The sequence below is a fragment of the Sciurus vulgaris genome (assembly GCF_902686455.1).
Source record: "Sciurus vulgaris genome assembly, contig: HiC_scaffold_339_arrow_ctg1, whole genome shotgun sequence".
In the NCBI taxonomy this organism is placed as follows: Eukaryota; Metazoa; Chordata; class Mammalia; order Rodentia; family Sciuridae; genus Sciurus; species Sciurus vulgaris.
In genome coordinates this window covers 222,881-294,969 of record NW_027632708.1, presented here as the reverse complement: position 1 = coordinate 294,969, position 72,089 = coordinate 222,881, and the positions used below count along the sequence as shown (strand labels likewise).

The 72,089-nt window shown below is 37.2% G+C and overlaps 1 pseudogene across 1 annotated transcript; it reads left to right on the top strand.

Annotated features, from left to right (window-relative positions):
• The first annotated feature begins 18,511 nt into the window (after window positions 1-18,511).
• On the top strand, window positions 18,512-61,561 carry LOC306652622 (chromodomain-helicase-DNA-binding protein 1-like; annotated as a pseudogene). Its single transcript has 16 exons — window positions 18,512-18,620; window positions 22,355-22,467; window positions 25,475-25,581; window positions 26,377-26,488; window positions 27,339-27,370; window positions 27,809-27,815; window positions 30,615-30,775; window positions 33,442-33,594; window positions 34,182-34,282; window positions 39,134-39,222; window positions 40,794-40,866; window positions 41,942-42,036; window positions 45,384-45,510; window positions 46,558-46,708; window positions 50,294-50,474; window positions 61,316-61,561. The product of its transcript is annotated as a chromodomain-helicase-DNA-binding protein 1-like (transcript).
• Window positions 61,562-72,089: the final 10,528 nt, after the last annotated feature.

Below are 72,089 nucleotides of genomic sequence, written 5' to 3'. Positions count from 1 at the left end.
GGAAGAAAATATCTAGGATAGAGAAATATTCAAATAGTCCCCAGAAATTCTAGCTATCCCACCTAAAGTTCTAAACATGTGAACAAAGTAGTCACATCAAATTCAGTATTAGCACTCATCAGATGGCAATCTGAAGAAATTCCAAGTAAGAACTTCCCAGCTAAATGAATAGGTCTCAAGAATTTTCATATATATTGAGACATTTGCTCGCAAGAAAATGTACTAAGTCTCTTTCCAGTATAAGTTGTTATTTACCACATTGTTACTATTGCTGCATAACAGTCATTTAAATGATTAAAATGGGTTAGATCAAAACATACTTGGGAGAGTATAATTTAGTACAATATTTTCTGAGTAATTTTGCAATGTATATAAAAATCCTTGAAATTTACATAGCCTTTTAAAGAAATATTCAGACTTGCAAACAAAGATTATTGTTAAAGGATGTTACTGTCAGCATTATTCATAAAATAAAAAGAAAACAAATTAAATACTTAAGAAAAAATAACTGAAATTTGAGGACCACTGTTCTAGATCCTTGCTACCAAAAGTATGGTCTGTGGACCAGCACAAAGGGGATCACTAGGGATGTTGTTAGAAATGCAGAATTTTAGGCCCCTCCCTAAACTTACTGAATCAGAACTAACATAACATAATCCTCAACTGATTCAGATGCAGATTAAAGCTGAGAAGCACTGGTTAAGATGACATTCATCCCTAATTCAGTGTCTTCCTACCTACAACAAACTTTTTTGCTTCCTCAAACATTTCCAATTAATTACTTCATGGGGTAAGGTGGTAATCCAATAAAATAATGCAATGTGAATCCAGCCTATTATTCTGTCACTGAAATGTCATAAACCACAGGTTTTCAAATCTATTACATTTAAATTCTTTTTGATTATAGAAAGTCACCTTAACCAATTTGGAACCTCTCCTTCCTTTGTATTACAGAAATGAATAAATATTAGAAGAGTGGGTATTACAAAACATTAAATATCCACAAAAGAGAATGTTGGATTTGTCCACATTCAGGTTTATTTTCCTCCCAATTCTTATTAAAGAATTATTTAGCCTAGGAATCCAAAATTGATCATACTCATTTGTCTGCCTAATAATTATTTCTTTTTGACTGCTAATGAGGTTTTCAGGAGTCTCCTTTCAAGTCTTGTCTTATTTATTTTACCTATTTCAACCAAAGTATTTATTTAAGGTGTGGTTGTGACTATATCTCTGCCCTAATTAACATTTTAGCTGTTCATGTTTCCTATATTACCTAAAGCAGAGAGCTTTATTGGGAATCCAGGTCAACACAACAAGAATCTTATGAATGGCTGACATATTTTTTTGTTAATGTTCTCCCAGTGATTAATTCTTAACTATGTAGCAAAAGTGGACCACTATACCCTTTTAAGTGTTTTTCAATCCATTTATTGTCTTATTCTCTTTTTTTGCCATTTTTTTGAGAAAGGAGAAGTTATGAAATTTGTTTTTTTAAAAAACATATTTTATTAAAGGGTGTATATCATTTAATTTTCTGATTAAACAGTAACATTTTATATTATATTGTGCCCACATGGCATCTATTTCTCTATCTGTCTATACTTCAAAACTTTATATGTGAAATAGTTATCTGATCATCAGCATAAATATAACTTAGGGCTTGTCGGAAATGGATAACTTTGGTATACTCCAAATTAATTCATGAGAATCTCCAGTAGTTCATGTGTACATTAAGTTTTGAAAAGCATAGTTTAGCATACTTTAATAAATTTTAGATATGCAGTTTGACTAAAAAATAGCTAGATTATTTTATAGCATTGAGTACTTATTAAATCCTTAGTGTTTTGAAAGAAATTTGTTAACTTTTCAATAATTTCATTCATAAGGTAATATCAAAGTAAACTGATATATATATCAAAACACAACCTACTTTCTCCCATCAATCTTACTGAATGTTAATGAAGAGATCAAAAATTGATTGAAATTAATGTTTTGAGAGCTCATATAATTATTATTTGAAAGTTTTCAGCTGAACAAGGAGGAGACAATACCAGTATGGTAGGTGGAACATGACCATAAATACAAATGGTGGTGTATGAGAAAACACTTGTTTGGCAGATAGAAAAATGAAAGAGGAATCACGATAGGAAAGTACAAGTGGTACTACCTGAGAAGAAAATAAAAATATACTGAGTCCCATGAAACTGTCACAAAAAAATGAGAAAATAGAAACCTTGAATTCCCAGTGATCTTATTGGACAAATACTAGTGGATGTGGAATTTCAAAGTGCTTAGATCAATTCTACATATGAAACCTCTAGCAAATTATAAAAAAGTTTTGGGGGATGGAAGGACAACTAGACTCCAAATAATGATCATGGGACTGATAGAGAAGTACATCTCAGGAAAAAGTTCTCAAGGTAACCACCAGCAACATGCAAAATATGTTCAGTCCATTAAAGGATATTTTTAATACCTTAGTCTCCACAGCTATGTAACTGAAAAATGTGAAAAGGAGGGTCTATAGCTCCATAAACATTCTTAGCAGCCACTCAGGATAGCTTCCTTCTCAGAAATCCACTTATTAAACATAAATATATTGGGTGGAAATATATGCCAGGCATCATTCTGGGTTATAGAATATAACAGTGAACCATATAGGTATGTCTGTGTTACAAAAAGTCAGAGAAGTCAGAACATTATGATGAAAGTTTATTTTTTTAATGGAAGCAGTTTATAAGGTGTTGAAATTTTGCACACATAATAATAAAAAAGAAATCCCCATGCTGTATATTCAGCAGATTTTAACTCCAAATCCCTTTAGAGTTTAAAAACCACAAAACTGATAATCAGGCAGAATAATGGTTACCCTCCCAACATCATCCCTGCCTCAGTTGATTTCACTTCTGTTCAGTAATTGCAAACCTGGCTAGGATGCTTAAGGAGACTCAAAATGTGGGGGTCTCACTCTAGGCATGAATAATAACTGACATGTAACCATATATGGAGCTGTCACTTTTATAAGTGATTTATGTAATTATTCATTCACTTATTCCCTATCATGATTGTACAAAGGGTATTTATATTATCCCTTCCTAAAGATTAAAAAAAAAAAAAAAGTGGGCAGAGAGGTTTAATGATTTGCCCAAGGCCATACTTCTTGTAAATGACAGTCTTTGAATCTAAATCAGTGCTCTTAACCTCTACACTAGGGTGTGACTGGATTTCAAGAGTAGAATTTTCTGTTTCTAAAAACAAACTAGCAGTGTTTCCAGCCCAATTATGATAAAGGTGTAAGGATTTGTTAAGGGTGTTCATTTTAGATCTGAATAAGGCTATATTCAGAATTAGTTCCCAAAATGCAGCCAAGATACAACACATTTGTTCAAGTAAGAAATGTCATAAGGCCACTTTTAAGTAGCTGGCCAACACTGTGATAGTTTTTATGATGTGAAACATACTGTGACACCTCAATTCCATTCACTTGTTCAGAAAATGAGTTTAAAAGTAAACCAAGTTAAAGATCAATGAAGGTGACTGAAACTTTTTGGCACTTAATAAGCATACCATTTAAATAGATGATATTGTCAATGGTTACTAACAAGCTGCAGGATTGGATGTGCATATTAAAAAATTTAACTTTAAAACTGAGTATGTTTAAGGACAAGAAAACCCATTTGCAGGTGCCCTCCAGCATCTTCTGGAAGACAAAGGACTTTGAACTTCTCAAAGCAAGAAGTTAACATCAAAAAATACTATCAAATTTTTTACCTTATTCAAGGACCAGAAATGTCAGAAAAATACCCAGATTTTTTTAATAGAAAAAGTAATGTTAGGGGGTATCACAATATCAGAACTTCTACTATACTACAAAGCAATAGTAACAAAAATGGCATGATATTGGCACCAAAATAGACAGGAAGATCAATGGTACAGAATAGAGGACCTGGACACAAACCCAAATAAATACAATTTTCTCATACTATACAAAGGTGCCAAAATTATGCAATGGAGAAAAGATAGCCTCATCAACAAATGGTGCTGGGAAAACTGGAAGTCCATATGAAACAGAATGAAACTAAAACCCTACCTCTCACCCTGCACAAAAAAATCAACTCACAATGGATCAAGACTTTGAAATCAAACCAGAGACCCTGAATCTTATAGAAGAAAATGTAGGTACAAATCTTCAACTTGTTGGCTGAGGATCAGACTTTCTTAATAGGACTCCCATAGCACAAGAAATAAAAGCAAGAATCAATAACTTGGACAGATTCAAACTAAATAGCTTTCTCTCAGCAAAGGAAACCATCAGTAATGCAAAGAGAGAGCCTACAGAGTGGGAGAAAATTTTGCAACTCATACTTCACATAGAGCACTAATTTCCAGAATATATAAAAAACTCAAAAACTCTACACCAAGAATACAAATAACCCAATCAACAAATGGGCTAAGGATATAAAGAGACGCTTCACAGAAGAAGATCTACAAGAATCAACAAACATATGAAAAAATGTTCACCATCTTTAGTAATAAGAGAAATGCAAATCAAAACTACCCTAAGATTCCATCTCACCACAATTGGAATGGTGATTATCAAGAATACAAGCAACAATACGTGTTGGAGAGGATGTGGGGAAAAGGTACACTCATACATTGCTGGTGGGGATGCAAATTAGTGCAGCCACTCTGGAAAGCAGTGTGGAGATTCCTTAGAAAAATTGGAATGGAACCACCATTTGACCCAGCTGTCACACTCATCAGCCTATACCCAAAGACTTCAAATCAGCATACTACAGATATAGAGCCACATCAATGTTCATAGCTGCTCAATTCACAATAGCCAGACTGTGAACCAACCTAGATGTCCTTCAATTGATGAATGGATAAAGAAACTCTGGTATATACACAAAATGGAATATTACTCAGCTATAAAGAATAATAAAATTATGGCATTTTCAGGCAAATGGATGAAATCGGAGAGTATCATGCTAAGTGAGATAAGCCAATCTCAAAACAACCAGAGGACGAATGATCTTGCTGATAAGCCAATGGTGACACATAATGGGGGGTGGGAGCCGGCAAGAATGGAGGAAGGAGGGAGTGTATAGAGGGAAAAGAGGGATGGGAGGGGTGAGGGGAAGGAAAAAATAACAGAATGAATCAAACATCTTTACCCTATATAAATATATGATTACGCAAATGGTATGCTGTTACTCCATGTACAAACATAGACAACATGTATCCCATTTGTTTACAATAAAAATAAATTAAAAAAAAAGAAAAAGTAATGTTGAAAATTGGAGGGGGGTATTCCTCAAAGGAATCGTTAGCTGGTAATTCTAGCTCATTTACCTTTAAGTCATATCAGAAGCAACCACTCTACATTTTCTAATCCCCGTGTGCTTTCTAATATATGTTATTCTGTTACTCATCCTCCCTGCTTCACCAGATTGTTTCCCTCTTCTGGCAAACAGAAAAACTAATGAAATGAAAATGTTGTCTGTGGTTTTCATAGACAGTATAAAATGAAAAAAAAAAAAAAAAAAAAAAAGGAACATCTGCAATGCATTTTGCAGCCAACAGAGGGAAAGAGAAAACCTCATAAAACGTGGGGTGGGAGGATGTTAAGAAGTCAACAGGCAGAATTATATCAGGTTTAGTCACTATCAAGCTCTCGTATTACCAAACATGAGATAAAATATTGCATGCACCCAGCTTCAGAGATGGCTTCAAGTATTAAGGGACAAGGAGATTTACCTGATACCTCCAAAGCCCTCCAATGTCATCAGTCCTTTCAAAGCAAACAGGTTCCAAGTCTTCATCCAGGCAGCATTTGACAGAAGAGAGCCCACAGGCTTCACTACCAATCTCAGCAATTCTTTTCTTGGTCATGGTCTCCAGACATCTTCACCTGGCTATGGCAATGTCACTTTTCCTAAAGAAAGAATGACAAAAGACAGAAAGCACAAATCTGTCAACAGTTTTTAAGACAGTTGCCATGACACTCAAATAAATGCTGTAACAAGAGGTGACTGGGGAAGGCAGATTTGGTTGCCCTCTTCTAAAGAAATCTGCACAATATAGGGCAGCCCTGTTGCCTGCAAGACCCAAAGCTGAGAAGCTCCATAATATTATCTTACTTTTTCCAGAAGCACCTGGCTTATTCTTCAGATGTGATCATGAAGTTACTCTGATTTTCTGCTCTACTAAAAGAAATATAAACTACAGAAGTACAAACAGCAGCAATAGTCTATGGGGAGGAGCTGTTCTGCCCCACCTCCTTTCAGCCAACACCCCACTCACTCATTGGCAGCAATTCTCCCTCTCTTAATGGGAAGAAAACGTGGAGTGAATTTGCTTTGGGCAGAAAACAAAAACAAAACAAAAATAAAAAAATCAACTACAACTTCTGTAGTTTTCAGCTGCTGTGATAAGCAGTGTCTTTTTACTCCCTCTGAAGAGAGAATGGTTCTCTAATCTCTTTTGCTCCCCTACTCTCCACATCCACTTTTAACTTCCTGCTTTTCCCTTAAAGTGACACACTCCTACTAAAATAAAACTGTCAACAACTCCCAAGCAAGCTTGATAGAAATGCCAAAATACAGAATACCCCCCTTGCAGGGCATCTATTCAAACAGATCCCTCTCCTTCCTCTCCACCTCATGGATGGGATCTTCAGATTTACACTACTGATAAAATTTACTTTAAAATCTCCATGCACATTTTAAACTACTTTTAGATGAACTATAGCTGGTTTCATTTCAACTACTTTTAAATATATTTAAAAATAGATCTTTGCTTGGAGAATTACTTTACTTCATCAAGAAGATGCCTGTCTTAGGCCAATATATAATCTGAAATATTTAAAAATATAGAAAGCAACACAAAATAGGGAATACATAGTGTCCACATCACCTTATGGGAGAATGAAGGAAAAGAGAATCAAAGGTGGAGTTGTGTGTGGATAAATATGTTTATATATGTATTTATATATGTATGTATATATGTAATAAAAAGGAATGTTTTCACTTTGATTGGAGTATGAGGGATTGAATCTGGGGCACTTAACTACTGAGCCACAATCCATTATTTTCCATTTTGAGACAGGGTCTCACTAAGTTTCTTAGGGCCTCACTAGTTTTCTGAAGCTGGCTTTGAACTTGTGATCCTCCTGCTTCAACATCCTGAGCCACTGGATTACAGGTGACTGCCACAGCCCTGGGCAGAATGTTTTAACTTTTTGATATGGTTCTGTCAAAACAGTTATTCATCAAATATACTAATCTATCAATGGACACATCAAGATGACCTAGTCAAGTAGTTCTTATTTTAAAAGAGCTGCTATTTAATTTTGCTCTGAATTCTCTTCTCACTTTGCTCCTGCAACACTTCTACTAAAACCTTTATTTAACTAGTGCCTGTCCTAACAGATTGCCGGGGTCCAGCTCTAGCAGGAGTCTATGGGTTCCACACTGGTAATGGGGCACAGGGAGACAGTTTTGGCGATGGATGGAAAATGAAAGACACAGACTCTAGTTCTGGTGCAATCAATCCCACTTTATTCTGGGAAAGGCTGGGTTTATATATATTTTTCTTCAGGCTATAATGACAGGCTTGTGATTAATGAAATCAAAGAAGTTTCCAAAGCATAGGCAGAAATTGTTTTTACTGAAAGATTATGAGAAAACAGTAACCTTACAGATTATCCTTACCTAATCACAATTATTTTAAGAATATTTAACTAAGTCAATGAGCTAATACAATGTTTATTTCCTTAATATCTAAACTCTATATGATCTAATTCTTATTACTTTTGTGGCAAAGTGATAGACAAATAATGTCATGTGACCATCTCTACTAGGTCCATCTGGTTAATATCTAACTTGCTGAGTTAAGGGCTACAGGAGGGCAGAGGTCGCAGTGGTTCTCGTGGCCAAGTTTTTTTACTGAATATATTACATTCTCTTATGTAGCTCTTTTTCCAAGAACAGGGCATTGTGCACCAATGTTTATTGTAGGGGTGACCTATTCTTTGTAGGAAGGAAGGAATGTTGTGAAACCTTATTCTTTTACCTTACCACCACACATAAACAAAACCATCGTTAGGATTTAACCAGCCTGTTGGAGACAAAGGCAGATCTATATCTATTTTCTCCAGAGGTTTTCAGGGACTCATTGCACAGTTGCAAAATTGTTTTTAACTTTGTTACTGGTAAAGACCCATTATCTTTCAGATTGTAGGTAATATTTTCTATAATTTTTGTTGTATTCCCCTCGTCCCCTTAGCAATCCGTTCATACTGAAATGAGTAATATATTATCAGAAAAACACAGCAGAAAAAAATGCCATGTTCTGGAGCAAAACATCCGGCAATTTCTTTTAGGATGAGCCTTTGCAAACATCCTCCAGAGGATCTTTATGAAGCACTGGATGGAATTCTGGACAACCCTGCAAAAGACTACTACCAAATAGAGTGCCTTTTGTCACCAAGGACCTTTCCTTCTGTCTAATGCTACTTTCTCCTAGAAAGATAAAGCAAGTTCTTTTTTTTCAGTTACCTAAATGTATCTCCTTTGAGATTTCAGAAGAATTAGTTTTGCATTCCATCCCTCCCAAGACCTATGGTAGTGGAAGGGCCAAGGATACTTAATAACAGGATATCTCATCTTCAACCATTCATTCAGTTTCTATTAAACCATGGTTTGTCAGGTGTTGGAGAATACAGATGGTATTCTTTCTGTTAATGAATCACTGGACCACAAGGAGCTACATCTGAATCTGAGAGAGACAACTGCATATCACCCAGACATACAATTCAAATTGGGTGCAGTAGCCAGATGGGTTTGGAGTTGTTGTCCTTGGGATAGAAATGAGCATATAAAGAGCAGAATTAACATTACATTTTAGTGGCTAAACAAGAAGCAGACACTGCTAGACACTCAGTAAAATGTTTTCCCTTTCTCTTACAATATTATATACTCTTATGGAATGGGGCTTGCCAAAGAAGAAATGCATTTTCCTGGTTCTCCTTTAAGCTATGTGTAAATTTATGATCAAGTTATCACCAAGGAACATTAGAAGAGCAAATGTGAGCAACTTAGGTAGAAGTTGCTCTTTCCAAAAGAAAGCACATGGGTCCTGTCCATTGAGAGACATAGAAAGTCACATAACTAAGGATCTGTATCCACAATAATCCTATAGGGAAGAAGGTGGATTGTTGGAAATAGGAATACAATCTACCAAATTTGGCTGTGCATGACCTGTAATTTAGTAGTTAAATCACACTCTGTGATTCTGTTTACTTTCAGAGATCACATCTATGGGTCATGAAAATGGGGAAAACACTTTGCCTTTGGGCTTCACAAGCTAATGAGATTACCATGGAACCTCAACCATGAAGGATAACTCCTGATCTCTTGAGTCTTTACTGGTGTGATGCAGACAGTTGTGTGATCTCCAGATTTATTTCCAGCTTAATTATTTTAGTCCTTTACAATATCCTGGAAATTTAAATTTGTGTTTTGTTTCTTATTTAAAAAAAAAGTGGGACTGGGGTTGTGGCTCCATGGTACAGCACTTGCCTAGCATGTGTGAGGCACTGGGTTCATTTCTCAGCACCAATATACATAAAAGAATCAAATAAAGGTCTATCAATATCTAAAAAATTTTTTTTAAAAAAGTGGTCTATTTACTTTTCTCAACAGTGTTATAGGACAACTACTGTTATCCTAACAATGAATTACTATGCATCATGGGCCTTTTGGAAGCACTCAGATTATTTAAGTTTTCTGAGGTTGAAGATTATTTTACATGCCATTTTTGAGCATTTTGTGGTATCAAAATGGGAAACTTCCTTGAATGAATGTAACAACTGTACCTAAGGACACAGATATATGTGCAGCAGGTATGTTAATTTTGCAAACCGAAGACCCAGGCTTTGTGAAGTTAGGCTATAAGATGGCTTTGGGTTCTTATCAACCCAGAAGAAGAGGAAGGTCACAGAGTATTCTTAGATTTTCAGTGTAGGCTGAATCGGGAGGAACATTTGGCTTTATGCAATTTTACTGCTGAGACAATCTGCTCTTTACATGAAAATCTGCCAGAAAAGTTAAGCTTCACTGGTAGTACACTCAAAGGCTTCAGGGACTAGCTAGGTCGATTGCATAAGAGTCTTTCTGCTGGACCAAAAATAGTGAAAATGCTTGTAACCAATTTGAAAAAAGTATTCAATTAGAAAGAAAAGAAAAATCTGGGCACAATGGCACATGCTTGTCAACATAGCTACTCAGGAGGCTAATTCAGGAGGTTCACAGTTTGAGGCCATCTTTGGCAACTTACGCAGACTACCTCTGCCCCAAATAAAATAAAATAAAAAGGAATGGGGATGTAGCTCAGTAGGAGAGTGCTTGCCAAACACACATGAAACTTTGGGTTCAATTCCAGTACTTCAAACAAGTGAAAAAGGAAAAAAAAAAAATGAACTGTCCTGTCAAACAAAAGACACACAGGCAAGTTTCAGTGCAAAGCTATCTACAATCTCTGACCTGTGTCCTCAATGATTTTTTGATAATTTTTCAGTGTGTGCCCTTACCTTTTGTATTGAAAGGGAGTGCCAATTCTCAGGTGATTGGGCAAGAGTTCTGTAAAGCACTTCCTGCTATACATAAATGCACAGCATCATTGGTATATCTTCTCAGACTCTTGGGCTCTCTGGGTTTTACATTTATTATGTAAATCTGATGCCTAGGATATATAATTACATCAAAGACAAGTGTAGTTTTTCCTTGCTTTGGGGAAAGAAAACCCAAATTGCTTTCAACTCAGTGTAGGTCACTGACCTAATCCTAAACTTAGCCCAAAATTACAAGTTCATGTATGCAAGAAGAGGTCTGAAACATTTTCCCCAATGGGCACATCTTCTACTGAAGCTCCATATCTGATTCACTAGATGCTGCCAATTAGTATCCTATTGTAACCCAGTAGACTAAGGACATAGTGGGCAGAAAATATAACCTGTTTACTAATCTGTGCTTCAGTCACAATTGTTTTGGTTGGGATTGATGCTAAGATCTATCAATGACATGATTTGGTTACTGTTAATGTTACTGGTTTGCTGTTGTCAGAGGGCATTCTCTTTTGTGGAGGAATAAAACAGAATTAATACAATAATTATGACTATAGAAACTGAGCAATGAATGAAAAATAAATTGAGCTAGACTTTGTTCTGACAGTTAATATTGACTCACTAGAAAACATTGAACAAGTTTTCTGAACTTTCTGTGCCTTAGTTTGCCCATTTGTTGAATGTCCTCTCTTTTCCTAAAGGTTATAAGAATCATAGTCCTATATTTTTGAACTGCTCCAAAGGCCCCTTACTCAAGTATTTAACAATACTTTCTCAGTGCTACCTATGGGTCAGACACTGTTCTAGGTAGAAATTCAATATATCCTAAAGGTGAATTTATTGTCTTCCCTCCCTCAAACCAGATTTTTTCTCTTATAATCCCTCAGTGGTGGCACAAACATCCATATCCCAGGGTAGACACCTGTGAGGGTCCCCCTGGAATCTGTTTCTCTCCACCTTCAGCCATGTGCTTATCAATGACCAAATCCCTTCAAGTGCATCTTCAGTATTTTTTTTTTTTTTGTTTCAGCAGTAGAGATTGAACCCAGGGCCCAACACATTCTAGGTTATTGTTCTACCATTGAGCTGTATAGCTTTTTATTTTACATATCTTTTATTTTATTTAATAGTCATTTTTATTTTGAGACAGTCTCACTAAGTTGTCAAGGGTTACCCAGAACTTTCCATCCTCCTATCTCAGCCTCACAAGTAGCTGGGATTACAGGTTTGCTCCATTGCATACAGCTCTGTCACCAATTCTTAAATATATTTATTATCTCTTACAAATATTGTCTCAATGGCTTTGCCTTTGTGATCCCTCTGACCTAAACTTTCTTCCTCTGATTTTACAAAGCTTGCTTCCCATTATTCAGACCTTAATTTGTATGTCATCTTTTTAGTGCTATCCTCTTCAACCCACTCTACTCAGCTGCTTCCCAGCCCTATTCTCAATATCATTACCTTCTTAGCACTATTCTTCCTGATAATTTATTTGTACTTTCTTTTCTTTTTATATTTCTTAATCACTAGAACCTGAGCTCCACAAGTGCAAGGAAAATTTCTATCATGTTTACCTTTATTCTAGACACTGGGGATATGACCAACTTTATTATCACTCTCTATTGTATTAATCTGGCAAATATCCAACCCTGGTAAAACTCAATTATCTAACTCTTTCCCACCTGCAGCCAACACACACCATGCACACACACACTGGTCCTCTGACTGACAACTTCAAGTGCCCTCACTGCTGCTTGGCAATGGTAGCATATTCTTCTTGTCCATTCACTCTCCACTTTCTTAGACAACTATTTCACATCTTTCTGTCCTCAAACCCCCAACATCACTCCCACACAAGCTCACCAGATGCCATTCTTAAGTCATTTAGACAATAGAGTCAGGAGAGATCAGGTGCTGTCACCACAAAATTTGTTTTCATACTGTGCCTTCTACTGTCTAGGCCAACTCCTCTACTTGTGCATTAGATCCACCTCCTCTCACTCAAGAATATTACCCTGGTATCATTAGATGTTATCTCCACTGGATAATTCCCATCAACAACCAATATGCTCTAACATCACCATCTTAAAACAAAATAAACTGCCATTAACCTGGTAGTTACTACTGCCAATTTTCTGCTTTCTTTTACATCAAAGCTCTTCAAAAGGGGTGAGATGATCTGTTTGCATCTTCTTTCCTCTCATTCTATTTATTTAAGCACTCTAGTCAGGCAATGGACTCCTTGCCAAGACCATTGTATGATGGACTGACAGATCTGACTCCATGAGAATGTTATAGGCCAGACTTTAAGGGAAATGACTAAACAGACTCCATTTTGCTCTGAGACTCCATGTTATGTAGAAAATAAGCTTCTCCCTTGGGAACACCCCACCTCTGTGCCCATCATCAGTTACTTGGTGTGACATGTTTAATAATATACAATGGCAACTCCTATGTAGTAAAGAATTGCTCTTTTGATTCCTATTGCTCCTGAACAATGTACCATGTAAATTGTAATTGTGTGGATGTTAGCAACCATTCTTTAGTTTGTACCTAGGTAAGGGTCAGTTTGACCCACTTCCCCCTCTGCCAATGATCTCATGATGTTAGCTTGTATCATAGCAACAGACACTTATGATTGATTTGATTTTTGATATAAGAACCCCTACAACCCTGTGGTCAGGGCTGTTCTCCCAATAGCCATCTTTTGGGGCATTGTGTGAGACAGTCAGCTGGCCAGCTTAATAAAGACTCTCAAATTTGGACTTCTCAGTGGTGATCGGTCTGTTCTTAAGTTGCGCCCCATAACAATTGAAAACCATAATGTCCAATTTAGTGCTTTTTTGTATCCTATTTTTTTTCCGGTGCTGGGGATTGAACCCATGGCCTTGTGCTTACAAGGTAAGCACTGTACCGACTGAGCTATCTCCCCAGCCCTTATTTTCTATCCTATCTTTACTCCACATCTTAACTGCATTTGATGCAGACATCACTCTTGAAACCCTTATTCATTTGGCCTTAGGAATACTATATTCTTAGTTCTCATACTATTTCACTGGCTGTTCTTAGTCTCTTCTGCTGCCTCCTCTTCTCAATTTCTAAATATCAGTTGACAAAGGATTAGTCTTTATGTTTCCAGTAATGGTCTTGGGGCTATTATAACTTAAGTTTCATTCTAAAATTGTGACTTCCTTATCTGTGCTAGATTCTAACCCTTTCCCCTGAACTCTACAATAGTATATCCAATTAACTCTTCAAAACCTGTACTTGAATCTGTATTACTGTCTCATTATACTCTGTCCAAAATTAAATTGTTTTTCCACAACATGAATTCCTTTTGAAAAAAGCTTTTGATACATGTATTTTATAAATTTTAATGGACATAATAATTGTACATATTTATGGGATACAGTGATATTTCATTATGTGTATACAACATGAAATATTCAGATCATGGCAACTGGTTTATCAAAAATTTATCATTACATTGTGTTAGAAACATTCACTATCCTCTATACTATTTTGAAATATTCAATTAATTATTATCAACCATAAGAACATCATTGTGCTAGAGATCATTAGAAGTTATTCCTCCTATCCAGCTGCACCTCTGTTCCCATTAACCATCCTTTCTCCATTCCCCTGTTCTTCTCACTCTTCCTAGACTCTGGTAATCATTTTTCTACTCTCCACATCTATGACATCAACTTTTCAGTTTCTACATTTAAGTGAAAATATGTGGTGATTTTTTTGTCCATGACTTATTTCACTTAGTGTTCCACAGGCTCATTCATGTTGCTCTAAATGATAGAATTTCATTCTTTCTTGGCTGAAAAATATTCCATTGTGTGTGTGTGTGTATATGTGTGTATATATATATATATATATATATATATATATGCCACATTTTCTTTATTTATTCATCCACAAAGTGTCACCTAGGTTTATTCCATATCTTGGCTATTATGAATAGTGCTGTAATAACCATGGAAGTGATATCTCTTTGACATAATGATTTCATTTCCTTCGAATATATACTCAGAAATGGGGTTTCTGGATTATATGGTAGCTCTATTTTTGGTTTAGTTTTTTTTTTTTTTTGAGAAGCCCCAGTGTTTTTCATGATGGCTCTATTAATTTACATTCCCACCAGCAATTTATGAGAGTTCTCCGATGTTTGCATACTTGCCAGCACAAAAATGAATGCTTGATGTTCCCCAAACTTTTCCTTCTGTCTTCCTCCTTCCATATGGCAACTCTTTTCTACCACATACTTATGCCAAATCCTTGAAATCATCTTTTATTCCCATATTTCTCCCCAATTCTCAATTTGTGAATCTTCTAGGCATTACCTGTTCAGTGTAGCTACTCACCACACCACTATTACCATGCTGGCCCCCAAATTATTATTTTTTGCCCAGACTATTGCAGTAGCTTCCTAACTGAAGTTGCTGCTTCTCCCCTATAGGCTCATTTCAGACAGCATTCAGAGTAAAACTTCTGAATGTTTTACATGACTTGCACACCTGGAGTCTCTCAGCTAGTCTTTCTCAACTATATTTTAAATGCCAGAGTTATTATATCAACAGTCTACTTAGCTTATAGCCATGACCCCATCTCTGAAATGTTAAAGTTAAAAATAATCAGCATCCTCTTGTTTAAGTGGTTGATATCATTACTTTAGCACATAAATTTAGTGCATAAGAATATGGATGGGAGGAAATAAGTCAAACAGAGAACAGGATGCAAAAAACACTCATTGCTGGGGTCCAGCCCTAGCAGGAGTCTATGCGTTCCACACTGGTAAACGGGGCGCCAGGAGACAGCATCGGTGATGGATGGAGAATGAAAGACACAGACTCTAGTTCTGGTGCAATCAATCCCACTTTATTCTGGGGAAGGCTGGGTTTATATACATTTTTCTTCAGGCTGATGATGACAGGCTTATGATTAATAAAATCAAAGAAGTTTCCAAAGCATAAGCAGAAATTGTTTTTACCAAAAGATTATGAGAAAACAGTAACCTTACAGATTATCCTTACTTAATCACAATTATTTTAAGCATATCTAACTATGTCAATGAGCTAATACAATGTTTATTTCCTTAATATCTAAACTCTATATGACCTAAGACTATTTTTATTATTTTTGCAGTAAAGTGATAGACAAATAATGTCATGTGACCATCTCTACTAGGTCCTTCTGGTTAATATCTAAATTGCTGAGTTAAGGGTTACAGAAGGGCAGCAGTCCCAATGGTTATTGTGTACCAACGTTTATTATAGGGGTGACATATTTCTTGTAGGAAGGAAGGAATGTTATGAAACCTTATACTTTTACTTTACCACCACACATAAACAAAACCATCATCTGAATTAAACCACCCTGTAGGAGACAGGGGGAGATCTATATCTACCTTCTCTAAGGGCTTGCCTTTAGGGGGTTACCAGGGCTTGCCATAAATAAAATAAGCTAGTTCATATCTAGTAGCTACTGTGGGAGGTGCTTTGTACTTAGAACTTGGGGAAACATTGTTATATATAAATTTCTGGGTCCCAACAGATTCTGGCTGTGCCAGTAAATGCAGTGTTTGATTTTTAACATAATAAAAACATTCTCCTGTAGTGAGGTTAACATCACAGGGTTTCAACATGTGTTTTGTCTCGGTGATGTTTTTCTGGAAATTTGTAGAATATTACCACCACCTCTAGCAAGATCCTCAGACTGAAGTGAGTAATATATTATTAGGAAAACTCCACAGAATAACATCCAAGCTAGAGAGGCATACATCTGGCATACAATCCTTTTAGGATGAGTCTCCGCAATCATCCTTGAGTGGAACTCTGTGAAGCACTGCAAGGAGAGCCAGGTGCCCCCGCAACTCATTAGCAGTATCATAGAACAGAGGATCTCCTAGAGAAGCCACCAAAGGATATAAATCATAAGGTTTTGAGAGAATACCCAAATAGAGGAGTAAAACAGGGACTTTGGATGCCTTTGCTAAAAATCCCTGTCTCTTCTCTTGGACTTACTGATGCCCAATGGGTAACTAAAAACAGGAAAAAGTTTGGCATCTCTGACTTCATTTAGTATTTCTCTCTTTTATTACCTTATTAAACTGTGGGTCAGATTCCTGCTCAACTCTGGATCATATGATAGTTCTATTTCTAGTTTTTATTGTTGTTTTGTGGAGCCCCATAGAATTTTCATAATGGTTATACTAGTTTATATAAGCATAAGCATATTAATCATTTAAGGAGTATTCATCTAAAGTTAATAATGTGCTTACTTCAAGGCCAAGGGCATCAAGGTCATAAAAACTAAGGCATTTTTTACAAACTGCCTGCTATTGCTGTGTCCTGTTTTAGAGCCCTGGAGTAGTGCCTAGAAGTCTTCAGTCATTATCCTACATTTTCCACAGTGAGTCTTGCAGGCAGATCAACCAAGAAGAGATTGCCCTCCCTCAGCAGGAGCAGAATAGTCCCATGGGAACTGAATTGTCCTCCATTCCAGGATCATAGATCTAATAGATAAATAATATATGAAGCAAGAAGAATTTGACCCTGGAACTGCTGCAATTTTTTCAACACCAGGAAGACTTGGTGTGATCATAACTCAAGAAAATGATAAGCCAAACACAAGTTGACGAAGCCTGCTTATTACACATAGCTCTTGCCTCTGGCCCCAGTTCTTTCTCTATTTAAGGCAAAGCTCACATCAAACCTGAAAGATAGGACTGAGACACTTGAAATCACTTGCCTTTCCAATACAGTAACATTGATTAAAATTTCTTTCTTTCTTTTCCCCATTACTTTTTCCATTTGGTTTTTGGGGCATTTCAGATTTGTTAGGATCCCCAGAGTTAGGTCTCTGGTGTAGAACTTGTGTAACAGGAAAATTGCTGCATAAAATCAATGTGGCCCTATGTTGTGACACTGTTTTTCTGACTCAGCATTGATCTTAGCATTGATTACTCCTGGATTTTTATTTATTGTCTGTCTTTTTCTTTTTAAATATAAACTCCATGAGATTAGTAACCTCAATCTCTAGTGTCATAAGGAGTGCTTGGCACATAAATTAGGTGACTCAATCTGTATTCTCGAATACTCAAGACACAAAATTAGCCTCATAAAACTGTACTTTGTTGGAGTTTCTATGAAAAAAAAAAACAACCTAAATTGATCTCTTTTGTAGGTAACAATAAATTTATTAAAGGGGGTTCAATTATAAAATGGAAACACAAGGATTAACTTACATGGAAATAATATTCTGATGATTTTATTTAGAAAATAATAGTTTCTAGTCCCTGTTTTGCCAATTACCATTCAAAGTCATAGTAAATAGGACCTATTTATAGGTTGTTGTGTTAAATGAGAAAATATGTGAAAACTCCTTAGGGTATCACTTATAACTACATAAAAAATGCAGCTATTTTGCTTTTATCATAATATTTGTATTAGTGGTATATTCCATCATAAAATCACTCAAAACTGATGTTGAGTCATCCTTAAGTTAACACATTGGTTAATCTACTCCCAACATCATTGGTGGCATAACATCTTTGGTGATTTCAATTCACTACATTCATAGGCTTTCACCAGGCCTACAGCTAGCAGAGAACAAACAGGTCAGGAGATTTCAGAGTCTAAACCAACTTATCACTAGAGTCAACAGAATTGAGCACACTCCTGAGAATGGAGTAGCCATTCCAGCACTCTACCCAAGAATTCCTGGACTAATCTTGATGCTGACTAGCAGCTTCAGCTCAGAGACATCCTCAGCGTGTGCCCCCTGGCAGCTGCACGGTGCCCGCCGTGTCTTCCCTGGCCCACCGGAAAGGCCAAGCACACAGGACCGGCGGGCAGAGCCTTTCCTGGCCAGATGGAGGGTGACGTGCCTGGCTTCTTACTAGCCCTACAGGCGAAGGGCAGACCCGAGTCGGTGCGGACTTGGGTGGAGGAGGAGGACTTAAGCCAGTACAACCTGACAGGTAAGTGGGCTGAAGAATCGCTCAGACCTGCCAACTCCTGGGCACTGGCCTGTTGCCAGCAGGGTCATGAGGGCTGCTTTCCCGCGGGCCCTGGGGCCTTCGGTCTGCCAGCAGTGGGTAGGCGCAGAGGGTACCAAGCCCAAGCCCCTTGAATGGGGGAAGGAGCTGTGCCTGGGCCCTATCCGGGTAGCCAGGCCGGTGGGAGGGGAAACTTGCAAAGATAAGAGCAGGTCTCAGAACAGACACTGTCCTGGAGCCCAAGGCTGTGCATTTGTCCATCAGGTTCCTGTGGTTTGGAGGCCTGGACTGTGCGGTTGCTTTGGTAAAACTCTGAAAACTCATGTCCCACTTTTGATTTCTTCTCAGTTGACTGTGCAGGTGCAGTTGATGATTTGCCCCTAGTTAATCACCCTCAAAGATATATTTTGACAAATGCAAACAAGCAAAAGTTTGTAGGCTCCTTATCGCATGTGTTGTTTATTCCAGGTCCATCTGACCTCCTCTTGGTCTTCTAAGCCTGGAGAGTGTGGGGAGTGACCTGTAGCGCCCACCCTCCACTCAGCCCCTCCCAAACTCCTTGTCTTTATTTATCAGGTCTGGAATGTGGTGGTGTCTTAGCAGAGTGAGCAGAATTGTGCTCAATAGTAATATAGTCATTTACTCATCATTTTATCGAAATGCTAGTGAGAGCATCCTATTGGGTGTTGGGTACAGGAGACAACAAAGCCAAGATGGGCCCTGTGCACCGAGTTTCTAGATTAGTGAATAATGATTTTCAAAGTCTGAAAACAATTGTTCATTCAGCTCATACTTATGCACTAAATACCACGGGAGTGTGAGGTTTTGTTGTTCTCAGAAGGAAACCAAAGGTGCAGTTCTGTGTTCTGCTTAGAAAAGTGATGGATGCAGATGTGTGGAGAGGGTGCATGTCTGAAGAGTAGGAGTCTGCCAGAGTTTTATCCAATCTAAGTATGAATTTTTGGACTGGTCTTTGTGTGTTCAGCATATCTCAACTAAAGTGTAAAGGGATAAATGCTTGCCTATCAACAGTGTGTGCACGTTGATGTTGATATCCAGCTACAGAAAAATCTACATGTGGATATGTGTTAGTGAAAGTGAGTAGACAAGAGGTTTGAATATGGAGAGGATGAGATAGAATGAGTAAAAGCAGAAGTATATAGAAAAATTAGTGGGGGTATTTATCAACTGGTGTTTATAAACTGATAGTGTAGGGAAAGAAACAGAAAGTAGAAGTAGCACAAGGCATAATATTGAATATTATAACTTGTAATTTCTATTTGCCAAAATAAATTAATATTTTGGGAAATTATTCTTTGTGAGTTAAATTTTTTTATTTTCCTAATTCCAGAAGTAGTTCCTGTTCTTTGTAAAACATTTGGGGAAATAGCCTATGCTTTTGGTTGTGCCAGTGCTTTCAGGTTGGTTCCTGGATTCGTGGTCATGGAGGATGATGCTACTTCAATGAGCCAGTTCTATAGAAGTTATCAGAAGTTGTACCAGGAAGCTAAACATGGAGACTACTTCCAAAAATTTTATGGTGACCTAATTCCCCACATTAAATGTTTTTCTGCCTAACTGTCTTGGATTTTTTTTTTTTTATCTTTACAGTTGTCTCAGGTATTAAATAGTATTATCTTTGTTGATATAGTTTCATATTTTAATTAAATGTCTTTTATGGTAATTACAGATTCACATTCTGTTTAAAAAACATAATAGACATCCCTTGTAATCTTACTCAGTTTTTTCCAATGGTAGTATCTTGCAAAACTATTTAGAATATTATAGCCCAGACATTTACTTGATATAATCAAGAGCCTGAATATTTCTGTTACTGGAGTCCTAGGACAGAGGCCTAACTTGGAGATCCAACAGATCAAGTGCGGCCGCTCTTCCAAACAACTAAACAAAAAAGGTATTTCTGAAAAACATGCCAGAGCCTCTGTCCTCCTTTTATAGATCCTGCAACATGCATATATTGGATCCTTTTGTTGTTGTAGGACAGAAGAGGCTGGACACATGAGGAGTTTTCAGGAAGCAGGTTCATTGACTGCAGGGTCCAGGGTAGCTCTTGCCTAAGAATTTTTCCTCTGAACAAAGATTTTGGAAAATTTTTGAAGTTTATATCCAGTGGGAGGAGGGACTTGGAAGTTTTACATGACTATTGCTTTGTGACCCATCCCCTAGACCAGGTTTTATAAGTTTTTGTCAAGAAAACAGAGATAACATCCTTTCGTACAATAAGCCTGCAGACTAACTCTGTCACACATTTTGTGTGCAAACCTGGCATTTACAGGAAAGAGGAAGCTTCAAACCCCAAGACATTCTGCTGATCTAACTAGAGGAGAATCTTAATTATGGCAAGGGTCTTTTGGGTGGGGGTATCTAGTCTGCTTCACTATAATACCTCCTAATCACAACTAGTAAAGTTTCCCCTTTCCTAAAGATGTATGTAATTAGATTGAGTAGTCCAGGATAATTCAGTACAATCTTCCCATCTCCAGACCCCAAACCTTAATTGTGTCTTTATTTATTTATTTGCCAAATAAAGTAACATACTCACTGATTTTGGGGTCTACACATGAATGCTTTGAAGGCCACTCTTTATCTACCACTCCAACATTTTACTTTTGAACTATTTATAGAAAGATAGATGCTCATAGATTTCCAATCATATCTCTGCTTCTCTGTTGAAGCATACAGTCCTATTTTTATTTTGTCCTTTAGAATGTGTCACTCCACAGCCCAGTAATGCTGTTGTTAGAAGGCCAGAGAAGGTGCTTGAAGACATCTTGGGAGACATGATTCATTGGAGAAAGCTTATAGCAGATCAGTGGCAGCTGCAGGAAGTGTTCCATGGCAACAGACTGACTGAGAGCATCTGTATCTCTTAAGGTGCTTCTCCAAGCAGTACCTCTCTTTCTGTAGTGTTTTGTTTAGTGGCATTGGCCAAATGAGTGACATATATCCTTTCCACAGTGTCCTCAGATCTTTGCTCATCCCCATTCAGGCAGGCTTATGTGTTAGATTGAAGAAGCAGTGACATCAGCATTAGTTTGCTTATATGACCAGCATTCCAAGGAGCAACGGACCCAGTGTACATGCAAAGAAAGTAGATTTTCACACATAACATTAACTTGCCCTAGTCCCAGTGTGAATGAGAGAAATCCTGTGTCCTTTAAGATAATATGTTTCTGAACTTTCCAGATTAGTCTTGCTCTCATTTTTCCCTTAACTTTGGTATGTTTTTGGGAACAGAAAGGGAGCATTCAGGGTCATGGTGTTTTACTGTTCCCCTTTTCTTTAGTAACAGCACAACACAAATGACAAATTTATATGGGTGCCATTAATCAAGCATGTGAACTATCCATATGTTGTTTGTTAAGTTGCATCATTACCAGGGGCGCTTCATTTCCAGGAAAGGACAATGGCATGAGTAGGGCATTAGAGAACAAATTCCAAGCTAAATTTCTCATCTCTCAAGTGGATTATATAACAGTGACAGGCTATTTTAGGGCTTCAATTGGTGACCCAAGTCTGCACATAAAGTAATTTGGAAATCAGCTAATGTTTTTATACATAGAACTTCCCAGTAAAACATATGGGCAGTAAAATTCGACATTAAGGGAATGTAAGTCATGTTCTTCATTCAGAGTCTTAGAGCTTGGCCCATGTACATGTCTACTCTGTGGTTTTGCTGTATTTTTTATTTCTAGGAATTGATCTACACTCTTATCAACTGGAGGAAGTCAACTGGCTGGTCTAACACTTCCACTGTCAGAATGGCTGCATCTTGGGAGATGAGATGGGCCTTGGTGATACTTGCCAGGTATGTTAATGTGGAACAAGCACTGTACACCTCCAGCAAAATACCTCCTCACATTTCATTACCATCTTAGCTGTTAGCTACAAGATCTATTTTTATACTAGGACATGAAATGCCTCACTTTTATTAAGAGATCACAAACTTGGAGTTGATATTTCTAATTGTGGGGGTGGTTAAGAATCATGTCATTACCCTTATTTTACCTGAGCTTTGACATGTATCTACGAGAAGAGTTAATTACTTGAGTGAGAAGTGCAGTTAATGGGCCCAGGCTTAGGACTTTTCTCTATGTTAAGCATGTATGATTGCCCGAGGATCAAATTGACTCTGACCTACTTAATAACACTTCATGAAGTTAACTGTATTGCTTCTAATTCTAATCTCCCTTCCTCAGTGGGGGTGTTTTGGGTTGGGGCTGCTTCCCATTTTTATACTGTGATAGAGAAATGAAGGGGAAGTACACTATTTTCCAAAATGCAACTTAGACATCTAATGGCCTTAAAAGGGTTGAGGTATGGGGCTGGGGTTTTAGCTCAGTGTTAGAGCACTTGCCTAGCATGTGTGAGGCACCTTGTTCAGTTCTCAGCACCACATATAAATAAATATAATAAGGATCCATTGACAACTAAAAATTTTTTTTCAAAGAGTGTTGCAGGTGAGGTAGAGCCTAGAAACATGGAGAATCAGATGTGGCCTCCTTGGGCATTGATCAATAGGTGGTGTGTTGAAATTGATGCTTCTGTCAGGATAATCAGCAATACTGACCTGGGTTGACATATGTGGGCTTGGATTAAAAGAAAGTTCAGTTACAACACCCCTTGGGTTAATCACACAAGGATTACTTATCTGAAGAATACCAAAAATATCCTGGTATAATTATGATATGTCACAGGTAGTTTGATCAGAAATTAGGAGGATAATATCTTTCTAATCCCAAGAAAGTTTCACCAGTAGTCACTGGTGAGAATGAGCAAGGGTCTCATCATCTTTTTAGAAGTTTCCCATCCCCTCCAATGCTCACTTTACATATATATAGTTTGAACTGGAGCAGTGCTGCATGTAGGCTAGTCTGATTATATGAAAGCTACTTTATTTAGTCCAGGTGTACCTCATCAATCTGGTATTATTCAGAACACAATATGACATCTCAGTAGGGTCCCCTGAGATTCATCACTGATCCCTCTTAGCTTTCTTGGACAAAGAAAATGTTCCTGGTTTATTCCTGCACTGAAAATTATGAAAGTAGAATAAAACTCAAATTTCTGGAGGTGGGGTGTCCTCCCTATAATCTCTTTTGTCTCAGTCATTGAAATTGTCCTACTGACTTCATTGAGAAGCAGAAAATTCCACTTGTCCTTTGCCTTTCCAGCTCTAGTTAAAATTCTTTAAATACATACCAACTCCCAATCTGTTTTGGTAGAAGAGTTTAGAATTTTTGCATTTACATTATGAAGAATATTGCTTTGCAATTTTCCTTTCTTATAATAATTTTGTCTGGTTTTAGTATTTTGGTAAATTTGGCCTCATAGAATAAGTTGAATAGTGTTCCTCTTAAATTTTCAGGAAGAGGTTATGTAGAATTGTTATTGTTTATTTTTTAGATGTTTGATAGAATTCACTAATGACTCCAGATTAATTTTGTAGACACAACTGATTTTTGGTAATAAAAGATAAACTTTTTTCTAAATTGTTTCTTCAGGGAATGCTAAACAGAAAAATTTTGATCCAATTAAGTAACTTATTAGAGGGTTGCTGTGGGCACAGTTTGGGCTGGGATAGTTAAATAAGAAAATTATTTTTTTTATGAAATTAATATGATCATGTCATAAAAAGTGAACTGCCACTCTATCATCACAGCATTCTAATCACCTGCAAGCAGCAAGTATGTTTTATATCAATAAAATTATAGTGCACATACAGCTCCTATGGTTTCTATTTGTTAATGTACCACTGCCACTGTAATGTTGCATTTTATTATATTCACAATCATTTTCAACTAGCTGTATAAAATGCCATCAAGAGAATTTATAATTTACTTAAATATTCTATTGATATGTGTCATGAGTCCCTCCCTTTTCTTTGGTTACTTAAGTTAATTTTGATGTGAATGTCATTGAGCATATAGTTTTCACAGGATTTTGAATATGAGCTTTAGGACCTATTTTTTCCTCAGAAATATCACAGTGTTTGGGGATGCAAGCTCTTCAAATGTTTTCATACGCTTAGAGTATTATTTTTCCTTGTATATCACAGCAATTTTAGAAACATAAGTGCCTACAGGCATCCACTGAAGTATACCCATTTGGCTTTATAAAGTTTCATTTTATACCCATACTTCTACTTAGAATGATTTATTGTCTATTTTCCCCATTTGAATGTGTGTTCTAGATATGAGCATATACAAATATGGCATAACAAATCCCACTATTCAATGTAATTATAATGTACCAATTAAAAAAGACCAAGGGCCTTTATAGGTTTAGTTTACATAGAACTTGAGCCAATAGAAGGTACTCTGTAAATTTATACAGAAGGAAGAAAAACACAGAAGGCAGGAGACAGTTGGGAAGGAAGGAAAGCACTCTCATCAGGGCAGCTGGGCCAGCAGCAGAGGCCACAATGTATAAGTCCTGCTTATAGTCAGGTCTTAGCATTTATGTCTTGCTGTTTTTAAGTATGCCTGATCTTTTCCATCAGTTGTGTTGTGTTTCATTGATTTTTTTCTGACTTTTTTTGCTTGTGTTAGAAGTTCAATTACACAAATATTGAGACTTATTGCTCATTAACTCCTAAAGTAATTGAACCCCATCAATTTCCTCAGCAAGCTCACTGAGGCTTACCTAATTTCACTCTAAGAATGTATGAGTGTCCTAATGTGTGAAAGATTGTCCATAATTTCTTTATGAAGTAATTCATATATAACAGTTTGTGTTTTCAACCTACAGCTGTGGGAACTTTGTTGTTTCTTATGGGAAAATGTGATCAAAACTGCCTTCTTGCTTTGTTTCAGATGATTGCTCTCATAATTTACTTGGCAGAAAGGTTAAATGATTAAGGACCATTTCTGATTCTCTGTTTCCTGTCTGTTTTGAACAACTGGAAAGAAGAGATGGAAAAGTAGAGTAGATATGGCTGGACTTGTATTATTTCTGTTGATATTTTTCTAGATGATGTGTAAAATATCATAAATCAAAATCTTGTCATATTCAATGATTTTATTCCAGAATGCTTGAAGCAAAACAGTGTAGGTTAAGACACAGGGTCTGAAAGGGGAGGGTCCAATGGGTGTTACTGTTACCATTATGCAATTTCAAGGCTAGTACTTACTACTTTTTGTTCCTGTATTTATTCCTTAGTGCCTGATTTTGAGATAGATATCCTCTAGCATACCAAATGATGTCTTTATTTCCTTTCTTTTATATATTTTTGAAAAAAATTTCTTAATGGTTTCCCTAGTGATTATAATAAACATCTTCACTTAAAATAAATTTGTACAGATTGATGCCAACAATTTCAATAGTATACAAAGCTTTACTTCAATATAGTTTTCTCTCTCCCTTCTCATTGCTCTTATTGTCATATAAATTGCATCTTTTGGTACCATAAATAAAATTTACTTATCAAAGGGAGAAATTGTCCTTCCCATAGAAACATAGGAAGTAAACAAAATGAGAAACATCATTGCATTTTCAGTTAGCACAAGATCCTGTTAGAACTGATCCTTCTCCCTGCTTACCACAGACCTTCCTCTGAGGTTTTACCTTATGCTATATAACAATTCAGACTCCCAGTATTCTTTCTGGGATCAGCACCTAATGAATCGTGTGGGCACATTGCAGTCCTTTCATGACATGCACACACCATCTCATGACTCTAGCATTTGTGTTCATCTGCCTCTTTTCTTGGATTTAGATTTTCTCCAGGTCTTTCCTGTATAAGGTATGCAGGGGACAAGGAGAAAGAGTGCATCTTTGGCAAGATCTAAAGCAGGAGTCATTTTCATGCACTGCTGACTACCTATGAGGTATTCATTTGTTTCTTTAAAGAAAATTCCTAACCTGGGTCCTTAGAAATTGTAAAATCCACTGAAATTATATTTAAAATTTTTTGAGAGCACACATTTTTCTAGGGGGACAGCCTATCTTCATCATGCTCTAAAAGAGGGACTGTGACCAAAAGAAGTGAAGGATCACTGTGCTTCAAGTTAGCTAGATATATTTCTCTATTTTTCCAGGTGGATCAAGGGGGAAAGCTTCCCTGGAAAGTGGCACTTTAGCTTCCTCTTTTGACAACTAGCAGGAGACCAGCAGGCAGGTGAGAGGGTTTTGTATACAGAGGCATCATGTCTGATAATGGGATTATAGGAATGGGGGGTGCTTAATTCCAGTCTCCTTTTATATCCTTGCTTAAACTAAGACTGGGTAACTGTAAGACCTTCCACTTAACCATACCTCCCTCTGTTCATATGATAGTGCTTGTTTAGAAATTGGGCTTACACGTGTTTACAAAGTTAACAAGTTAAAAGACTTAGAGCCTGTGGTTTAAGAGAATTATGAAGAAATAAGAAACTAGCTTATTAATAACAGAAGGTATCAATTGGAGTGTTTTTATTTTTTTAATTTCTTTTTTTTTGTTTTAAATACCAGGGATTGAGCTCAAGGGTGTTTATCCACTGAGCCACATTTCCAGCTCTTTATATTTTTCATTTGAGACTAGTTCTCACCAAGTTTCTTAGGACCTCATTTAAGTTGTTGAGGCTTGCTTTGCACTGGTCATTCTCGTGTCTCAGTCTCCCAAAGTCATTGGGATTGCAGGTATGTACCACCACCCCCAACAACACCAGTCTTTTTAATGTGTCTTCCTTAATTTTTTAGATTTGCTTAAAAGATGCACCATTTCTAAAATTGTGAGTATATTTTACTCTGTCAGAAACTCTGCTGTGTGTGTGGAACTCTTATCTCTTCTTACATTGTTTGGTACTGTGCCACTTTCCTGATATATCTGGTCTGTCTTCTTTAGGTTCTGCTTATTCTTAGGCAGACATAGTGGGAGTCTTGTGTTCTAGTCTCTACTCATTAGCTATGTGTCCTTGAGTTAGCTATTTAATTTCCTTGAACTGCAGTGTCCTCAATGGTAAAGAGGGGATAACAGTCTTTCTTTGGATGACTGTTGTGAGAACGGAGATTACATCTACATAGTTGATGTTTAGTAGTAGATTCCTAGTTTTTTGTTTGTTTGCTTGTTTCTTTGTTTTTGTTTTGGTACTGGGAATTGAATCCAGGAGTTCTCTACCACTGATCTACATCTTTAGTCCTATTTCTTTTATTTTAACATGTTGATACAGTGTTTCTGTGAGTTGCCAAGGATGGCCTTGAATTTGTAATCCTCCTGCCTTAACTCAAAGAATCTCTAGGATTAAAGGTTGGTGCCACATCATCCTGCCTAGACACTAGATTTGTTACCTTGTAACTTGCATAGTCATCTTTCAGGACTGCTATTTGGTGATTTTACTGTAATATAGGAGGCTTTTCCTGGAAATAACAAAGTTCTGTGGTATACATACACAATGGAATATTATAAAGCAATAAAGAAGAATAAAATTATGGCATTTGCAGGTAAATGAATGAAATTGGAGAATATCATGCTAAGAAAAATAAGCCAATCCCAGAAAACCAATGGTCGAATGTTTTCTCTGATCAGTGGATGATAACACTGAATAGAGGTGGGGGAGTAGGGGTAAGAGAAGAATGGAGGAACTTTAGATTATGTAGAGGGAAATGAGAGAGGGAGGAGGTGTGGGTATGAAAGATGGAATGAGACAGACATCAATACCCTTTGTACATATACAATTACACTAATGGTGTGAATCTACATCGTGTACAGCCACACAAAGAGTTGTAACACATTTTTGTGTGTGCAATGATTTAAAATGCAGTCTAGAAAAATTTTATAAAGGCCTTAAAAATAAATAACAAAGTAACAATCAGTGCTGTAGAATTAACTTTTTAGAAAGGATGTTTGAAGTATACTTCTAATTTGTCATTTTAAATTACATTTTGGTAGCAGGGATTGAACTCAGGGACATTTTACCACTGAGCTGCATGTGCAACTCTTTTCATTGTTTAGTCTGAAAGAGTCTCCCTAAGTTGTTGAAGCTGGACTCGAATTTGTCATCCTCCAGCTTCCCAAGTAGTTGTCATTATAGATGTGCTCCATCCTGCCCTGTGTGCAGTCCATAATTTATGGAATCACTTTTGCTATTGCACATAATTTGAGTTTGAAAAAACCAGCATTAACATGTATTCACCATTATAGTATCACACAGAATGGTTTCACAGGCTTAAAAGTCGTATATCCCATGTATTCATTGTTCTTTCTCCCCTCTAACTCCCCTTTGAAAACATGTAGTTTAGGTCTGTACATAGTCAACTAAATTGATATGTTTTTAGACAGATTTCTGCAGTGATAAATGAACCTGTTTTGGGGGGTTAGGGGTAGTGACAAAAGTAGTATTGAACATGGCTAATTACTTTTTCTTTCTCTTTTATATAGGAGATAATATTTACTAAAATTTAGTTGTCAAATGAGCAAGAACATACTCCAATAAAATACATTTTTTTGGGAGATGCTTCAACTCTCTTTTGAATGTTTTTGATTTCCTGGCAAAAATGATCTTATAGTTCTGCCTACAGTTGCAGATGTATTGGGCATACCTTACAACCCCCCCCCCATTAACCTAGTCAAAAATTTTGACTATTCACATGGACTCATGAAAAGAACAATTTCTTATAGAACATTGCCTCCAATCTCTCATCTGTCATATTTTTTTGGTATGATACTCTTGATTTCATTCCCCTCTCTCAATCTCTTGTATCATTCTGGCAAAGTAGGTAAGAAACATCATTGTAACCTAGTGCTGCCCTTTTTATCGGAGAAGCCGGTGGAATATGAACTACATTCTCCTTGTTTACCTGGTGAAAGTTTGCTCACTCATGAGAACACACTTGGTAATTTCTGAGATGATAATTGAAATTTGGTCTTCATCCTATAATAAATCACTTAACTTTGAGTTCATTTAGTGGAAAATCTTAGATCCAAATTCTGTATTTAATGGCCTAGATGTTTCAGTTTTTAGAGTCTTATTGAAGATGTAATCAGTTTTTATTAGTTTCAAACATTTTTATCCCCTGTCTGGTAAGGCAACTCTCTCTCTGGTGTCCTCTTTTTCTCCTTTGTAGGGACCCTTGATTGTGTCTCTTTGCCATAAGTTTGTACTTTAATATTTAAAATTATATATATATATATATATATATATATATATATAATATGACTTTTCAACTTTGCTGTATCATTTAATTCTCCTGGTATAAGCTCTTGTGTCAGTTCAGAGGTTGACCTTACTTGGCCTAATACTTTTATTGCTGTTTTTCTGCCTTCATTCATCTCTCCTGTTATTGGTGTTCTTATCTGTTTCTCAATGTTTTTCCATTTTTTTTTCTTTTGGTAATGCTGGTGATTGACCCAGAGCTTCATGCATGCTAGGCAAGTGATTTGCCAGTGAGCTGCATACCCTGCCCTGTTTCTCAAAAATTTAAAAAAGTCTTTTCTTTATTGGATATCTTATGGCAGAATGTCAAGAAACATCCAGAAATCTTGATGTCTTGCATCTGATGTACTGCAAATTTAAGAAACAGATATTTTGTTAGTGTACATCTTGTTTCTTGCTTGTAGCAGAGAGGCCTGAAGCTGTAGCTCTGGCTTTTCAAACTCCTTGAGTGTGTGTGTTTACTCAGATGCCCGAGTTAACTCCTCTTGTGGGTCATAACATTTTTGAATCCTTACATAAATTGAATAATAATAACCATAGTGAATAATTTTATAATACTCAGAGTTCACAAAGTGATGTTACTTATATTCCTATGACAGTGTCTTTACAGATTATTATCCACTTCTTTTAGTTGAAACTGAAGAGATATTATCTTCTACATTAAGCAGAGTGTACCACTTGAACTTGAGCCTCCTAATTTCATGTGCCTTAACTCATTTCATTAAATCATGCCACTCTGCATTTCAACAAATGTTGTCATGAGCAACTCGGCTTTGCTGCCCAATTTTAGATAATTTTAATTGCATTTATTTACATATTCTAGTTCTCAGTGGTTTTCAGTCTCCTGTTGACTGGAACTCCTATCCAAAACAGCCTCCAAGAGCTCCACTCTCTCCTCAGTTTTGTGGAACCTGAGCTTTTTCCAAGGAATAGGTGGAAGATTTTGTTCAATATTACCAGGATATTGAAAAAGAGTCCAATCAGGTTAATTCCCATTCAACAAATCATCCCCAAGAGATCTTGACACACAAACTTTCCTAATGCATCACAGTTACAGAGAGAAAAGAAAGGGAATGGATAACCAGAGGATTCATGTGGTTCTTCAGATAAAGAATCACAAACACAATGCAGATGTTGGGTCCCTCATGTTGTGTCCAGTTATCTGCTATTCATGACTCATATTTGTTTGTTACATGATTCTACACTGAGGCTTATTTGGTTCATTTTTGGAAGAAGGTAGAAAGTACCAACTGATCTGTATACTTTAAAAAAAAAAAACAACTTGTAATTTTCTTTTTAATTTTTTTTTTCTTTTTGTGGTATTGGAGATTGAATCCAGGGGTGCATTACCACTGAGATACATTCCCAGTGCTTTTGTAAAAATTTGGAAACAGCATCTTGCTATGTTTCTTAGGCTGGCCTTCAACTTGCCATCCTCCTTTCTTGAGTATATGTTATAATGCCTGGCTTCAAGTTGTAAATTTTTATAAAGATTTTACTTTCCATGCCACTTCCCAGTGCAGAAAAGTAATTGCATGCTGTAGTCCTAAACTGTCCTTAAGAATACTGCAATACTGTTATTTTCTCTTTAACACTTTGCAGAAACCAAAAGACTGAGATGAGTGGGACGTGGAAGTGAAAAGGGAAGCCTTCATCCATATAACCAGTAACTTTCTATTATATCTTTGCCTCTCTGCCTTGTGGAATTATCTGAATATTCCTGTAATATCTGAATATCCTAGGTTGATTATCCAAAACAAATTGCAGGAGGCTAACTAGTGATTATGTATGTACTGGTTAAATATGAGTTGCAAGACTTCGTATAGCACAAATTCCCATACCACAGGATAAAGATTACCTCGTGAACCTGCTCTGATTGATTTCTCCCACATTTAGAGTTGCCAGATTAAATATAGGACATCCAAATACATGTGATATGGGACAAACATATATTGAAAAATGATTAATATGTTTATCTGAATTTCAGATTTAGCTGGTTGCTTATATTTTTATTTTCTGTTTCTGATAATCCTATGTGAAGTTTAATTCTAATTTAGCATTATTTTTGAAAATCAGGGATACCTGGTCAATGCACAAGGGATTAGAAGTCAAAAACTCAAGTTTGAATGCTGGCAATATTCACATTTACCTGTGTGTCCTTGGATAAGTTGCTTAGTTCCTCTGAGACTCACTTAACTGTTGTGAAAACAGTGGCAGTATTACTTGCCATACATTTCTAGTCTGTTATGCTGCTCAGTGAGATTAAATGCAAGAATACCTTGGAAAACAGTTTCTTGAAAATGAGATTATTAAGAAGAATCAAGCTCTTTTAATGTTTGTATTTTGGGGTTTAAAAGACAGAAACAAGTCCAGAAGGTATAGGAAAGAACCCAGTAAAGGCAGAAATCAGATGGTCCTCTAATTATGTGTGTTCAGCTTACAATTTTTTGACATTACCATTTCACAAAATCATTACACATTCAATAGAAACAATACTTTGAATTTAGAATTTTTATTAATGTACATATTTGTGCTTATTTTTGAGGTATTGGTGTTTTGATTCATGTATACATTGAGTAGTGATCAATTTAGATAGTTAACATATCATATACACAAACTTCTTTATGTTGAGTATATTCAAAATTGTGTCTGAATTCTAAGTGGTTTGAGATATATAATGCATTATTGTTATATTAAAATGTTCAGAGTCATCAATCATCAGGGAAATGAAAATCCTGACCACAATAAGAAACTACCTCATCCCAGTGAGAACAGTTATTACAAAAAGACAAAAAAATTAACAAATGCTAGCAAGGATGTGGTGAAAGAGGAATTCTGATATACTCTTGGCAGGAGTAAATTGGTCCAAATATAATGGAAAACAGGATGGAGTTTCCTCACAAAACAAAAACTAGAACTGCTGTACAATTCAGCAATCCCATCAAATTAAGGGACATCAACATGTCACAGAGATATCCTTACTCCTTTGTTTATTGCAGCACCATTTACAGTACCCCAAATTTGGAACTAACCTAAATGTCCATTAGCAGATGACAAAAGAAAGCGTGGTGTATGTACACAATGGATACTATTCAGTCATAAGACAATATGAGTATCATGTTGACATAAGACAACATGAGTATCAGTCTTTTCCAGGCTAGAGATACTTTGTAAGGTACTGTCCTGTGAGGGTTGGTGGCAGCAGCAAGTCACAACTCCCCAGTTCCCCGGGTGAACATGAGGGTAAATACCTGATACTCTACAGTCTTCTATGTTGTCAGTGTTTTTTAGACACAGGTTTTTAATAAATTATATAAAGTATTCAACAGCTTTTCATAAAATATTATTGTTAGATTATTTTGCCTAAGTTGAATATTGTAAATGTTGTGAGAACATTTAATGTATGGTGGGCTAAGTTGTGATGTTTGGTTTGTTAGGTTTGTTAAATATATTTTCAGTTTTGTAGGGTTTATAAGAATGCAATCACTTTGTAAGTCCAAGAGTGTCTGTACTGTGAAAATTGCTATACTAATCTAGAATGCAGAATTAGCTTGAAAATGAGGAAAGTAAATTGCTATATGTTCTCTAGTAGTTCAGTTCCTTTCTTGTATTTTTAAAACCACTTTCTTGTATTTTTTTTCCTTACACAGCAAGTGAACTATACAGCCTCTTTCAGCCATTTCTGAGGACAGTAAAAGCTGAGGTAGCTACAGAGCTTCCCAAGAAGACAGAAGTAGTGATATACCATGTCATGCCAGCTTTGCAGAAAAAATACTACAAGGCTATATTGATGAAAGACCAAGGTAATCAGAGGGCAGTTCATCCATTTAGAAACTAAATGAGGATGTGGTTGGGGGCAGGGAAATATTTTATAATTGTGCTCACTTTGTATGGCAAGAATATAGAGTAGCATTTTGTATTCTGAATGATACTCAGGTCAGCTGCAGTAAGACATTGGCAGGATTAAGTGTATCAGATTTAGTTGTTGCATGATGAAATTTCCCTTTTTCCTTTTGCCTAGTTTTTCTTATTCCTTACAAGGAAGCAAACACTTTTAAATATCCATTCATAACATTTGTCCTTCATTTGCTCCCCCCCTCTTAAATCCACAATAGAAGTTAAAGAAGGAAATTTCAGAAATTTCCAGTCATTATAACTAACCACCCCACAAGTTCAATTTATAGACTTTCTTCTCAGAACAAAGTGATATATAGGAAAGTTCCACGTGGATATGCTACTAATTCTCAGAGCAGATGAGTCATTGGGAGTTAGTATAAATTTGAGGAATGTCCAATAAAATTAGTAAGTTTATTTATAAAGAGTTGGGTTTGTTTTTTGTTTCTGCTTTTGATTTGTTAGTCCATTTTTATTTCTCGCTTCAAAATTACAGATGTATTTGAAAATGAAATGGTATAGAAAGTCAAACTTCAGAATATCTTATCCCAGCTTCAAAAGTGTGTGGATCACCCATATTTGTTTGATGGTGAGGCAGTGTCCTTTTTCCCCACATTGTTTTTCTTTAGTAGTTCTGGGTCCAAAATCATAGCAGAATTCTTCAAAAACAAAACAAAACAAAAAAAAACAAAAAAAAAACCCTACCTGTATTTACTGTATGTATTTTGCTTATTCTCATTTTCTCTGTATTATATAATGTTATTCAGATTTCTTCAGATGTTCCTGTAATATCCCTTATGGCTATGTTTTTCTTTTTCTCTCTTAATCCAAGATCCATAGATTCTGTATTGCATTTGCCATGTCTCTATTTTTCTGCAATGTTTTTAAGATTTTGGGGGGTTGCAGGGAGGGGACCTTTTTGTCTTTCATGATGTTGACAGTTATGGATCATAAAACTGGTAGTTTTACAAAATGTGTCTTAATCTGGATTTGTCTGAGCATTTCTTGGTGATTAGATTTTTCTCTAGTCTTCAACCTACTCAATCACTATGCCAAGTTCACCAGTGATCTCTGTGATACCCAGTGATTGTCAACTCACATTTCAGTTAACCTCTCAGAAACCCTTGACACAGTAGATCACTTTTTCCTTGAAATATTCTTCACTCAGCCTCTGAAGTAGCACTTTCACTTGCTTTTCCTCCTGCCCACATGCTTCTTAGAAACATTTGCTGCTTCCTCTTCATCTTGCTGACTTCTGTATGTTTCTAAGCACTGCTTTAGTTCTTGCCTACAAAATTAATGTGTTCTGTTTTCATTTTTATTCAAATAATGATTTTTTTCTTACACAATCTGATATGCAATCTCTGGCCATGGAGGCTCCAGTATAGAAAGAAAGCAAAAGGTTTGCTGTACTTGTGTTAAAGACTTTTTGCCAAGTAGCACTGTGAACTATTTAAAAGTTTAACAGGATGTTAATAAGATGCACATTAGAATTTTTTTTAAGGAAGAAGAGGCATTAGAAATGTAGTTTTTGAAGGAAAACTTCAAAAATATTCTTTCTTTAAGTTTTTAAATTTTGTTCTAATTAGTTGTACATGGTAGAATGCATTCATACATTTTTATAGATCATACATAAATAAAGTATAATTTCTCATTTTTCTGATTATACATTTAGGATCACATTGGTCATGCAGTCATATATGTACACAAGGTAAAAATGTCTGTTCCACTCAACTGTCCTTCCTGCCCCCATACCCCTTCCCTTCCATTCACTTCCTCTACCTAATGTAAAGTAACTTTATTCTCCCTCTACCCCACCTTATTGTGAATAAACATCTGCAGATCAGAGAAAACATTTGGCCTTTAATTTTGGGCGTTTGGTTTATTTCAGTTATCATGACATTCTCTAACTCCATCCATATACCAGCAAATGCCATAATTTCATTCTTTTTTTAAAGCTGAGTAGTATTCCATCATATATACATACCACATTTTCTTTATCCAGTCATCTGTTGAAGGGAATCTAGGTTGATTTCATAGTTAAGCTATTGTGAATTAAGCTGCTGTAAACATTGATGTGGCTGCATCACTGTAGTATTCTCATTTAAAGTCCTTTAGGTATAAACCAACATGTGGGATACCTGGGTCAAATGGTGGTTCCATTCCAAGTTTTCTGAGGAATCATCATACTGCTTTCTATAATGGTTGCACCAATTTGTATTCCCAGGAGCAATGTATGAGTGTACCTTTTCCCCCATATCCTTGTTAACATGTATTCTTAAATACCATTCTAATTACCATTCTAATTGGAATGAGAAGAAATCTTAGAGTAGAGTGATTTGCATTTCTCTAACTTCCAGCAGTGTATTTGTATTTGTTGATCAATTGTATAACTTCTGTGACATGTCGTTTAGCCCATTTATTGATTGTGTTATTTGTTTTTGGTGTTAAGTTTTTTGAGTTCTTTATATATCCTAGAGATTAATGCTTTATATGAGGTGCATGTGGTAAAGATTTTCTCCCCCTCTGTAGGCTCTCTCTTCACATTATTGATTGTTTCTTTTGCTGAGGAGAAGCTTTCTAGTTTGAATCCATTTCATTTATTGATTCTTGATTGAACATATTGCACTTTAAGGGTCTTGTTAAGGAAATCAGATTCCAGGCTGACATGGTATAGATTTGGGCCTAGTTTTTCTTCTATTAGGCCTGAGTCTTTGATCCACTTTGAGTTGAGTTTCATGCAGGGAGAGAGATAAAGGTGTGATTTCATTTTGTTATATGTTCTTTCCATTTTTCCCAGCACCATTTGTTAAATAGGCTATCTTTTCTCCAGTGAATATTTTTGGCACACTTGTCTAGTATGAGATACCTGATTTTATGTGGGATGTCTCTGTGTCTTCTATTCTGTACTATTGGTTTATGTGTCTGTTTTGACACCAAACCATGCTGTTTTTATTACTATACCTCTGTAGTTTAGTTTAAGGTCTGGTAATGTGATGTCTCCTTCATTATTCTTGCTAAGGATTGCTTTGGCTACTCTGGATCTCTAATTTTTCCAAATGAATTTCATGATTGTTTTTTCTAGTTCTATGAAGAATGTTATTGGGATTTTAATAAGAATTGCATTAAATTTGTATAACACTTTTGATAGTATAGCCATTTTGATAATATTAATTCTACCTTTCCAGGAGCATGGGAGGTCTTTCCATCCTCTAATGTCATCTTCAATTTCTTTCTTTAGTGTTTGTAATTTTCATTGTAGAGTTCTTTCACCTCTTTTGTTAAATTGATAACTTTTTTTTTTTTTAGGCTACTGTGAATGGGATAGTTTACTCTCTTATCTGGGGATAAGGGGGTAATTTTCTTTATTTCTCTCTTAGTGAATTCATTACTAATATATAGGAAGGCATTTAATTTATGGGTATTTATTTTTTACCCTGCTAATTTGCTGAGTTTATTTATTAGTTCTAGAAGTTTTCAGGTGGAAGTTTTTAGATCTTCTAAATAAAAATCATGTTATTGCCAAATAGTGATAGTTTGAGTTCTTCTTTACCTATTTGTATACCTTTAATTTCTTTCTCTTTTCTAATTGTTCTGGCTAGAGGTTCATGGATATTTTTGCATAAAGGTGATGAAAGGGCATCCTTGTTTTGTTCCAGATTTTAGAGGGAATGCTTTCCAATTTTTCTCCATTTAGAATTATGTTGGCCTTCGGATTAGCACATGTGGCTTTTATGATGTTGAGTTTGTTCCTACTATACTTAAGTTTTCCTAGTTTTTTAAACATGATGGGGTCCTATATTTTGTCAAATGTTTTTTCTGTATCTATTGAGTAAATGATTCTTGTTTTTAAGACTATTGATATAATGAATTACATTTATTGTTTTCCATATGTTGAACCAGTTCTGCATCCCTGGGATGAACCACACTTAGAGAGAGAGAGAGAGAGAGAGAGAGAGAGAGAGAGAGAGAGAGAGAGAGAAAGAAAGTTAAAAATATAAGAATATACAGCAGAACTGCAAAGCACCATGCATATATCTCCATCCTCAACAAATTGGTGAATGAAAAACACCATGTTCCAAATATGGTGGAGAGAGATGTCAGAGGAAAAAATTAAATAAAATAAATCTCAGTGCAAAATTGAAAAACTGTCTCTGTTAGCATCCAAAACTTCTCAGCCCTGTCTCTGACTTCCCACAGACTGCCTGACCCAGACAGGTCCTGACAGAGCCAGTCACTATCCCATGAATCTGGACCTCAGATGTCTTAGGTTTGACCATGTTTCAGTCCCAAGATCTCAGTGATACTGGAAATAGGAAATAGACCACCAGGGATGAACAATCCTTAGAGACAATAACTAGATGGCAGCAACCAGCACCCCCAGGAAGAATACCCCAAGTACAGTCAAACCCAGAGGCACCTGACTCTCAACCTCCAGGTTCTGGTGGGTGTCCCCAAACAGGTGCACCTTGACTCCCCAAGATGGCAATAACAGGAAAACTGCCAGTATCTCATACCTCAGGCTCTGACTAGTGTCTCAAAATGGATGTAATCATGTGTAACCAAACCTGGAGTCTCCCTGGCAGCAAACCTCGGGGCAGTGGTAGATGTGGTAAGTGGCAGGGGGTCAGTGACAACAGTCAGGTGCACAGCAGCAGCTCAGTCATCTGTGTTGTTGGCAGTGGTGAGAGATCAGCAGTCGCAGTGGTGGCAGCTGTGGCTGTAGCTGCAGTGGCAACCATAGAGAAGACCTCCAGGTGACCACCAGAGAGCAGCAGTGGCTTTGGCAGCAGGGATGTCAGGGGCAGCAATGCCAGTGGCAGCAATGTAGACCACAGGTGTGTCCAGAGAAAAGACCTCTGGTGTGCAGCAGCAGTGTGGGCAGCAGTACCCAAAGAAAACACCTCCAGGCATCTAGGGAAGTGGCCTCTGGGGCACTTGTGCCCCAACTAAAAGAAGACCTCCAGGCAATGATCCCTTCCAGAATATTCTGACTGCCACCCCATACCTTGAGAATCACTGATATACATTTATATATATATATATATATATATATATATATATATATATATATATATATATATATATATATATATTCTTGATTCCTTTTCTAGAGTGAGAGCCTTAGCATTTTATTTTTGGATCTTCTTGACCTTTGGCATCTCCCTTTGCCTCAGTTTCCTAAAGAGTGGGTTTGATTCCTAAGCAAGTATTTATTAGGCTTTTTGGATGTGCCAGGCTCTGCAATTGGTGTTAAACTGCACTGAGATAGTGACATAAGCAAATAGTTATAAAGTGCCTCAAATAGATGTGACTAAGGGACATAATGAAGTAGAAGGAGCAAGGCTTCTCTTGCTGTTGCCTACCTATTGACTTTTCTATTCAAGAAGTTTGCCCTGAGTCAGGGCATGTGATTGGGAATGAATCCTTTCTTTTCCAAGTTTACAGCCAGAGCCGTTTGAAGTTGGAGACCACCTGATTGAAGCTAGAGGGAAACTTCACCTGCTGGATAAGCTGCTGGCCTTCCTCCATTCCAGGTAGAAGTATATGTACTGCTCTGAGCTGGTGACTATTTAAAACCTAATTAATGAGGAACTTACTTATTTCATGAGACTGATTCAAGTTTTCCTCTTTCACAAGACCCTAATTCAGGGTCAACTTTCTCTGAAATTATACACCCATTCCATTCCATCTCAACCCACCCCACTCTTCCCCATCATTATTCTTTCTTTCTTGAATTCCTATAGCATTTAAGATCCCATCCCTCTCCAGCACTTGGCAAGCCCTACCTTAATCTTCTGCCTGATTGATCAGTGTATGTTCACCTCATCAGTCCTGCTATTTTGTTTAGAGCCACAAGGACAGAGTCAGCATTGAGCATTTCTTTTATAATTGCCTGCTGGTACTTTGCACTAAATTGACACCTAATAAAGGCTCAGTAAGCATTCATTCTTCTTAACCTGTGGGGTTTGATATAAATTCAAGGGGTACTTGGAATAGTCTTTTCCAGAAATGTGAGCTGGGTATCAGAAGACCAGAATTTCAAAATTGTCCCTTTAAGATGACTGTCCCAGGTGAGGCCTGAACTAACCTAAAACTTCAGATTTGGCAAAAAATTTTCAATCTTTTTTTAAATTAAATAATTGCATGTATTACTGGGCTTAATTTTCTTTGACATATCAACTACAGGTGTGTTAGAGATAGAGAAGAGCCCATAAATACCCTCCATCCAAGTTTTTTTTATGCCCCAGACCCAGAAAGGTCTTGCCCAAAGTCATATAGCTCGTAAATGTCAGAGCTGAAGATAAGAATGGAAGTATTCACCTTTATTTAAGCTCAATGCTTTCCCAACAATTTGGGCTAGAATCTGGCAGGAGTTCTCCCTCATTCTTGATCTTATCTTTGTGGTAAGCTTAAATTAAATTCATTTTCTTAAAAAAGAATATTGTTTTGTCAACACTGTACTTCTTTGTTCAGGCAAATTTTAAAACAATGTCTGATAACAAGGAGTTCTCAGCTTGATTTTGTTCTTAATGCATTATTTTAAATTCTTTCCTCTTTTAACTATCTGTAGGCAAGTTTCCTCATGTATCATGGGGGATTGCTTCTCTAAAGTGATCCTTCTCAGACTTTTCCAGATGATAATGACTTACACTCCCAAGTGGGGAATAGCAGTAGATAACTAACCACAGCTTTTTAGGATCTTGGGGAAGGGGTACACACATAAGTGAATCTTGCCATTTACTCTTCATGTGTTTGTTTATTTCACTATTAAAGTGAAAGTTTATATTTATTTTCAATGTGTGAAGTGACATTCCAGAAATAGGCTCCTTGGTTTCTCTAGGATTTCCATAGTTCCTGGTGAATTGACATGTGCCCTGAGATATCTCCACTGTGTCTTTATACCTGCTCTCATGGATGCAGCTACCTGTGGAGGCACTTTGTATTCTTATGTAAACTATGTAGAGTTTTTGAGAAAGTTATGTGACATTTATATTTCTACTTTAGCATTTGACTTACTTATAAAATTGTATTCTTTGAAAAATTTTGTGTGAGGGTAACTCACCTTAAATATTACTAGAGTTTCTCCTTTTCTTTTCCTTGTCAGAGGCCATTAAGTTTTACTTTTCTCCCAAATGACCCAGATGTTGGACATTCTCCAAGATATATGGATTACAGAGGTGACTCCTCTGGGTCACTACATTACTAAAGACTTTTTTTAGATTTAATGATCAAATAGGTCCATGATGAATAGTAAGGGGTGTGGGAATGTTACAGAGGAAGAAAGTGCATAAACATTATTCAGAACCAAAAGAAGATGAGGAGAGGGGACAGCACTATATGAAGCAGATGTGAAAATGTTGAGTATCTTCAAAAATATGATAAGTCGAGTTTCAGTGACAGAAACTTTCAGTGTCTTGCAACATTCAGCTCAACACTTGTGTACTTAGGATTAGTAAGAAAATGAATATTGATAGTATAGAGATCCCACATATCATGCAGGTGAAGGTAGACCAATTTTTCTATGGACAATAGGGAATGTAGGCAATTACCTGAGAACTCTCTTTTATATGTAATAAAATTGATGTGGGATAATGGATAAAAGCTTAAACAGTTGATGATGAGCCTTTGGTAGATTATCAGCTGCAGAACTAAGAATTTTAAAATTTAGTTCAGAGTGGTCTCTCAGACCCACTTGATGCCCTCCAAGTACTGCAGTAACCTGGAAAGTTGCAGAAATCCCATTGGAACATTGAGGAATCTCCACTGTCAAAATCTTATGAGTTTATAATTCTTCTTCCTGACCTGATGCGTGGTAGTAAGTGGAGAGACCAAAAGCTTTATTGAAAAGCAGATGCTGGGTAATCAGGCAGGCTCTTAAGTGCTTGTATTAGTGCTTGACTATTTAAGGATTGTATCTCAGCAAATAGAAACTGCCATAGAGGGTGGATATTTAGGGTTGCCTAGGAATAATCAAAACTGAATATTAACTGTTTTAAGTGCCAAAACTTTGGCTGGTTGTGTTTTAAAAACCCAGGATACAGTGTTATGGTGAGTTTTTTTTTTTAAAGTGATTTATTGTCCCCCTAAATTTAGATTTTTCCAATGGGATTTATTTAAAGTATGGCCATGCCTGGATATGGAAAGTACAATATGAAGCATTTAGTTTAGAAATGACTTGACTTTTTTATTTCCTCAAGAGTCCTTGAAAAGAGTTAAGCTCTGTTTGTTTGTTGTTGTACTTCTTTATTAGAGGCTATGGCTATGAGCATGTGGATGGTTCCATGAGAGGAGAAGAGAGGCACCTGAAGAGAGGCACCTGGCTATAAAGAACTTTATTTTTCTCCTAAGTACCAGGGCAGAAAAGCCACATAAGTATTAATGAAAGCAGAAAAAAAAAGGAGTGATGTAGTACTTTTACATCCCAACCATTGGTGCATTTTTTCATAATTCTCTGAAAGGTGAGGTTATTACCAATGAGTATAATAAAAGGAGAGAATCAAGGCATAGTACTGGACTTCTACTTTGGAACTCTTTTCTGTCCAACCTATCTAAGCTGTAATGTCACAAAGAAGTAAGGCTGGAACCTGAGTTTATTGGAAAGTAATTCTGATCTGCTTTGACCTGTGATTTTTTTTTTTTTTGTAATTTTGAGGAAGTTTTATTTATGTTCAGTGGAGGCAGCTCTCCTTCCCAGCTGTGAATTTGGAAAATAAGATAATCTTGTTGCTAGTTGCCCCTCCTCCATGAATACTCCTGGAATAGTGTTATAAAGTTTAACAAACATTTTGTTATTTAAAATGTGATCACAGTGAAACTGCCAGCTATTTGTAATTATTATCAAATATTCTATATGACTTGAATCATAAATATCATATGACATCTGAGGTGCTTTGTCAGTTATGGGGTGCTCTCATATACTATTAAATAACTTGAAATCACTTATGGGAGATGGAATTTTCTTTACATCCTGAATCAAAAAGACCTTAAATTAATTTTGAATTTATAATCTGAGTCTCATTTTCCTATTTTTATACACGTTAATTCATATGGAATACATATAGGAATACAAAAAGGATGTGTGTCCTTGATGAAAGAGAGATTAATATTTTTATAAAAAGAAAGTTCAGACTTTTTTAAAAGCACTTATTAAGTGCTTTGTACTATAAGGGTATATAAAATAAGTGTTAGATATAATCCTTGAGTTTTAGGAGATTATTTCTCCAACGTATGTCTTTCTGTCTAGTAAAATCAATAATAAGATACAATCAGACTCCTTTGGCCTCAGTCTCTTCCAAGGACACATTCCACACCCTACATCAGAACCATTCACTCAGTTGTCTCATGGTTAGTCTTAGGGGAAACTTGAAGTATCTGGTCAAAAGCATCGTTTGGTTGGGAAAGGAATTTAATTTGTTTTAAAGATTTTATTATTCATATTTAGAGAGCAGATATTTGAATCATCTAAAATTAGAAAGAAAGAAACTTCTGCTTTTCCATTAATCTCCCTGGAGGCCTTAGTAGATTATCTAGAATCTGAAGCAGTCCTGGATGTTAACCTTTCCAAACACTGATTGTCATATTTGTTATCACGTTTTTGCTATAGTTCTGCAGTATTTTCATTTAATAGGTTTCCAACTTTCACGAGGTGAGTTTATTACCACATATTGCCAGCAGGTGGCAGTGATAGCTTATGACTATGTCCCAAACAACTAAATACAGCTTAAAATATTCCCCTTAGTAAAGAAGGGCTGCACTAGCCAACTTCAACCCAAGAGGAAGATAATTTTTTATGGGACACATTTTTTAAGGCAAAATGATTGCCAAGGTAGTAGAAGGATATAAAAAGCTTCTGGAGCTAAGTGCAGTAGTGCATGCCTACAGTCCCTGTTACTCAGGAGGCTGAGGCAGAAGGATGATGTGAGCCCAGGAGTTCAAGACCAGTGAGGGCAACATGGTAGAGTCCTTTCTTAAACCCAGGAGTAATAACCACAGATTCTTAAATATGAGCTGCAGTCCTGACTCTCAACTTCAAGTGGTGCAACTTCAAATAAGTCCCTTAATCTAGCTGTGTTTCCATTTCAGCATCTGCAAAATGAGAATTATACTGGAAAGGATGCAGAGTTGTGAAGGTTAAAAGTTAATTTATGTAAACCTTTTTGAACAATGCTTGGTGAATAGTAAAGTAGAAGTATAACTGTCATTATTGGATATAAATTAGCATCTCTCAGTAATCAATAATTATTATTTCTTTTTTCCAACTTTAATTTTATATGATGGTTTAAATGAGAACATTCCTGCCTGGCTTTTCATGATATCCAGCTGGGAGTCAGTAGTCCTTAGGAAGAGGAACACTTCATTCAGCTCTTGGAACAAGTGCTTTTAGGCTTGTTTCAGCAGTGAGCTGTAACAACCCTGGGAAGAATAGTCTGCTCTGTACTAGTTTTCACATTAATCAAAGAGAATGCTGTAATTTGCCTTCACAGTAGTCTAAATTCCTGTAACCCAAGGTACTTCCTTGAACTTTTTTCTCCACCACTGAATAAAGACCAGAAAGTTGTTGCATTGAGTGTTCTTGTCTTGAATTAATTTTATGACATTTTCTTTCATTAATGTGGAAACCAATTCAGGAAGACACGTTCAAGTTTTCTCTAGTCAGAGGCATGTATCATCCCATATTCTCATTAACTAGTATCAGGGTCTTCCTATCTTGTAGTTTGCAAGTGTGTTTAAGTGCTTTTCTTAATGTGCATTGCAGACCTCTCCTTTTTTTAAATATATATTTTAGTTGTAGATGGACACTGTTTTATTCAGCTTTTTTTTTGCCAATGTGACTAAAAGACCTAACGTGAACAACTATAGAGGACATAAGTTTATTTGAGGGCTTATTGTTTCAGAGGTCTTAGTCCATAGAAAGCTGGCTTCATTCCTTGGGTCTCAAGGTGAGGCTGAATATCATGATGACAGAGTGTGGCAGAGAAAAGCACACTTGATCGGAAAGTGGAGAGAGACTCCACTTTCCATATATAAACTATATAACCCATATCTATGCCCCCAATGAACAAGTTTCTTCAGCCACACCACACCTGCCTCTAATTACCAATTAGTTAATCCCATTAGGGATTTACTCACTTTTTAGACCAAATCTATAATCCAATTATTTCTCCTCCAAACCTTCTTGCATTGTCTCATATGTAAACTTTTGGGGGACACCACACTTAAACCATAACAGACAATATCTTTATTTTGTTTATTTTAGTGAAGTGCTGAGGATTGATCCCAGGGTCTCACACATGCCTAGGTGAGCACTCTGTCACTGAGCCACAATGGCAGACCCCAGACCTCTCATTTTTGCAGCTGTTTTCTGAAAGAGCCTGTGTCCTTATTCACAGATTTTTCTAAGCAAAATTCAATCAAGGTTTTCAAACATGACTTTACAGCATTAAATTAAGCATCCTTTTCTGCCCCTTACCTCTCATTCTGTTATATTTGATTATTAATTTTCCCAGATCAGGCAACATAAGGTGAGGTGGCACTTTTGACCACTCCAGGGCTCTGGAGTTGGGGGCAGAGATGTTTGCCTGAAAGAGGAAACCACTCAGTTGGATTGATTTCAGGTGTTCAGTATGACTGAGTCTAGCCTTGTGTCTGTTTTCCAGTTTCTTATTTGTATGTTGCTGATCATGCTTCTTTTTAGCATGGTATTCAGGTGAAATTGGCATGAACTTAACAACAGCAGTTACTGTTATTTTTGTTGACAGTGATTTTAATCCTTGAAATGACTTGCAAGCAGATGCCAGAGCTCACTGAATTGTCCAGAACAAGTGAGTGAGTTAAACATCTTCATTTTCCTGCTCTGTTGGCTTGTAGTTATGGACTGGGGAGGAAGGTGAAGAATGTAGCCCTGACAACAGAGTCATACTGAGAGTTGAGAACCACTGTTTTTTTTTTTTTTTTTTTTTTTAGTGCTAGGGATCAAACCCTGGGCCCTGTGCTTGCAAGGTGATCACTTTACCAACTGAGCTATCTCCCCAGCCCACGACTGGGTCTTCACCCCATTTTGGCACTGACTTGCAGAGTCATGTTCATTGGGTCACATGATCAATTCAGTCTCACTTTGTTAAAAAGAACAGTTAAATTGCAAAATGATTAGAAGAAACTTTTAGGCTTTAGTTAGAACCTAAATCAATTTAAAAATGGAGTTAAAGCTGTTATGATGGCACATACCTGTAATCATAGTAACTTGGGAGGCTGAGGCAGGAGGATCACAAGTTCAAGGCCAGCCTTGGCAACTTAATAAAACCCTGTCTCAAAATAAAAAATTTTGGTGCTGGGATTGTCGCTCACTGGGAGAGCACTTGCCTCACATGTGTGAGGCAGTGGGTTGAATTCTTAGCACTGCATATAAATAAATGAATAAAAGAAAGGTCCATCAATATCTACACAAATTCAAGTAAATAAATATAAATAAAACTTTTTTTATGAAATGGTAGGGATATAACTCATTGGTAATGCTGCCCTGGATTTGCTTCCCAGTGCCATGAAAAGAAAAAAAAATGGGGTTAAGAGGTTGTGGAACTACCCTTTGACCTCAGGATCACATGCCTGCCAGGGGTTCTCCTTGGCTATAAATGAAGCCTCAGTTGTGGTCACTTTGTCATTCTTTCCCTGACTCTTTTGGAAAAGGTTCAGAGAGAAGTTGAGGCCAGATCTCTCTAACAAATGCTCAGATCCAAATTAGCAATGTCCTTTGAATTGTTTTCTTAATATGGTCTTTGGTTCTTCTTCCTTTTTGCTGTACTTTTCTGACATGCTATTCCCCCCAGCTTTGCAGACTCATAGCACACTGGTCTCACTTGACTTACATGCAGGGCTGTGAAAGTTATTTGACTGATTGGCCAAGACACTGTGGAAGAATTAGTTTATAGGAAAGCAGCTTCCAAACTGCAGCTCACCAACATGATCATAGGAGGCCATTTTACTCTTGGAGCCCAGAAACCTTTGGCTGATGCTGACCTCCAGGTAAAATATGTTGTTCTTTTCTTTAAAGTCCCATGATTTATAATCAGTAATCTCTGTGGATGTGAATGCAAATAAAAAGTACCAGCATTAACCACCCTTTGTCTCCAGTTACACATTAGTTTGTTAGCCTAATTCACATCCACGCAGTACCTACTACATGCAAGGTGCCAAAGAAGCTAAATGAGTGTGGTACTTAAAGACAGAGGAAATAGAATAAGGAGAATGGGCTTTAAACAGTCAAATTTGGATTCAGATTATACCTCATCACTTACTGAATGTATGACTTTGAGCAAGTAACTTAACATCATGGATATAATCTCTTTGGGGTTTCTAAAAATGAGTATGCCACTAGTTCTCTCAGAGAAAAAAATTTTTTTTTGGTTTTTTTGGTTGTTGGTTTTTAAAGAAGAACTTGACTTAATCAGTAATGATTAATTTCATACCTCCTCTTTAATCCCAGATCCTTTATGCAGCGACTTACAGTACTCATTCTATACCCAAAGAATGATGATAAACACTGGAAACTCAAAATTATACCATAGGATATATGGATGAAAGACTAGAGTTAATTTTCTTGAGGAAACAAAAATTAGATAGGCGTCAAATGCTGACTTGGGAGATTCTGGAGAGAGCTCTCTTTTGGAAAAAGGCTTAGAGTTCCATAGCAGCAGCTTTTGAGCTAAAATTAGAACCCATATTATAATGTACCCTAGTTCCTTTTGAGAAATTAGATACAGAGAGATCAACCTCTAGGATTCTGGAATGATGCAGGCATGAAGTGAGTAAGAAATAGCTGACAAGAGCAGTAGCTATGGGAAGGTCTGCTGCAGTAAACATTGCAGAGAAGAAATGACAGGAGTTGACTTTTTTTTTTTTTTTTGAGGCAGGAAGTGAGAGAGATAGCAAATTCAAAGATGACTTTAAGGCTTTAAGCCTGAATGATGAGAATATAAATTAGGAAGATAGGTGGTAAAGTGTCAGGATGTTGAAAATAATGTAGGCTTTAGCCAACAGGGTTTGTAGTAAAAATCAATGTAAGTTATCATTAGAGGGAGACTCTGAAAAGGAAGGAATATTTTTAGAAAGGTTCACAGGAAAAACCAGACTTTAAAAGACCAGCTATCAAAAAATTCAAGAGGTATGCAAAAGGGGCAAAATTATACAGTATTATAGGCAGAATTATCAAGTTTACAATTAACCCAAGTGTGGGTTTAAAAATATCAGTTTTCTCTCACACACACCTATATCTTTGCACATCAGCATTGCAGACAGGGATCAGTGGTATTTGTTTAGGGAATCATTGACTTGCAGGAAAAGTTCATAGTTTTTTGGGTACTAGAACTGAAAGAAGAACCCTAGGTTTTGTTTGTTTGCTTGTTTTTATTTTATTTTATTTAATTTTATTTTATTTTATTTTTTACCTTAGGGAGTAACTGTGGAGTCTGGCTTTTTCTATATTCTTAGTGTTCTGCATACTCATCTGTCATGGTGGCAGGGCAGCTGTGCATTTTGTTTCCACACTATTGAAGAGGCAATTACAAATGTAAGGTGAAAGCTTGAGAGAGGGGTAGGCATATACTGTAGATGTCTAAATACATTTCTTCACAGAACCTTGAGAGATGAGTTCATTGTGGGCTGTACTGAAGGTGAACATATTGGGAGTTAGAGGAGATGAAGTCTCAGATGCTCAAACTCTTCCCCAGTGGAGGGAACTCCAGGCATTGAATTAGGGGTTTCCCTGTGATGTGGTCTACCAGCACATCATTGTGAAGTGCACAGGCACAATTCCAAGCTGTGGGTCAAGATAGACTACTGGCTGTTGGAGAGGATCTTGGTGGGACTTCATGCCCAGGCCAGGGGCAAAAAAATCTTATTCTGGTTCTGTATGGTTTTTTTTCCTCCCCATGCAGAAAATGAGTTATTTATGGTTTCCAAGGACAAGGGTAATAACTCACTACCTTGTCTCAAAAGAAAGCAGGGCATTTTTAAAATTATTAAAGAATCTAATAGTAAAAAACATGGTTCTGGTTTGATAAATATAAGCAGTGTAGAGTGGTGAAGTTCTGAGAAAGGAAAGCAGGTTCTTTATCCTGCAAGGAGAATACAAGAGAAAGAGAGGAACAGATACAGATGTAGTGAACATTTATTGAATGATTACTGTGTGCTAAGCATTGTCTGAGGTGTACTTTTTCCGGTTGTTTTATGAAGAAGAGTAATAGAAGAATGACATAGATAATGTCTTTAAAATTTTTAAGAAAATTTCCAAATATTATTCAGAGCCACTCTAATCCAAGCACTCTGTAACTTACATCTACACCCTCTTAATTACTATAATATACTGTTTTTCATTTTTGAAAAAGGTAGTTCCTTAAAAACACATTGTGAGTGCTCAATAGCAAGGGAAGCCAGGAGATTAAAGTCCTAGGGAGTGGAAGGGAGGATCCCAGTATGAACTGAGCTTCATCTTAAATACTTGGCTTTCTTCTGTTTTGGTTACTAAATGCCAAAGCCATTTGCCTTGGTTTATATATATGTATATTTATATTTTATGTTTATATATAAATATATATGTATATATATTAATGTAAGTAATCTATATACATATTTATGTATATGTCTCTGGTCTCTATATGTATACACACACACACACATATCTACTAAGGCTAAATATAAATATATCCAAGTATGCTCTTGCTTAGTTTTTATCTCAAGTGTTTTTAAGCTACAGAATACCTTTAAGTTTTCAAGTTACAAAATAGATAATCTAGAGACAACTAACCAAAACTAAAAGGGCCCAATCATGTGGATCCCAATTGTTTCAGAATTTTTAAGTGGTAGTACTTACAGAGGTGTGAAGTTGGAAGTAGCAAGTGAAAGCCAGGTAACACTATCTAAGCTTTCTGGGTTGTTCCTGTAGCCTTAGGAAATAGAGTATCCCCTAGGGAGGAGTGAGAGGAAAGGGCAGGATAGGGAATGCACAGGACTATTCAGGGAGATTGAAATTAAAAAAGGGACTTTGGGGCTTGGTCATCAGGATTGTTATTGTTTTTCCAAGGTGGATTCCATAAAGTAGTGAGGTAGGAAAGCAACTTGGCAAAGGAAAGGAGTCAGCTTATTGTGAAGTGAGATACTGAGTGGCATCTTCTCTTTCTAAGAAGTTTGACAGTGGGAGAGGTAGGGAGGTAGCTAACAGGGTCTCTGACTTCTATCAGGACTGCTGGAAGTACCTGTAAAAAATACTGTTAAGGTACTGTTAATACCTGTTAAAAATACTGCTATAGGAAGATGCAGGAAATCATTTTATTCTTCCCCCCCCCCAAAATAAAAGAAATTGGTGGCTAATAATTTTTTTGATGCAGTTATAGATAATTATCAAAATCAATAACTCTGGTCATCATTTTTCACCTTCCTGCTTATTCCTCATCTAACCCCGCAATAGCCTGTTTGAAGTCATCTGCCATGGGAGCAAAGAAAGTTCACAAGGGAAGTGCTTGGTGTCACTCAGACACTCAGCAGATCACCACATCCTAATGTTTGTTTTCATTTCATGAGAAATAACTGGATTTTTTGTTTTCTCCATTCAAGTTGAGTGAAATACTCAAATTTGGCTTGGATAAACTGTGTCTTCTAAGGGGAGCATCATGGATGAAATAAACCTGGAGTCCACCCTGGGAGAGACCAAAAATGGCCATGGGTCTCTGACGCCTTGCCTGCAGCTGGAGGAGGAAACAGAGAGCAGGAAGAAGGATGTGAGTTGGGGGTTAGGGTGAGCAAATGGCACAGTTAAATCAAGCTAGGGAATGAGTGATATACATTAACATAGGAAGTCCTGCATCCTACTCCCTGGGACCTCTTTTGCTTAGCCCTATTGTCTTTTTTTTCCCTCTCTTTTTTAAAATCTTTTTCTAATTTATTTTAATTAAAAATCATAAATTTACATAGAGCAATGTTGTTTGATTCATTCTGTTATTTTTCTTCCCTTCCCCCCCACCCCTCCCACCACTCTTTTTCCTCTATACAGTCCTTCCTTCCACCATTCTTACCACCCTCCTTATCCCTAACCCTAAACCTAACCCTAACCCTTACAGTAACCCCTCCTGGCCCCCCTTATATGTCCTCATCTGCTTATCAGTGAGCTCATTCATCCTTTAGTTTTTTGAGATTGCCTTATCTCACTTAGCATGATATCTTCCAATTTCATCCATTTGCCTGCAAATGCCATAATTTTACCATTCTTCATGGCAGAATAATATTCCATTGTATATATATTCCACAGTTTCTTTATCCATTCATCAACTGAAGGGCATCAAGGTTGGTTCCACAATCTAGCTATAGTGAATTGAGCAGCTATGAACATTGATGTGGCTGTATCTCTGTAGTATGCTGATTTCAAGTCCTTTGGGTATAGGCCAAGAACTGGGATAGCTGGGTCAAATGGTGGTTCCATTCCAAGCTTTCTGAGGAATCTCCATACTGCTTTCCAAAGTGGCTGCACTAATTTACAAGGCCACCAGCAATGTATGAGTGTACCTTTTTCCCCACATCCTCGACAACACCTATTATTGCTTGTGTTCTTGATAATCGCCATTCTAATTGGGGTGAGATAAAATCTTAGGGTAGTTTTGATTTGCATTTCTCTTATTACTACAGATGTTGAACATTTTTTCATATATCTGTTGGTTGCTTCTACATCTTCTTCTGTGAAGTGTCTGTTCATTTCCTTAGCCCATTTGTTGATTGGATTATTTGTATTCTTGGTGTAGAGTTTTTTGGGTTCTTTATAGATTCTGGAAATTAGCACTCTATCTGAAGTATGAGTGGCAAAGATATTCTCCCACTCTGTAGGCACTCTCTTCACATTACTGATAATTTCCTTTGCTAAGAGAAAGCTTTTTAGTTTGACTCTATGCCAGTGGTTGATTCTACTTTTTATTTCTTGTCCTGTTAAGGAAGTCTGATCCTAAGCCAACAAGTTGAAGGTTTGGACCTACATTTTCTTCTATAAGATGCAGGGTCTCTGGTCTGATTCCAAAGTCCTTGATCCATTGTGAGTTGAGTTTTGTGCAGAGTGAGAAATAGGGGTTTAGTTTCATTCTGTTGCATATGGATTTCCAGTTTTCCCAGCACCATTTGCTGAAGAGGTTCTCTTTTCTCCATTGCATATTTTTGGAACCTTTGTCTAGTAAGAGAAAATTGTATTTATTTGGGTTTGTGTCCATGTCCGCTCTTCTGTACCATTGTTCTACCTGTCTATTTTGGTACCAAATCATGCCGTTTTTGTTACTATTTCTTTGTAATAGAGTTGAAGATCTGGTACTGCGATACCCCCTGCTTCGCTCTTTCTACTGAGGATTGCTTTAGCTATTCTGGGTTTCTTATTCTTCCAGATGAATTTCATAATTGCTTGCTCTATTTCTGTAAGTTACACCATTGGAATTTTAATTGGAATTTCTTTGAATCTGTATAGCACTTTAGGTAGTATGGCCATTTTGACAATATTAATTCTGCCTCTCCAAGAATATGGGAGATCTTTCCATCCTCTATCATTTTCTCTAATTTCTTTCTTTAGTGTTCTTTGGTTCTCATTGTAGAGGTCTTTCACCTCTTTTGTGAGATTGATTCCCAAGTATTTTATTTTTTTTCGATGCTATTGTGAATGGGGTAGTTTTCCTAATTTCTCTTTCTGAAGATTCATCACTTATGTATAAAAATGCATTGGATTTATGAGCATTGATCTTGTAACCTGCTAATTTACTGAATTCACTGATGAGCTCTAAGAGTTTTCTGGTGGAATTTCCAGATTCCTCTAAATATATAGTCATGTCTTCAGCGAACAGAGATATTTTCAGTTCCTCTTTTTTTAATTTGTATCCCTTTAATTCCTTTGGTTTGTCTAATTGCTCTGGATAGAGTCTCAAGAATGATATTGAATAGAAGTGGTGAAAGAGGGCATCCCTGCTTTGTTCTCATGTTAGGGGGAATGCTTTCAGTTTTTCACCATTTAGAATGATATTGGCCATGGGCTTAACATAGATGGCCTTTACAATGTTAAGGAGTATTCACACTACCCCAATTTTCTCTAGTGTTTTGAGCATGGCGGGATGCTGTATTTTATCGAATGCTTTTTCTGCATCTCTTGAAATAATCATGTGATTCTTAACTTTTAATCTGTTGATATGGTGAATGACATTTATTGATTTCCGGATGTTGAATCAACCTTGCATCCCTGGGATAAAACCCACTTGATCGTGGTGCACTATCTTTTTAATATATTTTTGTATGTGATTTGCTAAAATTTTGTTGAGAATTTTTTTTTATCAATGTTTATGAAGGATATTGGTTTGAAATTTTCTTTCCTTGATGTGTCTGTGTCTGGTTTAGGTATCAGGGTGATATTGGCTTCATAGAATGAGTTTGGAAGGGTTCCCTCCTCTTCTATTTTATGGAATACTTTGAGAAGTATTGGAATGAGCTCTTCTTTAAAGGTTTTGTAGAACTTGGCTGAGAACCCATCTGGTCCTGGACATTTCTTTGTTGGTAGGCTTTTGATGACCACTTCTATATTATTGCTTGAAATTGATTTATTTAAGTTGTGTATGTCCTCCTCATTCAGTTTAGGTAATTCATATGTCTCTAGAAACTTGTTGATGTCTTTGAGGTTTTCTGTTTTGTTGGAGTATAGATTTTCTAAATAGCTTCTAATTATGATTTGTATTTCACTCGTGTCTGTTGTGATATTTCCTTCTTCTTTCTGAATTTTAGTAATTTGAGTTTTCTCCCTCTTTCTCTTTGTTAGTGTCTCTAAGGGTTTATCAATTCTTTTTATTTTTCCCAAGTACCAACTATTTACTTAGTTAATATTTTCCGATTGTTTCTTTTGTTTCAATTTCATTGATTTCGGCTCTGATTTTAACTATTTCCTGTCTTCTACTACTTCTGGTGTTGATCTGCTTTTCTTTTTCTAGGGCTTTGAGCTGTAGTGTTAAGTCATTTATCTGTTGATTTCTACTTCTTTTGTTGAATGCACCCCATGAAATAAATCTTCCTCTAATTACTGCTTTCATAGTGTCCAAGAGATTTTGATATGATGTGTGTTTGTTCCCTTTTCATTCTAAATATTCTTTATTTCCCTCCATTCATCATATAATAGTGTATTATTTAATCTCCAGGTATTGGAGAAATTTCTGTTTTTTATTCTGTCATTTATTTCTAATTTCAATCCATTATGATCTGATAGAGTACAAGGTAGTATCTCTATCTTCTTGTATTTGCTAACACTAGCTTTGTGGCATAAGACATGTTCTATTTTAGAGAAAGATCCATGTGCTGTTGAGAAAAAGTGTTTTCATTCTTTGTTGGATGGTATATTCTATATAAGTCGGTTAAGTCTAAATTGTTGATTTTGTTATTGAGATCTATGGTTTCTTTATTCAATTTTTGTTTGGACGAGTTATCCAGTGGTGAGAGAGGTTTCTTAATATTGCCTAGTATTATTGTGTTGTGGTCTATTTGATTTCTGGAATTGAGAAGGATTGGTTTGACATACATGGATGAGCCAATGTTCGGGGCATAGATGTTTATGATTGTTATGTCTTGCTGATTTATTCTTCCCTTAAGCAGTATGTAATGTCCTTCTTTATCCCTTATGACTTATTTCAGCTTGAAGTTCACATTATCTGAAATGAGGATGGATACTCCAGCTTTTTGCTGTGTCCATGTGCATAGTATGTTTTTTCCCATCCTTTCACCTTTAGTCTATGGGTATCTCTTCCTATGAGATGAGTCTCTTGCAGGCAGCAAATTTTTGGATTTTTCTTTTTAATCCATTCTGCCTGTCTATGTCTTTTGACTGATGAGTGCAGGCCATTAACATTCAGGGTTATTATTGTGATATGATTTGTATTCCCAGTCATTTGACTCATTTTTGTTTTTTGACATGATTTGCTTTCCCCTTTATTTGGCTATTCCTTTAGGCTAGTTCCTCCCGTTGCTGATTTGAATCGTTGTTTTTCATCTCTTTCTCATGGAATATTTCCTGAGAATGTTCTGCAATGCTGGCTTTCTTTTTGTAAATTCCTTTAGCTTTTGTTTATCATGGAAGGATCTTATTTCATCGTCAAATCTGAAAGTGAGTTTTGCTAGGTATAAGATTTTTGGTTTGCATCCATTTTCTTTCAGGGCTTGGTAAATGTTGTTCCAGGCCCTTCTAGCTTTTAGGGTGTGGATTGAAAAATCTGCTGATATTCTTATTGCTTTCCCCCTGAATGTATTTTGATTTTTTTTCTCTCGTGGCCTTTAAAATTCTGTCTTTATTTTGTATGTTAGTTATTTTCATAAAAATGTGCCTTAGTGTGGGTCTGTTTTACTTTTGTATATTTGGAGTCCTATAAGCCTCTTGTACTTTTTTCCATTTCACTCTTCAGATTTGGGAAATTTTCTTATATTATTTCATTGAATAGATTGTTCATTCCTTTGCTTTGTTTCTCTAAGCCTTTCTCAATCCCAATAATTCTTAAATTTGGCCTTTTCATGATATCCCATAATTCTTGTAGATTCTGTTCATGATTTCTTATCATCTTTTCTGTTTGGTCGACTTTGTTTTCAAGATTAAATATTTTGTCTTCAATATCTGAGGTTCTGTAATCCAGGTGTTCTATCCTATTGGTTATGTTTTCTATGGAGTTTTAACTTGGTTTATTGTTTCTTTCATTTCAAGGATTTGTTTACTATTTTTTCATATCTCTAACTCTTTATTGAAATGATCTCTTGCTTTCCTTATTTGCTCCTTTAACTGTTGATTGGAGCTATAAGTTCAATGCCTGAATTTGCTCTTTCATCTCCTCATTTGCTTCCCTGATTGTTTTAATTATGTACCTTCTGAACTACCTTTCTGACATTTCTTCTGCTGTGCTGTCTTTGGGTTTTATTGATATAGTATCTAGGTTTTTTTGGGACATTTTCTTCCCTTGTTTTCTCATATTGGTCAGATGTCAGTGGGACTTTGTGATATTGCAGAATTCTTCTATTGGCTTATATTGTCCCTGTAGATTTCCAGTGTATCACATTCCTGCCTTCAGTAGCCTGAAATCTCAGAGTAACTTGAAAATGCTGTGCTTCCAAGGAAAGCTGCCCCTAGTCCTCTACTGGTTCCAGGACTTGGAGCTGGCTCTGTGTGGAAATGCTCTCACTAGGGGGTCTGCTCCAAGAAGCTAGCCTGGAAAGGTGCTTTCTGCCAGAGGAGGCCAGGCTTCGGGCTGCTTGTGGAAGTCCCTGGCTGCCCTGTCATTGTCCTTGAAGCAACCTGTGGGCAGGAACTCACCATCCTTGTTCAGGGACTTGAAGGTTGATTCTGTGCAGAAAGGCTCTCACTGGGTGGCATGCTCCAAGATGCTGGAGTATCTTGCCCTGTGGGAGGGGCCCACTGCCAGAGTGCCCAGGGCTGCATGGGGAGGACTCTAGCTGCTCTGCTTTACTCTAATAAGCCACCCAAATCTAGGCCTGCTGCCCGGTCAGCACTTCACCTAATGGGGTAGACTCACCCCAAGGCTCTATTTTAGTCTGAGTCTCTCAATGCCTCCCCTTATTGAATCCTGGGTTCTGGAGTGACTGCAGATGCATTCACCATCTAGTCCGCCATATTGGATCACCATGCCTCAGTCTTTATGGTGCCAAGAAATGGAGAAGATGAGTCTAAATCATGACTTAAGGGTGCTGGTCCCAGTGCAACATCATGTCAAGAAAGCATGAATTGTAAAATCATTAGATGTGAATTTGACTCTTGGCTCTTTGGATTACCTGATTGAGTTACCTACTCTCCCTAAGTGTGAGCTTTCTAATCTATACTAATTGGATAATATCTGTCCTATCCTCTGTGTAATTTTTTTTCAGATGGTGAAATGAGGCTGCATTTTAGAAGAAAAATGCATTCTCTGAGAAACTCTTTGTGCGTTCCCCTCACAGCCTCTGTATCTCCTGTATCCTCTGTCTGGAGCCTTATTTTCTCTAGTCACATCAAGCATTTTTTAAATGTCTGCCTCTCAGAAAGGTCTCCCCTGATCACCACATATAGAACAGTTTACATGCCCGCTCTTTTACTCTTTGTCTGCTTTCTACCCTAGTTACCTTTACCACCTCCTCATATGTTAACATGCATATTTGTTTATCTCCTTGAATTAGAAAATAAGCTTAATAGAAGAGGATTTTGTAATAGTATGTGTGTCCACTGCAGTAGCTCCAGTACCTAGAATGATGTTTTACATGTAATACATGTAAACAAATATTTGTGGTATGAATGAGTATAAATACAATGTGCTAACCCAGTATGTTAGTGGAAGCTTGAATGAGTCATTTAGCTTTTCCTCTTCCTGACAAGTAAAATGGGAGTTGTATGCTTTGATATTAACAGCACTTGCTCACTGTTATGTTCCCCCCACTCTCCACCCTTCCTTATTCACCTCCCCCAGAGATAGAGACCCACCAGAGATTTATTTTTCATTCATAACACTCATTTTTTGAGATAACTTTCTGTTTCTCTAAATTGTGGGCTTGACTTTACCTCTTATAGGTGAAAAATTTCTTTCTTCTGTCAGATGACTTTGGCAACTGGGGAAGAGGTGGCTTATTCACAGTTATGGAAGAATTGTCAGCTGAGCCAAGAAAAATATATGAACTGGAAGGAGAAATGAAAGGTAAGAAGAAAAAAACAAAACAATGGAATAAGATAGAAATGGACACTTAAGATGATATCATGTGGGTTAACTAGCCTTGGAAAAGGACTCAGAAGAGCTGACTGTGATATGAATTCTATCATCAGCTAGTTTTATGTGACTGTGACCCCTTTCTCTCTGCCTGTTTTCTCATTTAAAGTTTGTAACTTCTCCTTCATTTGGAAAGGATTTTTTTTTTCCTTTTAGACTTTGAGGTGATTTGCAACACTGAATGTTTGTTCTCCCAAGATTTTATGCCTATCAGTATCTGCAAAGTAAGTTTTTGGGTTGGAAAAATAAAAATTAGCTGTTCAAATAATTCTATTAAAATACTTAAGGTGGAAGTGATCTCTCTTATTGTAGAACAGCCCTCATGTTTTACCTGGAACACAAATCAGAACACATAGCTGAGCTGCTTCTCCAGAATGGTATTGATGTCTATGTTACAGATAACTGTGGACAGATGGCATTAGCTTATGCTGCTGCTAGTGGTCATAGTGGGTGTTTACATTAAAATTCTAATCAACCTTGATTACAGGCTCAAAATAATAATAGCTATTGCATTTCACACATAAGGTGAAAATTCATGGTACAGCTATGTATGAAACAATAGAATAGTTCATTAGCCAGCAGTCCTGCAAGGGTCTAGATGAGAAGGGGTAATGAGTGTGAGTATTCTCCAAGGTTCCTTTCTTTCCTCTCCTCTCCTTTTCTTCCCTCGTCTCCTTATACATGCTATTGAATTGCTGTACTACTGAAATGCATCACTAGCCAGTATCTTAAGGTTTTAGAGATTTTATCATCATGGTTCCCAGCCTTATCTCTTTCATTCCAAGTATTATTTCTGACCGTGAGGTATAAACCATGCCACGCTTTGATTTTCCTAATTAACTATGTGGGTCTTGAAATGCCCAGTTGAGTGGAAAATCTTTTTACTCTCCCTTGAAAATTAGCTTTTCCACCATCCTTTAATTTCTTGAGGTCCTGAGGATTTTCTTAAAGTCTAAGGAGAGGGGAGAGGACTTTTAAAATTCTTTTGTTTCTGTCAAGTCTGTTGCTGCTGTGTTGCTCTGCAGTCTGGTGATAATTACCTTTGACTACAAAATGCCCTTATTGTTTCCAGTCCCTGAGTATTCATGATAATATAGGCTTAGACTTAAAAGATACAATATTATTTTACATTAGGGTTCAACCCTTATTTTTGGAAGAAGTACATAATCTTAAGTAAAATGAATTGTGCAAGAAGAAAGAGCTATTGTTTACAGGGACATGACATTTTCTGAGTTCAATCTATTATCATTTAATAAACTTATAGCCCCCAAAGCATGATCATTACATCTTACATTTTTCTTTTTTAAAAATTTATTAGTATTATTTTTTGAATTTATTTTTTTTGGAAACAGATGGGATACATGTTGTTTCTGTTTGTACATTGAGAAACAGCATATCATTTGCATAATCATACGTTTATATAGGGTAATGAAGTTTGATTCATTCTGTTATTTTTTACTTCCCCACCCCTCCCACCTCTCTTTTCCCTCGATATAGTCCTTCCTTCCTCCATTCTTGACCACCCCACCCCCCATTATGTGTCATCATCTGTTTATCAGCGAGATTATTCTTCCTTTCGTTTTTTGAGATTTGCTTATCTCACTTAGCATGATATTCTCCAATTTCATCCATTTGCCTGCAAATGCGATAATTTTATCATTCTTTATGGCTGAGTAATATTCCATTGTATATATATACCACAGTTTCTTTATCCATTCATCAATTGAAGGGCATCTAGGTTGGTTCCACAATCTGGCTATTGTGAATTTAGCAGCTATGAACATTAATGTGGCTGTATCCCTGTAGTATGCAGATTTCAAGTCCTTTGGGTATAGGCCGAGGAGTGGGATAGCTGGATCAAATGGTGGTTCCATTCCAAGTTTTCTAAGGAATCCCCCCACTGCTTTCCAGAGTGGTTGCACTAATTTCCAGCCCCACCAGCAATGTATGAGTGTTCCATTTTCCCCACATCCTCTCCAACACCTATTGTTCCTTTTATTTTTGATAATCGCCATTCTAATTGGGGTGAGATGGAATCTTAGTGTAGTTTTGATTTGCATTTCTCTTATTACTAAAGATGTTGAACTTTTTTTATATGTTTGTTGATTGTTTGTAGATCTACTTCTGTGAAGTGTCTGTTCATTTCCTTAGCCCATTTGTTGATAGGGTTATTTGTATTCTTGGTGTAGAGTTTATTGAGTTCTTTATAGATTCTGGAAATTAGCACTCTATCTGAAGTATGAGTGGCAAAGATATTCTCCCACTCTGTAGGCTCTCTCTTCGCATTGCTGATAGTTTCCTTTGCTGACAGAAAGCAATTTAGTTTGAATCTATCCCAGTTATTGATTCTTGCTCTTATTTCTGGTGCCATGAGAGTCCTGTTAAGGAAGTCTGATCCTAAGCCAACAAGTTGAAGATTTGGACCTACTTTTTCTTCTATAAGATGCTGGGTCTCTGGTCTGATTTCAAGGTCCTTGATCCATTGTGAGTTGATTTTTGTGCAGGGTAAGAGATAGGGGTTTAGTTTCATTCTGTTGCATATGGATTTCCAGTTTTCCCATGACCATTTGTTGAAGAGGCTTTCTTTTCTTCATTGCATATTTTTGGCACCTCCATCTAGTTTTAGAAAATTGTATTTATTTGGGTTTGTGTCCATGTCCTCTATTCTGTCCCATTGATCTGTCTGTTTTGGTGCCAATACCATGCTGTTTTTGTTAGTATTGCTTTGTAGTATAGTTGAAGTTCTGGTATTGTGATACCCCCTGTTTCATTCTTCCTGCTAAGGATTGCTTTGGCTATTTTGGGTTTCTTATTCTTCCAGATGAATTTCATGATTGCTTGCTCTATTTCTGTTAGGTACACATCGGGATTTTAGTTGGAATTGCATTGAATCTGTATAGGAATTTTGGTAGCATGGCCATTTTGACAATATTAATTCTGCCTATCCTGGAATATGTGAGATCTTACCACCTTCTAAGGTCTTCCTCAATTTCTTTCTTGAAAGTTTTGTAGTTTTCATTGTAGAGATCTTTTACCTCTTTGGTTAGATTGATTCACAAGTATTTTATTTATTTATTTTTTTAGTCTATTACAAATGGAATTGTTTTCCTCATTTCACTTTCAGCTATTTTGTCGCTTACATATAAAAATGCTCTGGTTTTATGCGTGTTGATTTTATAGCCTACTATTTTGCTGAATTTTTTGAAGAGGTCTAGAAGTTTTCTGGAGGAGGTTTTTGGATCCTCTAAATATAGAACCATGTCATCAGCAAATAGGGACAGCTTAAGTTCCTCTTTTACTATTCGTATCTCTTTAATTGTTTTAGTCTGCCTAATTGCTCTGGCTAGAGTTTCAAGAACAATGTTGAGTAGAAGTTGTGAAAGAGGACATACCTGTCTTGTTCCTGTTTTTAAAGGGAATGGTTTCAGTTTTTCTCCATTTAGAATGATGTTGGGAGGCCTTTCCACGGGGCGATCCAAGATGGTGGACTGGAGGATGACTGCATCTCCTGTCGCTCCAGAACTCAGGATTCAAGAAAGGGAGGCATTGAGAGACTCAGACTAAAATGGAGCCACAGGCTGAGTCTCCCCCACTGGGTGAAGCTCAGCCTGGGCAGCAGCCCCGGACAAGGGTGGCCCTCAGAGCAGGGCAGGGCAGCCAGAATCTCCCCCATGTAGCCCTGCCCACTCCAGCGGTAAGCTTCTTCCACAGCCAGCTTCTGTCGGAGCAGGCCCTCCAGTGAGAACCTTTCTGCTGCTACTCGTGCCATTTCCTATGGGCAACAAGAGTCCGCCCTCCACCCAGCCCAGCCCTCACCTGAACAGGCCTGCACAAACACGTACGGGTCCAGGTGGCAGACGATGGTGGCTCTGGGCAGGTCCTGCAGCTCCATCTCCTGGAGGTTGATGAAGCTTCAGTTGCCGCCACCCAGGAAAAGGGCGGGAAGGGCCACAGTGTCACCCTGGCCACCCCAGCACCTTGGCTGCTTCCAGCCCTGCTCCAAGTTGGCGGCCACCAAGTCCTCCATCCATGTGCTCGCGCCCGGGCGTCCCTGTGCTCCCAGCAGGCTGCACCTGGCTCACGAGCCCCATTCTAGTGCTCTCCCCTCCTTGCTGCCCCCGTGGACCCCAGTTAACCACCTTGGGATTTCGGGCTGTCCGCAGCCCCTGGTCTCCATGGTTCCCAGCCACGTGGAATCCCAATGCCTGCGTCCACCGCAGGAGGGGCAGAAAGCCTGCGCGGAGCTCAGAGGGTTCTGCCTCTACTACTTCTTTTGCCCATTTTTTAATTGGATACTTTTGCTTCTATATATTGTTGAGTTTTGAGAGATATTCATATATTCTACGTACTTATTCTTGATCAAATATGTTGTTTGTATATGTTTTCTCAAAATCTGTAGCTGTCTTTTTATTTTTTTCACCGGTGATTTGCAGAGCAAATGTGTTAAATTTTGATGTGGTACAATTTACCAGTTTTTTAAATGGGATTATATTTTGGTGTTAAGTCTAAGAATTATCTATTGCTAGATCCCAGAGATTTTCTCCTACTTTTATTCTAAACCCTTTATAGTTTGAGGTTTTTATATTTTAACTGTAATTATTTGGGGTTAATTTTTATAGGCATGAAGTTTAGATCAAGATTTATATTTTTGCTCTATGAAGGTCCCATTGCACTAGCACCATTTGTTGAAAAGGTGTCCTTCCTCAATTTAGGGACTGATTTGTCAAAAATCAAGTGGGTGTATTCATGTGTATCTGTTTCTGAGTTCTCTACTCTGATGAGTCTATGTATCTGTCCCCCTAGCACCAAGCTGTCTTGATTACTATAGCTACAGAGTAAGTTTTGAAATCAGTTTAAACAATCCTTGATATCTATTTTTCATATTCAAAATTGTCTAGTCATTCTATTTCTTTCGTTGTTTCATTTAAATTTTAAAATAAGCTTACCTGTTTGTTGTAGAAACATCTTTGCTAGGATTTGGATAGAAATTGCTTTAAAAGTATAGATCAATTTTGGGAGAATTGACAGCTCTTTTGTGTTGAGGCTTTTGATCTGTGAATATGGTAGTTTTTCATTTTCTTGGGTTAATTTCTTTCATCAACATTTTCTAATTATCAGCATGCATATTATGTATGTGTTTTGCATTTGGTTTTTCTTGTTTTGCAACAGATTAAACCCAGGGACTTGAGCATACTGGACCAAGACTCTACTGCTGAGATTTACTCCCAACCCCTGTGTACATGTTTGTTAAATTTATGACTAATTATTTAAATTTATTTGAGGTGATTATAGATGGCATCACCAAAATTTTTGCATGCTTATTTTTAGTATATAGAAATGCATTTTTATCTTGTGGCCTTGTTCAATCCACTTATGAATTCCAGTGTTTTCATAAGTTTTTCCATGTTCTATGAGGTAGTTATTTACAAATAGTGACAGTTTCATTTATAGTTTTATAATCAGCATGCTTTTTCTTTCTTCTATTTTTAGTTTTCACATTTTTCCCCTAATTGCCTGAGCTAAAACTTCCAATACAATGTTGAATGCAATTGTCAAGAGCGGACATCCTTGTCTTGTTCCTGCTCTTAGGTGGAAAGCATCCAAATTTCCACCATGGATTACCATGATTGTGATATTAAAGCTGAAGTTTGTTATTTTCCATAGGTACTCTTTATCAAGTTGAAGTCACTGTCTTCTGTTCTTTACTTGCTGAGAGTTGGTGTGTGGGTTTTTTTATGGATGTACTGCATCAGTTGAAGTGATCATAGGCATTTTCATTTTTAGCCTGTTGATGAAGTAGATTACATTAATTGATTTTGAAATATCAAATCACTCTTACATGTTTTAAATAAAGTCCTCTCCTTTATGGTCTCTAATTTTTTTTACAGTGTTGGATTGAATATGCTGATATTTTGCTGAAGTTTTTTGTTTGTTTGTTTTTGTTTTTGTTTTTAGTTTTTGCAGTGCTGGAACCAAACCCGGGGCCTCACACAAGCCAGGTAAGTGCTTTACTACTGAGCTACACACCTGGTACAATATTTGCTGAAGATTTTTGTATCTAAGTTTTCTTTCTTTCTTCTCCCACCCTCTGCATCTTTGTTTAGTTTGGGTTTCATGGTGATATCTCATCAATTGAGTTGGAAAGGGTGTCCTTCTATTTTCTGAATGAGATTGTGCAAATCTACTATACATTCTTCAAATATTTGGTAAAATTTTCCAGTAAAGAGAAGTAGGTTGGAGATTTTGCTTTCAGGAGGCTTTTCATTACAAACTTTATTTGTTTCATTGTTATAGGCTTATTCAAGTTATCTATTTTATGTTGGTGGATTTCAGTATCTTAGAGACTTCTCATTTGTCATATTTGTGAACTGAATTATCAAATTTGTCAAAGTTTTTCATAGTATTCTCTTATTGTATTGTCCTTTAAATGGATATAGGAGCTGTAATATTTCCTGTCTCATTTCTGATAGTAGTGATTTATTCATTCTATTTTATCTCACATTATTTTACTATGACAAGAACATGTATACAAAGATTTATCAATTTTGTTTTTTCTCCACAGAAATTTTTAGCTATATTTTTGTTTTCAAATTTATAGATTTCTGCTTTTATTTTATGATGTCCTTCATACTACTCATTTTGGGTTGTTTTGTCATTCTTTTCTAGGTAGAAGCAGATTATTGAGACCTTCCTTCTTTCTTAAGGACTTCTTTCTTTAGGACTATACATTTTCTTTTTGGCACAGCTTCAGTTGCATCCCATTAATTTTGGTATGTGGCATTAATCATTTTAATTCAGGTTTGTGTTTTTCCATTTCCTTTGTGACTTATTTAATCCATTCATTGTTTAGAAATGTGTTAATTTCTGAATGTTTGTAGGTTTTGCTCTTGTCTTTATTTCTGATTTGATTTCATTATGTTTAGAAACATATTCTTTATGATTTTGAATTGGTTTACATTTGTTGAAGTTTGTTGTTTTCTGTCTGAGATTATGGTTTATTTCGGTAAATGTTCCATGACAGTTGATAAGAGCCTGTGTTCTGCTGTTGTTTGGCAGAACATTCTATAAATGTTAATTAGATTTTTAGATTAACATTCTATAAATGTTAATTGATAGTATTGTTTAATTCTTTTATCTTTTCTAACTTTTCCTCTCTTTTTTAAAAAAAAACTATTTATTTTGATTCATTGTAAACAAATGGGGTACAACTTGTTTCTCTGGTTGTACATGAAGTAGAGTCATACCATTTGTGTAATCATACATGTACATAGGATAATGATATTTGTCTCATTCTGTTATTTTTCCTTCCCACCATCCCTCCCACCCCTCTTTTTTCTATATGCAATCCATCCTCCCTCCATTCTTGCCTCCCCCCCACCTCCCATTATGTATCATCATTAGCTTATCAGATAGATTATTCATCCTTTGTTTTATTGGGATTGGCTTATCCACTTAGAACGATATTCTCCAACTTCATCCAATGGCCTGCAAATGCCATAATCTTATTCTTCTTTATGGCTGAATAATATTCCATCGTGTATATATACCACAGTTTCTTTATCCATTCATCAATTGAAGGACATCTAGGTTGGTTCCACAATCCGGCTATTGTGAATTGAGCATCTATGAACATTGATGTGGCTGCATCACTGTAGTATGCTGACTTTAAGTCCTTTGAGTATAGCCAAGGAGTTGTATATCTGGGTCAAATGGTGGTTCCATTCCAAGTTTTCTAAGGAATCTCCACACTGCTCTCCAGAGTGACTGCACTAATTTGCAGCCCCACCAGAAATGTATGAGTGTACCTTATTTCCCACATCCTTGACAACACCTATTGCTATCCCACTCCTTGGCCTATGCCCAAAGGACTTAAAATCAGCATACTACAGTGATGCAGCCACATCAATGTTCATAGCAGCTCAATTCACGATAGCTAGATTGTGGAGCCAACCTAGACGCCCTTCAATTGACGAATTAATTTTTTTTTTCTAGAGGGAAGATAAAGTTATAGAAAAAAAATTTAATGATGAATGTCACCTGCAGCCACATTCTGTCAAAAATGCTTCCAAGAATGAACAGGTCTGGTGACTCACTCTAGGGAGCCATTTAGCAGAGTTTCAAGACCAGAATGACAGGGCCTGGGAGGCCAACTCCAGGGAGACTCCAGGGAGACTCCAGGTGTAGGTATTGAGCTGGAGTCCAAGACCAAGTGTCCTTTGTTCTGGCAGGTAGAGGGCACCACCTCCACCATCAATTTATTTTGATGACTGAGGGAAATGAAAGTGACATAAAAAGAACCCTTTTAAAGTGGATGATTCAGTAGTACTAAACACACTCCAGGATTGTACAAACACCATTGACCCTGGAGTGTCTTCTGCATCACCCAAGAGGGAGACCTGCCCATGCAAGTAATTTTTCTGATGTCTCTCCCCTCTGGTCCCTGGGAATCAAGAATCTTCTGTGTCTCCATGGATTGCTTGTGGAGCAATTTCATGGAATTTCACAACCTGTGGTATTGTGTGTCCAACTTTTTCACTGGGTATAATGTTTTTGACTTTCACCTATGTTGTAGTATGCATGGATAATCTAGCATTCAGTTTCAAATACTTGTTGGAGAATCCACTTTCAATTATTTTATGTAGGTGCCTTGGAGTGAAATTGCTGGCTGATCGGTCATTGCCCATTTAACTTTTTGGAGGTTGAAATTGTTTTCCTTGGTGACTTCCCCACTGTCCTTCCTGCACTGGATGTACAAAGCTTCCAGTTTTTCCATGTCCTCACCAACCCTGAGTGTTCTTTGTTTTCCTGGCTATGTCCATCTCTGATTGTGTGAAATAGTGCATTTCCACCCCTGGACTAAAGGATGTTGAGCATCTTCTCCTGTGCCCATTGACCAATGTCTCCCTTCTTGGGAGAAGGTCAATCATCACCCATTGTAAATGGGATTGTGTGTCTTTGGGCTGTTTCTGGTTCCAGGCTGCTCAGACCTCATTACTGTTTGGCTGTGAGTTTTGTGGTGAAGAAGCCACAAGCCAAGAACTGTCCAGATCATTTTTGGACAAAACAGAGTTAGGAGGTGAAAGGAGGATGCTCAAGTGAGTCTAGAGAAGGTCTTTCTTTCTTTTTCTTTAGGTACCAGGAATTGAACCCAAAGGTGCTTTACCACTGATCCACATCCCCAGCCCCCCCTTTTTTATTTTGAGACATGGTCTCACTAAGTCTCAGAGGGCCTTACTTAGTTGCTGAGGCTGGCCTTGAACTTGCAATCATCATGCCTAATTCTCCTGCTCACTGGGATTATAGGCTGCACCACTCTGACCTGTGTGTCTATGGAACTTCTAACAGAGAACCTGGGCTAGAGTCACAAGGAAGTTCAGAAGATTTCCCTCTCTCAGCACACTGGAAAGACATGTGCTGCTCTTGTTTGAAAAAAAAAAAAACTCTTATTCTAGCACACCAGCAGTCTCTGTGATGAGCACATTCCCCACCCTTAGCCCTTTTAATCACTTCCAACACTATCTCTCTTGTGGAAACAATGTGTGTTGGTCTTTCTGTGCTATAATTACCCCTCTGATAAAACCATGTATAAAGTCATTCATGACCTGCTGGGTGTCATCTACCTGGTTAATTTATGTACCATGTGCTACATTATTGTTTCATTTTCATTTTAGACTTTGCTTCATCTCTTCTTACAGTCATATGACACAGCACCAGTGGGAGAGACAGTGAATGGGAAATCAGGATTCCAAATTTTTCTCCTTCTTTCATCTTCTCTCTCATCCCATGAGTCAATCACACCAGGAGACCATGAACTTTGGCACCGGGGACACCCCTCAACACTTCCATGCAGTGTGTGTCTCATTCTGTCCTTGGCACCAGAGGGCCCCCTGGAGAACTTGGAGAAGGACCCCTCCTAACTGCCCTTAGGCAACCCACATGGGTTGGGAGACCCCCAGTTCCAATGCTTCTGGGAGGACCATTCCAGGACTCTAGAGTCTGATCAGTTATGCAGAGCCCCTTTGGGGAAAATGGCAGTGTGTAGTGAGAAGGCCTTTGTCTAGGGAACCACAGGCTTGAAGTGAAGATTGAGTGTCCACTGCTTTGTCTCTGGATCCTTCCTGGGCTCAGTTTTTGGACTTTAGAGTGGGGATGAGAGGAGTCCCCACTCGAAGGGTTTCTGTACCATATTGATCACAACCAGGCAGTGGAGGAGAGAGCTACTTAGATGCACCTTTGCCCTAATTTTCAGATGGGGACACCAAGACCAAGGGATATGACTTTACTAGCATGGCCAGGTTCACCAAGCTAGCTGCTCCTGGGGGTGGGGAGCTAGAATTTGCAGTCTGCTTTGCTATTTCTCTCCCTGTGTCCCCATCTCCCATGACACAAAGAGTCATCATGCATGTCTCTTCATGCAAGCAGTAGCTGTGGCAATTAGGGCAAGGGGTCTTGCACATAGAAAACCCATGCTTACCCCTCTCCTTTCTTGACCAGGATGCACCCTGGGCAGGTGCCTCCCCTGGAGACTGCAGTTTAGGAGGGTGAGATGGAATTCCATGAAGGATCTGCCTATCCTTTCCAATGGCTTTCAAATCTTTGGGGATCTGCAAAGCCCCTGAAGAATTTGGCTTTAAGCAGCATTCCCCTTCATTTCTAAATCCAGTGGAAGATTAGGCAAAATGGAATCTGTATGTTTCTGATTCAGTTACAGTTAACTCATCAAAATTTTCTTTTTATGAGGCATTTGATGTCCAGAGAGCTTATTTATTTATATGTTAATGGAGCCAGGTCTCTTGTTGAAATGCTAATTGGGGTCTCACAAGTATGTCTTAAACATTTTTATAAAACTGGGTTTACTCTATATTGTATCCAGGATATTCTCAATTACTTTTCCCTCAATGTTGTTTAAACATGTGACCTACAAAAACTCCATTGCTGTGGTTGCCAAATTAATATTTTTATGTTCAATATTCCAGATTAATTCTGTTTATCTCTTCTTAAGCTTATCCTTGGGGGACATTTTATGACCTAATCCAGCCATTGGTTTAGCCATTCTGATTTGAATATTTTTCTTAAAATAGTCTCCTTTTCTTTATTCTTTTAAAATACCTTTATTTTATTTTTAGTAGTGCTGCAGACTGGACCTAGGACCACACTCATTCTAGGCAAGCACTCTACCACTGAGCCACAACCCCTGCCCCAAGAGTCTCCTTTTCAAAAACATGGTTCTGGACTGGGGAGATAGCTCAGTTGGTAGAGTGCTTGCCTTGCAAGCAAAAGGCCCTGGGTTCAATTCCAAGCACTGCAAAAAAAAAAAAAAAGAAAGAAAAGGTTCTGTTTCAGTTATGAATCTCCTGAAGTCAGGTGTCAGCCTCCCTGGAAGTATAAACTCACTGGCACCATTATGTGTATGTTTGTGTCTCAGGTGTTCCATTTTCTCAGAACTTCAGGATCCCAGGCCATGGTATCAGTTGAAATACATTTATACTATTTCCTCTAATACAGTTTTCCATGCATTGGCCTGATTTAGCAGATCCTGGGTGAGCTGAGGGCAGGCCTCTGACATGGAGGTTAAGTATTCTTGGGTGGGTATTCTTACAATTTTAAAAAAGTGAATGGTCAGTGAATCTAGGGGTCCTGGGTGGCTTTGTTGCCTATAATTGGACTTGCCCAAAGCCTTTTTTTTTCTCTTTTCCTTTGGAACTTATGGAATTAAAAATAAATCAGCTCTGGGGGAAAATTTGGTTAAAGAATTTTTATTTTTAGGTTTCTGCCTTCAACATGTCTTTTTTTTGAAAAGTAAATACAATTTAATTCAACAGGAGAACATAGCAGATTCCCCCATGGATGTACTTTCAAGTGTAAGGCTGATGACAGGGGAAGCTTTATTTCAGTTCAACCACATGGACTGTGGCACCCTGGCACAAAACCAACAGGCCCACCCCCTGTTAGCTCTTGGGAGACCAAGGCCAGATTACAAATGGAGGCCCATGTACCCTATGTGAGGCAATTTAGAAGTTAGAGAATAAGTTGGGAACCATCAATAAGAAGCATAAACAATAAGAAGCATAAATTAGCCTCTTCTTTGGATACAGTCACCTTCATCTTTACCTGGAAGACAAGGTTCTAATTTAGAATTCTTTTTTTTTTTTTTAATGTCCTGGGAATTGAACCCAGGGTCTTGTGCATGCGAGGCAAGCACTCTACCAACTGAGCTATATTGTCACCCTCAAATTTAGAATTCTTAAAATTGAAGGATAATTAATTTAATTCTCTGTTGGATTATGTGGTCTAGGGACAACTCACCTTAGACCAGGCTTGCAGCCTTTCTCTGCCCACCTCTGTCTCCTGACTGTACCAGTGGAGGCCTCTCTTGTGTGCAATCTGATGTATACAAGCTGTCCCTCAGCCCCTGCTTCAGCCTAGGGGGCACATACAGAGGCACATTCTGCCCTCAGTAGGCCCTGGAAGGGTTCTGGGTCCTGACTAGAAATGCATGCTCTAGAAGAAGGGTGTATTATTATGCTAACACCTTTGTAACAAAGCACTACAGAGTGCCTTAAACAACACAAACTCATTGTCTCATAGTTCTGAAGACTAAAATCCAAGGTCAAAGTATTAATAAAAGTTATTCCCGAGAGTTGTGAGGAAAAATCTATTCTGTGCTTCTTCTCTAGCTTCTGGTGGTTTGTCAGTAATCTTTGCATTTCTTTTCTTGTGGACAAATCACCTCCATCTCTGCCTTTATCTTTACGTGACATTTTCCAAGTGTGCATGTCTGTGTTATAATTTACCCTTTTATGGGGATGCCAGTCATATTGAATTGAGATCTCCCCTCATACTGGCCTGACTGTATCTGCAAAGATCCTGTTTCCAAATTAGATCACATTCCAAATAAGTACTAGAGATTAGGGCTTCAAGTGAATTGGGGAATACACAAATCAACTAATAAAAGAGGGTAAGTTTGGGTTGCCAAGGGTGAACTTATCTCCTTGGGCCTTATGACTGTTTCATTGCATAGGGAAAGTTGTGATTGAATGAGGTCCAGAGTGGGGCTTGCTAGAGCCTGGGATCAGTGACAGTGACCCCTCTAAAAGGACCACATTAATAAATTTTTTCATCAGTATCACCGACGTCTTTGACATTGGTTGAACCAACAGTTTAAAGAACAATAGAAAGTAATAGAAAGACAATGATTATTAACATCCTTGGAGTCTTCCCAGTTGGCCAAATTAATTAAGAAAAGACTATGACCATTAACATCCTTGGAGTCTCCTCAGTTGGTCAAATTAATTAAGACTCTTCCCCATCCTCTGAAGAGTCTTTCCAGTATAGTTCATCTCATCAGTTCATTCCCTGTTTAACACTCATTTAATTCACTTAATAAATTATGAGTCACTGCCTAAACTGAAAGGAGGGCTGGTATTCAGCACCATGTTGGAGTGTGGAACTCTTCAACAAAGATGTGTTCGATATCCAGTCCTCTGACTTTTGTTGGTTGCATATTTCATGCATCAGTTTTGATTCTGAATAGTATAATTCTAGTGCTGAGGCCAGTCAGGCCTTTGATATTCTGAATCTGCATTTAAAAAATAATCCATGACAGGAGGAGGGGTATTCAATTCTGTTACTAAAAACAATCTCCTGGGAGCCAAAGAAACACACAGATAATGTTTATTTTCCATGCTAAAAATTGATAGCCTGGTATTTTTAGTCATTCCACAAAATATAATGTCTGGACTCAAATTCAGTGGTGGGTGCCTGACTTTATGGGATCATATGAGACTGGCAGTGTGGGGAGGAGCTGGGGTCAGATGTTAGGGGAAAAAACATTTCTAGGAGAGAAGTTGGGCCTTGCTACCACTTTAAGGTTTCCAACTAATGTGGGTATAGTTCAACTTCAAACATTTTTAGAGCTTAAAAAAACAAAAATGAACCAACCTCAAGGAATTATTGAGAGCATAAAGACCAGCAATTGTTATATTCAGGGCTGTAAAAATGAGTTATGAGTTACTTATTCCCCTCAGATGAGGGCAAAACATGGTCTGGAATCACAGCAAAATTAATTTGTTTGCTTGGGTATAAATTTAATATGACCCACCTGATTTTCTTCTTCTTCTGTAATTTGCCAGAGTTAATTCAGTCCCAAGAGATTGATTTTTTACCACCTTGCTATAAAATCTGATTTGGTTTTATATAGTTCTTTTCCCCCTCACTAATGCCCAGGCTATCTGTATACTTTAAGACAACACCAGGGCTCAAGATCATGCTTTTGCCATGTTTCTTGTGTAGGCTTTCTGGTATTCTAGGGTGTGGGAAAGGAAAGCATGTCTTCAGGGTATTTAAATAGTTTAAGAAATCTTTCCAAGTCAACATGTTCCTCTCTCTCTCTCTTTCTCTCTCTCTCTCTTTTATGCCTTCTATAAAATTCAAGTTTAAGGGATCATTTCTTTACCAGAGCTTGCATGTACTGAGTTACTGTTGGACTTGAGATCAGTAGTGAGTCTTCAAAAGGAATGGAAAGAAACATTAGTGAAAAAGTGCTGAGGGTTGAGTGTCAAACTTAAAAATAAAAATAGAATTCGAGTTATTACTGTGTTGTATGACAAAGTGATTTTCCATGT